This window comes from Scardinius erythrophthalmus (assembly GCF_964197995.2).
Source record: "Scardinius erythrophthalmus genome assembly, chromosome: 2".
In the NCBI taxonomy this organism is placed as follows: Eukaryota; Metazoa; Chordata; class Actinopteri; order Cypriniformes; family Leuciscidae; genus Scardinius; species Scardinius erythrophthalmus.
Genome location: NC_138222.1, coordinates 55,313,973 through 55,384,722, shown reverse-complemented (window position 1 = coordinate 55,384,722; position 70,750 = coordinate 55,313,973). Strand labels below are relative to the sequence as shown.

The 70,750-nt window shown below is 37.8% G+C and overlaps 5 protein-coding genes and 1 long non-coding RNA gene across 9 annotated transcripts; 4 read left to right on the top strand and 2 right to left on the bottom strand.

Moving 5' to 3' along the window:
• Positions 1 to 21,889: 21,889 nt before the first annotated feature.
• On the top strand, positions 21,890 to 56,096 carry znf638 (zinc finger protein 638). 2 transcript variants are annotated; one of them, XM_081359774.1, is made up of 25 exons: positions 21,890 to 22,144; positions 41,163 to 42,591; positions 43,434 to 43,495; positions 43,607 to 43,645; positions 43,795 to 44,159; positions 44,269 to 44,489; positions 44,683 to 44,826; positions 45,610 to 45,708; positions 45,792 to 45,832; positions 45,936 to 46,252; positions 46,336 to 46,367; positions 46,473 to 46,607; positions 47,243 to 47,374; positions 48,731 to 48,772; positions 48,881 to 49,012; positions 49,141 to 49,257; positions 49,353 to 49,378; positions 49,458 to 51,387; positions 52,482 to 52,541; positions 52,622 to 53,536; positions 53,660 to 53,960; positions 54,906 to 55,220; positions 55,333 to 55,455; positions 55,613 to 55,734; positions 55,883 to 56,096. In XM_081359774.1, exons 1-25 carry the CDS (start codon positions 22,023 to 22,025, stop codon positions 55,943 to 55,945), a joined length of 7,284 nt encoding a protein of 2,427 aa, XP_081215900.1. In that variant the 5' UTR covers positions 21,890 to 22,022; the 3' UTR covers positions 55,946 to 56,096. The 2 variants fall into 2 exon arrangements, with proteins under 2 accessions (XP_081215900.1, XP_081215901.1); XM_081359775.1 differs by lacking the exon at positions 21,890 to 22,144 and adding an exon at positions 38,576 to 38,674.
• LOC308687326 lies at positions 30,051 to 31,399 on the top strand. The gene is made up of 3 exons (XR_014029728.1): positions 30,051 to 30,189; positions 30,840 to 30,924; positions 31,259 to 31,399. It is a non-coding gene; the product is annotated as an uncharacterized lncRNA (long non-coding RNA).
• LOC308687324 (uncharacterized protein) lies at positions 55,988 to 61,132 on the bottom strand. 2 transcript variants are annotated; one of them, XM_081359779.1, is made up of 5 exons: positions 60,928 to 61,132; positions 59,610 to 59,813; positions 58,484 to 58,584; positions 58,233 to 58,406; positions 55,988 to 57,718 (listed from the first exon to the last, which is right to left on the bottom strand). In XM_081359779.1, exons 2-5 carry the CDS (start codon positions 59,689 to 59,691, stop codon positions 57,257 to 57,259), a joined length of 819 nt encoding a protein of 272 aa, XP_081215905.1. In that variant the 5' UTR covers positions 59,692 to 59,813; positions 60,928 to 61,132; the 3' UTR covers positions 55,988 to 57,256. The 2 variants fall into 2 exon arrangements, with proteins under 2 accessions (XP_081215905.1, XP_081215904.1); XM_081359778.1 differs by lacking the exon at positions 60,928 to 61,132 and having other exon boundaries at positions 59,610 to 60,079.
• Positions 60,192 to 61,337, top strand: LOC308687325 (uncharacterized protein; the record flags this gene model as incomplete). The annotated part of the gene is made up of 2 exons (XM_081359780.1): positions 60,192 to 60,336; positions 61,049 to 61,337. The coding sequence occupies 2 exons, from the start codon at positions 60,192 to 60,194 to the stop codon at positions 61,216 to 61,218; spliced, it is 315 nt and encodes a 104-aa protein (XP_081215906.1). The 3' UTR covers positions 61,219 to 61,337.
• A 265-nt stretch (positions 61,338 to 61,602) lies between these two features.
• On the top strand, positions 61,603 to 65,699 carry LOC308687323 (ubiquitin carboxyl-terminal hydrolase 47). 2 transcript variants are annotated; one of them, XM_081359776.1, is made up of 12 exons: positions 61,603 to 61,727; positions 61,881 to 62,022; positions 62,301 to 62,414; positions 62,549 to 62,673; positions 63,221 to 63,291; positions 63,427 to 63,549; positions 63,665 to 63,760; positions 63,912 to 64,040; positions 64,128 to 64,262; positions 64,358 to 64,380; positions 64,469 to 64,503; positions 64,587 to 65,699. In XM_081359776.1, the coding sequence occupies exons 2-12, from the start codon at positions 61,934 to 61,936 to the stop codon at positions 65,312 to 65,314; spliced, it is 1,668 nt and encodes a 555-aa protein (XP_081215902.1). In that variant the 5' UTR covers positions 61,603 to 61,727; positions 61,881 to 61,933; the 3' UTR covers positions 65,315 to 65,699. The 2 variants fall into 2 exon arrangements, with proteins under 2 accessions (XP_081215902.1, XP_081215903.1); XM_081359777.1 differs by having other exon boundaries at positions 61,604 to 61,727; positions 61,869 to 62,022.
• Positions 65,700 to 65,932: 233 nt separating this feature from the next.
• On the bottom strand, positions 65,933 to 70,379 carry LOC308679748 (E3 ubiquitin-protein ligase TRIM39-like). Its single transcript, XM_081347417.1, has 7 exons — positions 70,132 to 70,379; positions 68,727 to 69,279; positions 68,518 to 68,613; positions 68,194 to 68,409; positions 67,969 to 68,107; positions 67,830 to 67,865; positions 65,933 to 66,483 (listed from the first exon to the last, which is right to left on the bottom strand). Exons 2-7 carry the CDS (start codon positions 69,267 to 69,269, stop codon positions 65,936 to 65,938), a joined length of 1,578 nt encoding a protein of 525 aa, XP_081203543.1. The 5' UTR covers positions 69,270 to 69,279; positions 70,132 to 70,379; the 3' UTR covers positions 65,933 to 65,935.
• Positions 70,380 to 70,750: the final 371 nt, after the last annotated feature.

Here is a 70,750-nt window from a genome sequence, read left to right as displayed (position 1 = left end):
GCAGACATGAGGGGATTAAATAGGGAACAAATAATCAGGAACACAGGTGATAATGGGTAAAGCAATAATGACAAAACGAGGATAACAAGGGGGCGGGGCTAGGGGACGAGACAACGCAAGCACATGGCCAAACAAATGGCCATGTGCTGCACATGAAACATGGGCCTGTCATGATTCTGCCGCAAGACAAGAGAAAATCAAAGACAAGGCAGAATCATGACAGCTGTAATCAATCTCCTTATATTTTTCCCCCTCTTTTGGCAAGTTCTGTAAACGCTATTGTGGATTTTTTTGTTTTGTTTTTTTTAGAGCAAATTGAAATACAGAAATTATATTTGTTGTCATCTTCCGTTTTCTAGAAGTTTACCCATAACTATAACCATTTCTGCTTCTGAGAACCCTGGAAATGTGAAAATGGTCCATTAAAAATAATAGTTTTGAATGGTCATTAGAAGAATATAATTGTAATTGAGACAATTATATACACTGGCACGACAAATTATTTGGGCATGTAGGCCACACTTAAAAAATATATGACTGTCATCACATTAGATCCAAACCAAGTCTCATTTGCTAAAAAAAAATAGTTTAGTACACTTTTAAGCAATAAATTAAAGAAGTTTGCCAGGCCTGAAATGATGAACCAACAGATTTACTGTTCAAAATTAAAACATTTTGTGACATTTTTCTGTTTTCAAACTTTACAATCACTGATACGCCAGATGGTCATTGCAAAAATGCTTTAATTATTTGTATTCTGCATGAAATGATCACAAATGATACTTTAATGAACTGTCGATAGTTTAAAATAATAATGTGTTACCACTATCCAAGACTTTTATATAGTTTCTTCAAGAAGTTCAGGACGGAAAATACTTTATTCACTTTTGACAGATAGAGATAAGGTTGAACTGCAGCACTTGGCAAAAGGGTCCACCAACTTAAGCCTGTAACTAAACAATAAGTGTGATATGGAAGTTGATCCCTCAGTACAATAACACATGAGACTGTCCCATAGCCGAACACCAGTGTGATCAAGATAACTGTGACGGCTACAAAAGCCTTTCTCTTCAGTTGATATGCTGCTTCTTTCCCTCCGTCTCCTGGCTTTGGCCTCTTCAAAACCCACAAAATCATGACAGAGCAAGAGGAACACACAACTAACATTGACAGATATAATCCCATGCAAAGCCATATAGGCATTTTAGGGTAGGAATCCATAATTAACAGTCCAACCATCAGGATAATCAGCCAGACAAGCACAACTAACAGCAGTTTTATATTAGGGCTTTTTGTGTATTTTAGGTAGACCAGCGGATGGACCACAGCCAGGTATCGCTCCACACAGAAAACAGTTTGAAAGAGTGGTCGACCCACCAGGAATGTACTGCACAGGAAAATAGAGGTAAGAATAAGAGCTTTCTTATTAAGCAAAGCACCTATCACAAAAATAACGAGGGAAACCTCATTAATGACCTCAGCAACAGACTGGTTCAAAATGACAAAGTCTGAGGATGCAACATTGGCAGTTCTCCTCACCAGCCACAGAATCCAGCAGTTCACAGGCAACAAAAGGACAGTGTTCAACAGCAAACCGGTGGCACTGAGAATATTTCCTGGATAAGAGTCCATGCACTCATAAAATGGATCAGCAGAAAAGTTCGTTTTAGATGGGAAAGTGCAGTTGGATAAACTATCCATAGTGTTGTTCACTGCCATATTTTCTAGATGTTCCTTTGTTATCCGTCTGGAATGGTGTTAAATTAAATTAGTTTATAAGATTGTCGAATAAATAAAGAAATAAAATTACATTAATCCCATGTAGGCAATTAGGGGAATTTACAAAAGATTAAGACAAGCTATATTTGACATCTTTATGATGATAAAGCATGCACCACAACAACATACTCCAGAAACTAACAGCTATAGAAATTTATCATAGACTTTTGAAATGTCAAAGAGAAAAAAAGCCTTCACATACTCACACATGTGCAGCCTGTAGTGTGTTGTGTGAAGATGTGTAAATACTATATATATGTAGCAGTGATAGCCACTCCTCTCATTCAGAGACCTGAGGAAATTAGAGAAGAAAATGTGTGATTGGAAACAAACATGTAGTGTTGCAGCTGTGTGGAAATATATACAAAACTATAACCTGAATTCTGCTTGGCTCAACCAAATTTAAGCTCAAACATTTTTCTCCTACCAGAGATAAGTTAGGCATAATTTAGATAAACCGCTGAATTATTAGAAAATAATGCACACCCAAAGTGGTAATGGATCCAATACACAAAACCTCAAAACATTGTTCAAATGATGTAGCCTATTTCAAAACAGTTGTCAGGTTTTTGTCCTTAAAATGCTCTTATGTGTTACTAATTTATTGTGCATAATCGCACGCCTCCATTGCTAATTCCAAAACGTCATTTTAGAGCTAGTAATGGAGGCTTGAGCCACTGATAGCAGACTAATGCAGTTATGAGAGAGAGAGAGAGAGAGAGAGAGAGAGAGAGAGAGAGATTAGGCGTGTGAATTAGCCTACCTGAGTGTCTCTCAGCAGTGTTCGGCAGCAGCGTCTCTAATAGCGAAACTGTACGTTTTTCCGCTTCAAGAACAGCGCCATTATTAGCTGGCTAGTGAGAAATGTCATGTAGCTTGTAAGTTGCTAAATAATTTTACTGATAAAATCGTCAGAGCAGCACTGACAACACGTTTCTGTGCAAGTGTGTGTCCGTATGTGTGTGCGTTTAAGTGGGAGAGAGAGCGGGAGAAAGTTCTGTACATAAAACGTCATTTTGTGGAAAAAACAAAACATGGAAATAATTTGTCGTTTTTATCCTATTGTTTACTATATTTATGGTCAGTGTCTTTGTGTGTGTGTTTTTTTTTTTTTTTTTTGCTGTTGTAGGCTGTAAAGACGTTTGAAATAACTGAAATCATTTGGCAAAAAGTGATATGGACAATGGAACTACTTTAGCCGTTTCAGTGAAAAAAGAATAAAGAATAAAGGCTTTTTTGAGAGTTGTTTGAAAAAGTTGATTATTTGTAAATTGAGCATGACAGGGCTCATAATGTAAAGTAACACAATTTCTGTTTGCTTTACAATGCAACTCTCAAAGTTTGCTTAGCCTACTACACATCAGAAGCACAACATTAAGTTAAATGTAAGCTCTTGCTTGCAAATCCAACAGTGCTCTAGCCAGTTTTTCATAACAGATGTTGATGTATGAAGTAGCGACATTTGCAATCACATTAAAGGCGAGGCGTATTCAAATGATATGATAGTGTCTCTCTGCCATCTGTGCTCTACAAAATAATATCAATGTTCTCTATGATATATCATTAATTATGATTAAAGATATACAAATAAATTTCCAAAACTGCTATCAAGTATCATCATCCTCATCATCATCTTTAGATTCAAAAGTTTTAAAATAAATGTTTATGCACAAACTTTGGATTACTTAATAAATAAATAATAATTCGTAACTTTGAAACAAGTGTTTTCTGTCAAGCTAATTTGAAACATGTTGTCACGCTATGTGTCCAATGATAAAGAGGGTTGACGAAGGTTAAAATAATGTTTTAGTTTATTTAAACAAAGATCACTAACTAGATAACTAAGGCAGGCAAAACAGAAAAAACTTGGTTTGAATTGAATATTTACAATTATACATTATCACTGCTTTTGAACTGTTTTGTTGGAGGTACAAAGGAAACAAAATTGTGATATGAAGTGTTTAAAACAAAACTCACAACCCCAGTTCATAAGGGAAAACACTATGAAATAAGTTAACAGGTCTCATCTTTAAAACGCAAATTCACAAAATAATTTTTAAAGGGCTTTTGCTTTTTACTTTAAAAAGTTAGGCTACATTTCTTTTTTGTTTGTCTACATGAATCTTCCTTTAAATTAATATTGTTCATGTTTTTTTAATACATGATGGCAGTTTGTCGTACTTGGACAAATACAACATAGGTTGTATTGCACTACTTGGTCTCAGAAACCACATGCTAATGGCTCCTAACAAACAAAAAGTGTCATAAGGAATGTCTGTCTTGATCACTGCAATTACCAACACTGAGAAATAGGACACAAACAACTGAGCTAGAATGCTTGTTATGACCCTGAAAGCCCTCTTTTTCTTATTGTGCATTCTTTCCGTCTCTTTATTACCAGGACTGGGTTTCAACAGAGCCTTCAGCAGTCCCAGACTACAGGCAGTGATGCACAAGAGACTGACTATGAGAAAGATACTGTAGACTTGGATTGGCATTTGCGGAAAACTGAGAATGGCATATGCGCCGAAAGACCAGGTCACCAGCCAGGCCACTGCAACACATATGAATCGGAGTCTCAGAGTGCTGAACTTGAGGAAAACCACAGGATAGACGACAGCAATGAGGCGCTCCAGACAAATCAAGCTGTTCATTAAGGGCCGTCCAATCAGGTATTTCCCAAGCATGAACACAGCTCCGTACATAGTCCAAGAAATTTCAAAAACAAGTGAAATAATACACATGAAAAAGCCAAAGAATGAAATCATTTCCATTAGAGACAAGGCAACTGTAAAGACGTCAGAAGCTGGAATGGCCTTCCCTTTAGTCAAATCTTTTAAGCACATGGAAAGGATCCAGATATGTAAAGGCACAAAGAACATTAAGTCTAAAACTAAAGAGCTCATCGATATTACAATCGCTACGTAGACGTCAAGACATTCATAGACCTGGAACGTTTGGTTGACAGAAATAGTGGTGTTCATGTTTGCCTCCAAACTGATTTTGCTGGCGTCTAAAAGGAAACATAAAGTGAAGCTTAAAAAAGCAATTTCCAAATTTTCACATTTGTTTTTAAGATCAAAACAATAAGACTGAAAAACAGGATTTACAATAATGATGATTAATTTGTTTTTACCTTCACATGGCTGACATAGAGTAAACACAGTACAATAGCACGTCAAAGTGGCCAACTCACCTGGCGTTGAGATGAAATATCTGGCGTTCATCACACAGACAAGGTTTGTGTCAACCTGGCCAACTATGTTTCTGAGGCAACTATGAGATCTGAGACCGTTTTATGAACTGAACATATTCAAATGCTACATGCACAACTGAACGCCCACCATGCTATTATATTCAGTTTAGAGATTTCAGAGGGATTGCTATGTGATCAACCTCTTATCAATCATGTTTTGGACTTTTTCTATGACCTCATTAGTCTTGTGATAATGGTATTGTCTTCTGGGATAACATTTCAGTCAAAGCAACTAAAAAAAACTAGTTGAGCCTACTTGAAAAAATAAGGCAACCTTCACACTCAACTTTTTAATTGAACTAATTCACTCCAGTTGAGCCAACTTAAAAACTTTTGTTTATCTGAGTAACACGTAGTCTGAACTTAACTTTGAATTAAAATTTTATTGTCAAGGCAACTATAAAATGTTTACCGTTTAGCAACGCAAGCTACAATCCTTGTTTTTCATCTTTCATGACATGAACATTGTTAGCCTCTTAAAGTCCCCCTGTGGTGAAAATCCAGCTTTTATTGTTGTTTATATGTCTATGTGGTGTTTTTAATAATTATGCTTTAAGACAAACCATGTGCAAATTCGTGTCAACACCATTGCTGAGTATTTTCTCCTTAAAGCTGAAGTGAACCAAAGACAGTCTCAAAAACATGGTTTGAAATCGCTGGTGTTTCTGATAATAAGCAAAAAATAAATACAATAAATAAATATATATAAATAATAAATATAACATTGTAAAAATAAAACATAGTCAGTTTAATGGTGTACATTGTTTTTAGCACTTATGTAAAATATAACTAAATTATTAATATAATAATATAACTATATTTATTGGGGCACCCCTAGAAGTTTGATGAAGCCCTCGAGTGGATCCTGGCCCCCTGGTTAGTTGGTTCATAGCGCGCATTATGACCTGCTCCGTGGTAAGAGAGCTATGTCTCAGACAGTCACAATTAATCACAGTCTTCCTGTTATCAATAACATGCTGGGTGTAAATTGAAGGCCCACAGTGTCACGCGTCCTGTGGCATCTACTGTTCTCTGGAAGAAGCACATTTCTTTCTTTCTTAAAAAAAGTATTAAATGCAATAAAAAATATTTTATGCTTACTTATGCTTTCATTTTTCTAGCTATCATTCCTTTAGGGGCCTTTACACAACACAGTTTTCAACTAAATACGGGAAACTTTGTAAGCGTTTTGGCCGTTCTTTTACATCACAACTGTTATGGTGGCCTGAAAACACAAAACTTTTGAAAACGGGTTCAAAGTGCAATTTTTGTAAACCAATAACACCTGTGTGTTAACTACAAAAACACAAATCTGGGAAAACGTATCTGTGTGAACGGGGATCGTTTTGACAACGATGTCATATGCACACGAAAAACGCAAAGGAAAAATGTTTTTAGTAAATCATAAACATTTACCCTTAGTTCCTCGAAATTTATTTGTCTTGATTTCAAGCTAAATTATCTAAACATCCTTAAAATAAGATAAATTTACATCAAAGTCAAAACTTTTGTGTTTAAAGTGTTACTTTTTCGTCTGTTTTATGTGTTCTAAATGTATTGTTTGTTATTATCCATTTTTGCCGTGTATGACAAATGTAAATTACATTTATGAAAACTATAGTCAATAAAAACTTGACTAAAAACCAAACTACCTCCATTTTGTCCATTTAAAACCATTTTTGCATTGCAGGTGGTGATTTTACTATGGTTGAATACAGAAATATGGCTTTGTAGAAATATGTATTATACACACGGCTTAGTGAATTGGAATCTTTTACCAATCCATAAATTTTGTTGCAAAAGGAACTATGCAAATAGTAAACATAGTCTGTCTATGTAAAGTATTCATAATGGATGGAGCCATCTTGATGCATAGTAAAATAATAGTTTTAAAACAACACTCTGAAAATGTATATGATCAGTAAGTCATGGCAATTTATGTTTTAACATAATGTTTGATGTTTTAACATATGTACATAAGTAACATATCAAAATAATTCAAGCGATTTCAACTTTTGAAAATTTCAACTAAGATTTCAACTAAGTTAAAATGACTTGTACAACCAAGTTGAATGTACTTAAAATTTAAGGCAGCAACTTAAGAAATTATGTGAACTTGAATAATTTTGTTGAAATCTAAAGAGGCACACACTCTGTGTGTATGTTCTTGTTGTGCAGGCAGACAGGCAAATTATTTATACACTGATGAGCCAAAACATTATGACCAGGTGAAGCGAATATTGTTGATCATCTCCTATCTATGTTTACACGTGGCCGGCTATTTTCATAAACAGATATTTCACCCTCTCCGTTTTCAAAAATAACATCGTGCACACCTGTCAGTTTTCAGAAAAGTGTTCGTTTACACAAACCCGTGTAAATATGCCGTCAAGAGCATGCCAAACCTGTAGGTGGCAGTGTAACGAGAAGCTCAAGCCCACGTTAGCCAATCAGAATCCCGAAAATAGCAACAACGGGAACGAATCACTTCCTTTTCTCTTTAACATAGGTCACACTTTTGACGCAAGTGCAAGTTCTGTCGCATACTGTGACGTCGGCTGCCTAAATCTCCACTCTGGCCGGAGTTTTTAGAAAGAATCGTTTTCAGAGGCGAATTCTCCGTTTGCGTGTAAGTGAAGGGCACAAACGAAGGGAAATGTCTCCGTTTTTCAAAATACCCATGTATGTGTAAACAGGGCCCCAGACAACATATTAAGGTCTGGTTATATTAGGTTATATGAAGGTCGCCTGGTCCGATTAATCCCGTCTTCTTGTACATCACATAGACAGCCGTGTACATGTGCGCCGTTTACCTGGGGAAGTGAGGGCACTAGGATCACTGTAGGACGACGACAAGCCGGTGGAGGGAGTGTGATGATCTGCTCAATGTTCTGCTGGGAAACCCTGGGTCCGGACATTCATGACCCATGCCACCTATCTAAAGATTGTTTCAGACCAGGTACACATCTTCATGACACTGGTGTTCCCTGGTGGAAGTGGCTCTTTCAGAAGGATAAAGCACCTCACACACGGCACACATTGTTCAGGAATGGTTTGAGGAACATGATGAGGAGTTCAAGGTGTTGCTCGGCCTCCAAACCCTCCAGATCTCAATCCAACTGAGCATCTGTGAGATGTGCTCCAATCCATGGCGGCTTCACCTTGCAGGTAGTCAAAATGTTTTGGCTCATCTGTGTATGTTGATAACTGCAAAACATTATGTAGGAGCTACAAAGAAAAAGTTTTACAGTGATGCACATATACTTGAGAACAACTTCTCAAACATGAAAAAAAATATAATTTATCATACACAAAAATGGAAACAATCTGCTTTAGTAAAACCATTTTTTAGACATGGTCATACTTCCACCAGATATTGATAAATGAATTATACAAAGCATGTGTTGACCAGCTCAATAACAACCCTCAAAGATCTCATGTTGCACCAATTACAATTTGAATAGAGGAGATAAATAATATGTAATAAATGTGACTATGGAGCCACATCAGGACCTCAGATGATGCAATCTCTTTTTTTAGTTTGACTATTACTACCCCTAAACCTCACACAAATCTGTGCATTATTAGCAAAATATAATTTATGAAATGTCTTTTCGATTCTCCATATGTCTCACAATAGCAGTGCATGAGTACTCAAATTAAACCCATCATATCAGAAAGGTTCAATTCAATTCAGTTCCATTCAAATTTATTTGTATAGCGCTTTTCACAATACATATTGTTTCAAAGCAGCTTTACAGAAAGTGCATTTCAGAAATGTACATAGAAAAATACAGTTAGTTAATCAAGTATTAATTTAGTTAATTAAGTATTATAAAATATCGACGGCGTCGAGACATCTCTTCACAGGTGTCGAGTCGTCTCTTCACGGGTGTTGGGGCATCTGAAATTTCCATGAGAGGCTGGATACAAACTGGAGCTGACGAACTCTATTTACCTCGGGACTAGTGTCCCGAGATAACAACAGAAAAGCAGATGGGAAATAATTAGCGTAGCTGCTGTTCATAATATTAATGCATTCAATCTGATTCAACTGTAGTATAAAAGGTAAGTATTATGTGAATGCTTGGCTAAAGAGATGCGTCTTTAGTCTAGTTTTAAACTGGGACAGCGAGTCTAAGCCTCGAACAATATCAGGAAGGCCATTCCAGAGTTTAGGAGCTAAATGTGAAAATGCCCTCCCTCCTTTAGTGGACTTAGATATCCTAGGAATGACCAGAAGCCTCGGATTTAGTGATCTTAAAGAGCGCGATGGATTGTAGGGCGATAGAAGTTCCGTTAAATACACTAGAGCTAAACCATTTAGGGCTTTATAGATCAGTAGTAATACTTTGTAGTTGATACGGAACTTAATAGGTAACCAGTGTAGAGATGATAGAATTGGTGTTATATGATCATATTTTCTTGATCTAGTAAGAACTCTAGCGGCGGCATTTTGGACTAACTGTAGCTTGTTTATTGAGGATGCAGGACAACTAGCTAATAAAGCATTACAGTGATCTAGTCTCGAGGTCATGAATGCATGAACTTTTCTGCATCAGAAACAGATAGCATGTTACGTAGCTTAGCAATGTTTCTAAGGTGGAAAAAGGCTGTTCTTGTAACATATGAAATATGATTTTCGAAAGACAAGTTGCGATCTAGTATAACACCCAGGTCTTTTACTGTAGTGGATAAAGTAACAGGACATCCTTCTAAATTAAAGTTGTATTGTAAGAGGTTTTGTGGGCAGTTTTTTTTACCAATAATAAAACCTCCGTTTTATCTGAATTTAATAGCAGAAAATTACATGTCATCCAGTATTTTATATCTTTAACACACTCTGTCAATGTAGATAATTTATTGTTTTCATCTGGTCATGATGAAATATATAATTGAGTGTCATCAGCATAACAGTGGAAATTAATTCCATGTTTTCTTATAATATTACCAAGTGGCAGCATATATATTGAGAATAGCAGGGGGCCTAACACAGATCCTTGCGGCACTCCATAGTTTACTGACGTTATCTTCGTTATCTTCATATCTTCCAGCATGTTATTTTTCCCCATTTAAACAGACAAAATGGTAGCGGTCTGATAGGTACGATCTAAACCAGCTTAATGCCTGTCCATGAACACCAGTGTAGTTTTGTAGTCGATCTAAGAGTATTTTGTGATCTATAGTGTCGAACGCAGCACTAAGATCGAGTAAAACTACTATTGAGATGCAGCCTTGGTCAGAAGCTAGAAGTAAATAATTTGTAATTTTAACGAGCACAGTTTCTGTGCTATGATGCGGTCTGAATCCTGACTGAAATTTTTCATAGATTCCATTTTCTTGCAAGAAGGAGCACAATTGAGCGGACACAACTTTTTCTAGTATTTTAGACATAAATGGAAGATTTGAAATGGGTCTGTAATTTGCTAGGTTATTATGATCTAATTGTGGTTTCTTAATAAGAGGTGCCAACCTGAATATTCTTGGAACATGACCTAAAGATAAAGACGAGTTAATAATATTGAGAAGAGGCTCTTCCACTACAGGTAACACTTCTTTCAGTAGTTTAGTGGGTATTGGATCTAATAAACATGTTGTTGGTTTAGATGCAATGATAAGTTTATTTAGCTCTTCCTGTCCTATAGTTGTAAAGCGCTGTAATTGTTCTTGAGGGGCGATAATTGAGGCTGAATCATAAGACACCATTAAAGATTGTACATTTACAATTGTGTTTTTGATGCTTTCTATTTTCTCAGTGAAGAAATTCATAAAATCATTACTACTAAACTGTAACGGAATATTTTGCTCAGGTGATGTCTGTTTATTTGTTAGTCTAGCCACGGTGTTAAATAAAAACCTTGGATTATTTTGGTTATTTTCTATTAGTTTGCGGAGATGCTCAGCCCTGGCTGCTTTTAGGGCCTTTTTATAATGTGACATACTGTCTTTCCATGCGATTCTAAAGACCTCTAAATTAGTTTGTTTCCATTTACGCTCTAAATTACGAGTTTCTCTCTTGATAACATGCGTAGTAGCACTGTTGTACCATGGTGCTTTAGTTTTCTCTCTAACCTAGTTTAATCTAATTGGTGCAACAATGTCTAATGTACTAGAGAAAATGGTGCTCAAAGTGCTAGTCATTTCCTCTAGTTCATCTGTTTGTTTGGGTTCACTGAGCAGCTGAGATAGATCAGGTAAACTATTTGAGAATCTATCTATAGTTGTTGGAAGGATTGTTCTGCCTGGTCGATAACGTGGCGCAACATGACAAATTTCAGCAGTACGTAGTATGCAAGTTACCATGTAATGGTCAGTGACTTCATCACTTTGCGGTATAATATCTATATCGTATGGATTGGTTCCATGTGATATAATTAAATCTGTGTATGATCTGTGTATAATGTATGATTAAGACGATGAGTGGGACCAGTGACGTTTTGCTTGATCCCAAAGGAGTTTAATAAATCTTTAAAGGAACACTTCGACTTTTTCATCTCTGTGCGTGCTGTAAGTCTTTAGATGACTAGCCTACTGTTACAGTGCCATTAGCTAGATGTAATGTAACCTTAGTGACACTATTACATGAATAGTGTGCTCACTACTATTACTGTACGTTCACATCGCCGCCGACTTGAGCTGCAAAGAAGCTCTGGCCGCCCTGTCAAGGACGCTTGTCAAAAAGTACGGGGAAGCTTGTTGACGCTTTGGCCGCTCTGAAGTCTGTGTCACACCATTAAATGTAAACAGAAAAAAATAAGCAATATATTGACACTAGAAACCTTTTATAATGACAGCATTTTTCTAACCGTTTTGGTCACATTTGGTCGGGAAAAAAAAATATTTTGATTATGTGCGCGAGGGAGAGAGAGCAAGACGTGTTGTTTGAAAACGGTGAAGGTAAGTGCGTGCGCGCGTGGCCGGGGCTCTCTCTCTTTTGTAACTGGTCCCTATATGAAAATAATGTCATATCATAATTAGGAAACCCAGCAACAGCGATTATCAGTTTATCCTCCATTACAGTTGTTCCCGGGCTCCATGTATCCCCTGTAATGTTAGTATTGTGTTGTCACAAACGCGCTCTACCGCCCCAGTAACAAATAAGCGGCGCTAAAGGTAACTTTCAGGACTGTAGCCTTCAACTTGCTAATGAATTGGAGGGGGGGATGGGCAGTTTAAATTTTTGAGAAACAGTGACCTTGTTTGTGAAATAGTAGGCTACTCCCGTTCTGATTCTCCCCTCGAGCTCAGTCTGTTCGGCATCTTGTCTATCAGCTTCCAAAGTTTGTAACTCCTCATCTGTATATTCTGGCTCAAAACGATATGGTTCTGGATCTTGGTTTGATACCAAATAAAAATCCTCTGACAATTCCTCAAAGTCAGCCATGATCACGAATCACGTTCGCTACTAGTTAGTCACTTTGGTTTTGTTGACAGAATGGCGCTTCTCGGGTGCTACGCTAATCACTCCGCCCAAGTAGCAGTGCTTCGCCTTTTGAGAAAATAGTTCCCAGTATTTAAACTTTTAAAAAATGTCTGTGTCTCATGTGACCTTGTTATTTGTACACACTGTGACGATACAAATCACAACATGTAAATATGAAAATGTTGGCGTTATTTAGTCACTTATTGGGATTAGTATGCTAGCTGTAGCCATTTACATCCAGTCTTTGTGCTAAGCTAGGCTAGCGGTGGGTGCGTCAAACAGACTTACGGAGATGAAAAAGGTATGTATGGACTTATCTAACTCTGGGGGATAAGGTGAATAAGCTAAAGTCCCAAAAAGTCGAAGTGTTCCTTTAAACGCAGCCCCTAACGCATCATTTGTGTTATCTACGTGTATGTTAAAATCTCCAACAATTAATGCTTTATCGACATTGACCAATAGATCTGAGAGAAAGTCTGCAAACTCTTTTAGGAAATCAGCATAGGGCCCTGGAGGTCTATATACAGTAGCCAAGGCTAGAGATAATAGGGATTTATTTCTTACATCTAAGAGCGTAACATTTAGCACTAGTACTTCAAACGAATTAAACCTGTGACCTGTTTTCTGAGTAACATTAAGAATATCTCTATAGATTGTTGCAACACCGCCGCCACGACCAATCAGACGGGGCTCATGCTTATAACAGTATCCAGGAGGAGTAGACTCATTAATACCGAAATAATCATTTGGTTTAAGCCAGGTTTCAGTAAGGCAAAGTACATCAAAACTATTTTCTGTGACCATTTCATTTACAATAACCGCCTTAGGTGTAAGCGATCTAATGTTTAAAAGACCTAGCTTTATAAATTGTTTTTGTTCACTAATATTGAGATTTTCTGGTTTAATCACAATTAGATTTTTCCTAGATCCTACAGTAGATTTAATGTTTGACCTCACTAAATGAGGAATAGACACTGTTTCAATATAATGTTCTACATTGGTACTTATATCAATTAAGTTTGGACAGCAAAGAGTGTGATTTGGACTTTGACTTACTAGTCATATAGTGTGCAACCCCTTGAAGATGTTGTCCGACAGAAGAGCCGCTCCGATTCTGCTGGGGTGAAGGCCATCAGCACGGAAGAGCCTAGGTCGCTCCCAGAACAGATTCCAATTATTTACAAAGAGCAGTCTCTGTTCATTACACCATGACATTAACCATTCATTTAGAGCAAATAATCTACTGAACCTTTCATGTCCTAGTCGGTACGTGGGAAGCGGTCCAGACACGATGATCGTTGTTTCAGGCGATGTGCTGCATATCGTCTCGATCAGGCTCCTGTAGTCCTTCTTCAGAACCTCCGTCTGCCACAGCCTGATGTCGTTCGTTCCCGCGTGCAGCATGACAGCTCCAACGTGCTCGTCACCGTTCAGGATCTCGGGGACCTGCGCAGCGACATCGAGAACACGAGCACCAGGAAAGCAGTGAGTGCGCACCTTACCTTTACCTGAGGAAGCGTGGACATGCCGGACGATGGAAGTGCCGATGATCACAGCGTCGCGTTCCGTCTCCCGAAGAGACTTTGGATATACTGTATTCTATCCCTTTTTATACTCTTGATGTTGCTGATAAGTTTGGGATTGCCATATCTACAGTACCACCACCAACATTTTATGCTTCTTGATAACAATTCTGTGTGCTTGTTGTCCCAATCTAAATATGTATTTGGTTTCAATTTACCATTGTAGGCTGGACACACTGTTCACCTTAACCAAATGCAGTCCATCTTATTTATCATGCAGGTTATTTAAAGACTCCAGTTTTGCAGCGTTTAGTCTGTATGTGTTGGTTTTCAAGCGATCAATATGCATGTGTTCTCATAAAGGTTGACAAAGTAATTGTTTTTGTAGATTTACACATTTAAAATGTATTTTAGCTTTTTTTTAAATAAATATTTTTAATTAAGAATTGTAATTAAGAATTCTAAACATCTTTATATAGCATATAGACATGTATTTAATCTAATTAATTATATTCATCTTAATTAATCTTAATCTAATTAATATTTTAATTTAAAAAAGAACACACCCTGTAATATGTCCCACCCCAACTTCTGTCAACTTCATTTTCAGCCTTCCTCTTCGCACAGTAAGATTTACCAGCAGTGTTTGGAGGGGGACAGAGGTGCAGTTGAACATGTCCACTCACACAGGACACACTGATTAGGATGTTCATCTCTTGAGCCGGCAGTGGCAGCTGGGTTTGAGTCTGCATTTCGGATCTGATTAAGAGACTTCGTGGAAGCTTCAACACACTGGCCATGTACACAAATGAATGAATTGCAAGTTTGTCATATTTTGCTATTACAAATTGGTTATATTTGACAATGAGCATGATTGGGCAAAACTCTGAATTGAAGAATTGGCTCCTTTCAGTTCATGAGTTGGAATTTGAATTTGGGCACGCCAAGATAAGTTGATTTTGAACTGAAAAGACAGGAAAAAAATTTACTGAATTGCAATTTAAAGAAATTCAACAAAGGTACAGTAATACAAATTGTGTTTCTCCATGCTGGACTACAAAAGTCCATCCATCCATCCATCCATCCCTCTGTCCGTCTATCTATCTATCTATCTGTCTGTCTGTCTGTCTGTCTGTCTGTCTGTCACAATCCTTGATCATTATTCCAGATTCAGATCTCGAATCTTATGTTTGACATTAAAAAGGACAAGTGACATGGTCTCGAGGCCTGGAAAGAAAATGGAGAAGTGTTAATCTTAACCGGTGGGATATTTTAATTAAATAGTTCAAATTACTCCCATGGGAGGTCTTAAGAACATATAAATGAAAGTCTGCAAGGGAAATGAGCCAACACATGGGGTCAGCAGTTAGCTATAAAAAGAGGGGAAAAAAAAGAGACAGAGAGGAAAGGGGCAGGATATGTAAATGAAGGCACAGGATATAGAAGGAAGGAATGTCTCTTTAAATGACCCTTTGCTACCAAGCAAGGAGAGAGGGAAATGCCATACCCCGCTCTCTCTCTCTCTCTCTCTCTCTCTCTCTCTCTCTCTCTCTCTCTCTCTCTCTCTCTCTCTCTCTCTCTCTCTCTCTCTCTCTCTCTCTCTCTCTCTCTCTCTCTCTCTCTCTCTCTCTCTCTCTCTCTCTCTCTCTCTCTCTCTCTCTCTCTCTCTCTCTCTCTCTCTCTGGTGCATGCTGGGAGTTTGTGGAGGTGTTGAGCGCGTGTCGAGAGCGTTGTTGAGAGTGACTGTGGTGTTTTCGGTGATACCTTTCTGTTTTATGTATTTATTTACTTTTTCCCCTCTCTGTGATTTTAAAAAATAATAATCAGTAAAGGAAGAAAGGTTTTTTCGTGTGTGTGCGGTTTGTAGTCGCCGGGATGGCGACTGCTCACGCGCAGGTAACACCACCCCTATCACTCCGAAACGGCTGCAGGTGTGTTCCTGAGGCTGGAGTGACAGTGGAGGATTTACTCTTAGTTATCGGTCAGAAACTTGGTTTTGAAAACATCGTCTCAGCGTCACGGATGAATAAAGCGATAGTCGTGTTTTTGAAAACTGAATTACTCGTTAATGAACTGACTGTAAGTGGAATATGGGTGAAGGAAACTTTTGTTCCGGTAACCCCGCTATCGGCTCCAGCAACTAAAGTAATAGTTTCAAATGCCCCCCCTTTTATATCTAATGAAGCTATCGTGAAAGAGTTACTGAGATTTGGTAAGATAGCAAGCCCTGTAAAAGCAGTCCCACTCGGATGTAAGGACGCCGCACTAAAGCACGTTCTGTCTTTCAGACGACATGTTTATATGTTTCTCAGTTCGCCGGAGAGGACCTTGGAAGCTTCTTTCCGTGTTACCCACGGAGAGAATTCTTTCATGGTTTATGCGAGTACGGTGAGTTTAAAGTGTTTTGAATGTGGCGATTTGGGCCATAAGCGCTTAACGTGTCCACATAGAGATGAACAGCGGCCTTCTACATCTCGTGGTGAAGGAAATGGAGTTAATCAAGTACCGGTAAATAACACAGAAAGAACCGAGGAGCAGGATAAAGAAGCTACAGAGGGAGTAGACGAGCAACAGGAGGAGGTGAGTGAGCTAAATGAGATTGTTAGCTGCGTGGAGAAATCTGGATGTGTTTATTTACCTGATAAAGATGTGAGTGATGATGATGATGATGATGATGAAGAAGATCAGAGTGATGCTGATGATGATATTGTACAGAAAGGTGTTTCTGAGGAAAATATGGCTGATGAGACTGAAAGTTTATCACAGTTTACTGATGATGGAATGAGAGATGATGAGAAGTGGTCTGAAGAGGTTAAGGAGGTTGTAGAAGATTTATATCCCCTTGAGCAGATTAATTCCTTTCTGGATAAGACAAAAGGAAAGGCAGGTGTTGAAATAAGAGACTATTTCCCTGATGATGAAAAGTTTATCGCCTCAGTAATGTGGGCTAGGAAAGAAAGTAGCTATGATGAACTTTCACAACAGAAAAGATTTCGTCTTAAAAAGTACTTAACTGTTGTTAGATCAGGAAAAAGGATGGGAAAAGCGAGGGGAAAATCTAAATAAGTATAATGGCTGAAAGTTTCTCTTTCTATCTGATCTGTTTTCTCTTTTTCTCTATTTTTCTTATGGAGATCTTAAGGGTTGGTTCTCTTAATATCAATGGGATGAGGGATGGGAGAAAGAATGAGGTTTTATCAGAAATTATTAATCTGAAAGACTTGAGTGTTACATTCTTGCAAGAAACTCATAGTAGTTGTAGTAATGAAGTTAACTGGGGTTTGTGGTGGAAAGGAGAGTACGTTCTCAGTCATGGGACCAATTTAAGTGCTGGTGTGGCTATTCTTTTTTCTCCTACTGTAAATGTTAAAGTGCTAGTAAAAAATGAAGTAGAGCCAGGAAGGCTTTTAACCGTTAAAGCTGAAATTAGTAATTTTAAATTCTTGTTTGTAAATATTTATGCTCCTAATGTTGGAGTAGAAAGGAGTTTACTTTTCAAGAAGTTTGAACAAATAGTTAGTGAAGAAAATGAAGATGTGTATATTGTTGTGGGGGGGGACTGGAATTGCACTCTTGATTTTACTCTTGACAGAAATGGGGAAGAATCTCATGCATCGTCAGCTTCCTCTTTATCTGGTGTTATAAAAAATATGAATCTCTTGGATGTATGGAGAGAACACAACCCTTCTGTAAAACAATATACATGGGTGAAGGTCTGTAATGATAGGATTTCTGCTGCTCGTTTGGATCGGTTTTATATATCTTGTAACTTGAAAATTAGAGTTGTTAGTACAGAAATTATTCCTAACACACTTTCTGATCATAAACTCATTAGGGTTGGTTTCACAATGTCTAAAAACACACAGAAGAGCTGCTACTGGCACTTTAACATTAAACTTTTGAAAGATAAAGAGTTCTGTGAAACTTTTAAGCTTTTTTGGGAAGCATGGCAAACAGAAAAGAGTCTTTTTGGAAATATAATACAGTGGTGGGAAGTGGGTAAAGTGCACATAAGAGATTTCTCTCAGAAATTTTCTGCTTATTCTTCTGTAGTTTTAAAAAATACTTTAAAGTGCCTTGAAAAAGAGATTGTTGATATAGAAATGGAAATGACTGTTAATGATGATGTTAATTTAAAAGAATGTTGGACTGAAAAGAAAGATCATTTAAGTTTAATTCTGGATGAACGGGTTAAAGGAGCTCTAATAAGAAGCCGTTATTTAACCCTGAAGGACATGGATGCTCCTACTACTTTCTTTTTTAATTTAGAGCGTAAAGTGGGTCAGCAGAAATTGATGCTGTCATTGAAGGACAATAATGGACATGTTACTTCAGACCCACAGAAGATGCGAAAGCTTGCTGTTGAGTTTTACTCCAATTTGTACGCTGCTGAAATATCTGATGAACATTGCAGAAGAGAGCTGCTAAAGGACTTACCGGTGTTATCTCAAGATAATAAAGAGATATTAGAGACTGATATCTCCTTTGAGGAGATCTCTCTGGCTGTAAAGGGTCTCTCTTCAGGCAAGAGTCCTGGCTTGGATGGACTACCGGCCGAGTTTTATAAATCATTTTGGACAATAATTGGAGATGATTATTTTGAAGTCCTTCAGAAATGTTTTAGTGAAGGTGTTCTTCCAACTAGCTGTCAACGGGCTGTTTTATCATTGCTCCCGAAAAAAGGAGATTTAACACTTTTAAAGAATTGGAGACCTGTGGCAATTTTGTGTACAGAATATAAAATTTTGTCTAAGGTTCTTGCAAATAGATTAAATAATGTGTTGTATGAAGTGGTACACAAGGATCAGTCGTATTGTGTTAAAAATAGATCAATCATGGATAATCTTCATTTAATCAGGGATGTTGTTGATTATGCTTATTGTAAAGATGTCAATATGGGTCTGTTGTCTCTGGATCAAGAAAAGGCCTTTGACAGGGTTGACCATGGTTTTCTGTTTGACACTCTTAACGCTTTTGGTTTTGGGGAAAAATTTATTTCAAGGATTAAACTTTTATATGCCGAAGCGACATGTATGATCAAAATGGGTGGTGGATTGAGTATCCCTGTTAATGTTAAAAGAGGAATCAGACAAGGTTGTCCAATTTCGGGCCAATTATACAGCATTGTAATTGAACCTTTGTTAGTTAAAATGAGAAGAGAGTTAAAGGGCCTACAGGTCAACACCCTAAACTGTTCTGTTAAACTCTCTGCCTATGCTGATGACGTCACAGTTATTATCAGAGATCAAAGTGACATTCGGGTGCTTAAACAGGCATTAGAGTTTTATGGAAAAGCCGCATCAGCAGTAGTTAACTGGGGAAAGAGTGATGCTTTATGGTGTGGTAGTGAGGTTAAAGGTCCAAATCTTCCTGGCGGATTACAGTGGGGAAGTGAAGGGTTTAAATATTTAGGAGTGTTTTTGGGAAAAGACGAGTTTAAGAAAAAAAATTGGGAGGGCCTCTTGGAGAAAGTGTGTGCAAAGTTGTCTCGATGGAAATGGTTGCTACCCCAGTTGTCATATAGGGGGAGGGTCCTAATATGCAACAATTTGGTTGCTTCTTCACTTTGGCATAGAATGACAATACTTGAACCTCCTGAGGATCTAGTGCGAGGAATACAAAAGCGACTAGTGGATTTTTTCTGGTCGGGACAGCACTGGCTGAAGGCGGCGGTACTGTATCTACCCAGAGAAGAAGGAGGCCAGGGGTTGGTGGATATCAGAGCGAGACTCAGGACATTCAGAATGCAGACGGCACAAAGACTGCTCTATGGAGTGGACGTGAGCTGGGCTGAAGTAGCCTGTGCCCTCCTAAGACGAGCTGGAAACATGGGGCTGGACCGCCATTTGTTCTTGATGGACTTTGACAAACTGAATTTAAGTGGGCTGAGTGTCTTTTACAGATCAATTTTAAAGTCATGGACACTTTTTAAGTTTTCACGGAGTGCAGACAGCACAGAAAAATTATGGCTGAAGGAGGAACCACTTTTCTTCAATTCTGAATTGGAATCAGATGTTTTTAAATCAGACACTTTCAGAAAAGCCATGTGGGCTGCAAATATGACAAAGATTGGACATTTAAAAGATAAAAAAAGTTGGATAAGCCCTGAAAATTTTGCTTCAAAACTTGGAATAAAATCAGTCAGGATGGCACAAAATATGTTGACTCAGATTATAGAGTCTCTGCCTCAGGACTATCGACAGGCAATGGAGACTTCTGATGAAGAGGCTGATAACTGTGATTTTCCAGAATTGTTTTTCTCAGCAAAGACTGGTACATGGCAAGAAAAGGAGGGCTGCTTATTGACTTTTAAGATACCTTATTTGGCCGGTTTTGCCGATGCTGATAAGAAAGCCATTTACACTATGTGTGTGAAAGTGTGGTATCTTAATACACTGCAGAGTGTCAGCGAGTCCAAATGGCTGGAGGTTCTGGGGCCAGGTGAATCCCCCAAAGGACGCTGGAGGTCCCTGTATAAGCTACCCATTGAGAAACGGTCTGGAGACCTTCAATGGAGAGTAGTGCACGGGATTATAGCTACAAACAGACACAGAGCACACCTTGATCCAGAGGTAGGGGTGGGTTGTCCATTTTGTAGTGAGGAAGAGACTGTTTTTCATTTGTTCTTAAAGTGTGAAAGGCTTCAATCCTTATTTTGTATCTTAGAAGAGTGGGTTAAAAAATTAGGGGGAGTTTTTACTCCAGTACTTTTTATTTATGGACCAAAGTATATTAAAAGTAGGAGGGAAGAACATGTTCTGTTAAATTTTCTTTTTGGTCAGGCAAAATTGGCGATATGGTTATCAAGAAAACATCGCTTGATCGATGCTGGGTCAACTGATGTTGTGTCTGTTTTAAAAGGGTTATTAAAATCTCGTATTAAAATTGAGTTTACATATTATAAATTGGTCAATGATATGGAGATGTTTAAAGGTAAATGGGCTGTAAATCATTGTATTTGTGATGTTGATGTTGATGAGTGTTTACTGTTTAATATTTAAAAAAAAAAAAAAAAAAAAAAAACATACATGATGTATGTATAAATGTACTGTAAGTAGGCACAAAAGTTTTTGAATTGATGTTGTTATTATGATTATTTAATAAGGCTCTTATGTATTTATTGAATGATTAAAGAAGACCTAAAAAGTCAAAAAGTCTCTCTCTCTCTCTCTCTCTCTCTCTCTCTCTCTCTCTCTCTCTCTCTCTCTCTCTCTCTCTCTCTCTCTCTCTCTCTCTCTCTCTCTCTCTCTCTCTCTCTCTCTCTCTCTCTCTCTCTCTCTCTCTCTCTCTCTCTCTCTCTCTCTCTCTCTTTTCCCCCTCTAGATCTCTCTTTTCTCCCCTCCCTACAGACGTCCGGCATGTGACACTGTGGTTCAGCTACACCAGCTGACTGATCCGGCTGGCAGAAACTGTGTGGCTTGAAATCCCAGGACACCCTTAGCAATCCCAGTCTGATCTTTAATAGCTGTCAGAGAAGACAACTAGGATGGAGAAGCCGTTACTAAAGTTTTTCTGTTTCTGACTCTTTCCTTTTTTAGGAGTATTTGCAGCATATGAAAGTGTGTTTTTGTTAACGGGCTTGATTTTCTCAACATTTTTGGTGAAGATGTATACGATGTATGTCAAATGAAAATCTTCTAGCTCTGGTATCATCTTTCGGACGGTTTGATTATTTTGGCACAACTTTTTTGCCTTTTTGTGACCTGTTAATCTCAGCGCTTATTAATTACCCCTGCACCAGATAACTTGTGTAGCAACAATTCCCTGTTTGCAACTCCAGGTACGGATCAGCAACAAATTCATCATCCTAAGACCATCCGCAACAACCAGCATCCCATCATGTGTTGATTCCTCATCAATGTCCTTCAACTATAATCATTTAGACACTTTTCCATCCATCTGAAACCTTTGTGAATCTCAGACTCTGAATTCCTGTGGGTTGGTTTATTTGTGGATTTTAAGGTCTCTTTGTGGCCCAGAGCAGGTGTGAGTGCTACAGGAGCACATTTGCCCTCCGTTCAGCTTTTCTGGGGCAGAAGACATGGTAAAGAGCAATAAGAAGCTAAATTCCCAAGATGGCGCAACAAATGCTATCATAAGTAACAATGTCAACAAACAGGTCAATAGCCTGGCTCTCTTCTCCCAGCCAAATGCCCCAAATAGGTAAGTGGAGATGTGTTTTAAAACCAACTTTTTATTCTGATTCTGGATCAGTAGTGGTTTATTTCACGGTAGGAGCCGATCAAGATTCAGCAATTAAGTGCTATTTGTGTCTAAAAATGTGGCTTGAAACTTTGGACCTGAAACATAGAGAAAAAAGAAATGTTAAAAAAAGTAATTTGTGTTTTCTCCCATCTTATGCTGTTTAATTCGCTAACATGTCTTGGATGTGAGATTTGTTGCAGTTTGTGCCACGCTCATGTGCCTGTTTTTTGTTATGTCTTGTCCTAATCTTTATATGTTAACATGAATCGATTGACTTTCTAAAAATACAAGGTAGAAGAACTTTATAAATCGGTTTCAGAGATAATTTCCCTACACTGAAGAAAAAAAAAACTTAAAATCCGTAAAACGAGGTAAATTCACTCAAAGAGCAGAACTTTATAAATATCGAGGCTTGTTTTCAGAGATTGTATCTTTCATACAAGTGTATTTTGTCTTGATTTTTTCACTTACTTTTCAAATATAAAAAAGTTCAATAGTTTTTCCAGTGCGGTAGAACAAAATACACTTTTATTCAAGATACAATCCATAAAAACAAGTCATAATGTCTCATGCAGTTATTCAGTTGCATGTTCAGTATATATATATATATATATATATATATATATATATATATATATATACACACATCTATTCAAGTATATGATTTTCTACTGTGTAGTTCTACGAAAAGAATTAGCATTAACATGAATATGATTTAAGTAAAGGGTTTTTTGGCAATGCCACATCAAATCAAAACATGTTTGTGCTGGTAAAGGCATCTATAATCATAGACTAGTCACGTCTGGTTTCATTCCTTTTGTGTGAGTCAGTATCCCCTGATGGCAATAGTCTAATTATATAATCCATGTTGTATTAATTTATAATGGTCCTTAGACCAACTAGCATGAAAAAATAAGCTCAAGGGTTTGGTTTTCCGCTGCCTGCGGGGAACAGCAGCTGTTGTGTCTGCAGTTTGCTATGCAAAGGAATGTCATTATCATGTATAAAATATACTCTTGAACTCTTGAACCAACATGAGTTTTTACCCCTGTACTATAATGCCAAAGTCAGCATGGTAATTGTTTTAATATATATCCAGTACACTAAAAATTATTAATAGTGACTTTTTTTTTTTAAATAAATTATTTTGCCATGTACGTAATTGGAGACATATTTAAGACACCTCCACCCCCCAATACTCTCTACCCCCAGATGAGGACATGAAAGGTTTCTCTGTTTTCTTGCGAGCTTCATAACTTTACATTTGCAGCCTGGCTTCATTCTCTTGATCACATGATAGAGGATACTGTTGCTTACTTCATGTCACATTCCTCTCATCACTCAGCCCAGATTAACACTGGTTCAGATATTATTACACATACAGGATCTCCCACATTAAACTGACTGAAAGATGCAATCCAAACAGAACAAGAATCAACATTATTCTGTTACTATTGTAGGTTTAATTTAAAGCAGTATTTGCCATGACTTCTTATAAAAGTACAATGATTACGGACTGATTGTTGCTTTGGTATGTTCTCCTTTGTCCCGACTGAGCTGGTTGATGTAACCTCTCCCCCTGATCTGTGGATGAAAGGATTTTGTTGTTCTCTCTCCAATTCACATCCTCTTCTCCTCCCTTATTCCTCACACTAACAATGAATCTTCCTCTGCTGTCTGGGACAGCACTGCTCTAACAATAACTGACTCTGATGCTCTAAAGATGAGCAAACTATCATGTTTTTATTAATAAAAGATGAACAGATAACTATGGAGCCCCTAAAGGGAAATGGTGGTGGGGAAAAAAATTAGATGGGAGAAAAAATATTAAAGACCCCCTGCGGTGAAAATCAAGTTTTTAATGTTGTTTATATGTCTATGGGGTGTTTTTAATATGCTTTAAGACAAACCATGTGCAAATTCATCAGTCAGCACCATTGCTGAGTATTTTCTCCTTAAAACAGAAGTGAACCAAATTCAGTCTAAAATTTGCAGTTTTGAAATCACTGGTGTTTCTGACATCACAAACATAACCAATCCCGTCAGGTTATCTTCTATTTTCTGTTGATATGAAAAATTGTGTACATCTAGCAATATAGTGGGTGAATTATGTATGATGTATATTAGTTCAGAGTGTTTCTAAGGATACTGATTGTTAAAAGGCAGCTGTCTCTGAGATGGCGAAAGGGAACATGGTTTGTGTAACATTAGCAACACATTATTAGCTGTTTGATAAAAGTCAAGCCAAAGGCTAATCATTTTAATTACCATTGTGCGTCTGACATAGAGAGCGATACATAAAACGCATTACGATTCTGATACATCGACTTGTAGACGAGCCTGTATAATTCACTCTTCCTCTTCTACTGAATCAGTTTCTGGTTCAAATATATGACTGAAATAAACTAATATTTCCACTTGCCATTGTGTAGCGTTTTCTACAGTAAATTTAGACGAGTGGATCATGTATTCTGAGCTGGTGTGAGTGAGTGGAGGCGGGGACTAATTTACATATTCATGGTTCCACGTATACTAAATGAAACAAGGGTGTAGAGTCACATTCAAACTATTTTAAGGCATGAAGACATTATTTTCACAGGAAAAAGCATTTAAATATGTCATTTGATGATTAAAGATGAGTTTTAAGGGATAAAATTATTGACTACATCTAAGTCAATGCTTTTGTTTCCCCAAGAAATTTTGAACCTTTTGAGTTCTTTGCCAGCGAATGCAAAGTTTTTCAGGGGAACAAAAAGGTTCTGCGAGGGAATGGGAAAGCATTGCACACAAAAGCCTTCTCAAGTAAAAGTATCTTGATTTAAGAATGTTTTGATGTTTGTACTATCAACAATACAAAAATACTAAGTCGAAAAATAATTTTTGCAGTGTCCAGGGGACAATTAATAAACGTTAAATAGACAGTCAGTGTTTGAGCATGAGACATAGTGAAAATACGTGGTAATAACTACATGAAATATATGAAATGAACCAGACTGTTTAAATGACAATCCAACTGGTAAAGGACTATATAAATGAAATTAGACTCTTCCCACAATTACATCGTTAATGCATAACCAAAAGTTGACCAACTAATAAAGTAATCTCAAAACTAATGATTTAGCCAACTTCCATCCCTCCCTCCCTCCTCCATCCACCCCTACCCTCCCCTCCATCCCTCCATCCATCCATCTCTCCCTCCCTTCTTCCATCCATTTATCCATCAATCTATCCATGTCTCCATCCATCCATCCTTCCCTCCCTTCTACCATCCCTCCATCCATTCTCTATACTAGCTTTATCCTTTGTAGGACAAAAAGTGTTGCAGCATGTGATTTAGAAAAAAATTACAGCACACTTAATAACAAAAATGTGCTGAATAAGTGCTTTAGCAAAAATACTAGCTTCATATTTCTACTTTTAAAGTTTTTAAGGTCCTTGGCCTGTGTACTTTCATTGTAATTGCATTACTGTGACATGTAACTGTAACTTACAATTACACACAGCACTGTGTGGAAGCTTGTTGTTGCTAATCTGCGAGCTGGGCTTTTGACATTGACATTTGCACATAATAGTCGTGTGGGACTGCAGAGAGACTGTCTGGAAAAGCCCACAGTGTGTCCGCTGTGGTATTCTTGTAAATTCCAGCGCCTCCATTACTCTGATATAGACTGATATGCCATTTCCACCCCCACATAGGCTATTACAAATGCCATTCTGTAAAATCATGTTTTAATTTTAAAATCATCATTTGTAAAATCATATTTTTCAATTGTCACTGTCCTCATCTTCGTAATCACAATCGTTGCTGAAATATCATCATTAACCTCTACATTCTCAATGTCATCATTATGCTCATCAAAAACTGCATTTTCGTCATACGCGCCTTGCGAGCAAACTAATTATGTATTTAAAGAGATATTCATGACATATTCACAAAGCACACGAGGCATAGGACACAATGTCTTCTTGCTGTCTGTCTGGTTCGCAGTAACACAACATGCTGCTCGCTCCAAATAGACCCTTGAGCTGAAGGGCCAGTCATGTCAAGCAGCTGAATGCAAACCGAATAAAACGGCGACACACGACACATTGCATTCATAAATTCAGCACATAGCAAAGGGTCATGACTTAAAAGATGGTGAGCTAAACCATGCTGAATGATGACCTTCACTGCATAAACCAATCAGACACCTGCTAGCGGACTATCATTTCAAAGTTATGATGAAATTTAAGCAAAGGAATCTTCTAAAAACAATTACGTGGACTGTTGTATTTTAGAAGGCGACAATCTGCTGTAGCCTCCTAATTGAGTCCTGTGATATGGCCTGATAACGCTGTAGTGATGATCCCATGGCTTGATGAAAGTCTGAATGCAATCTGAAACAGATTTATGACTCTGGTTTGTTTGTTCTGGAAGTAGTCACAGCCACAGGCTTATGCCATTGATTGAACGTTGACAAAATAAATACCAGGAGATTATGGTTTCATTCCCCCTCCTCTCCCTCTCGCAATTGCTTTCCTCTATGTGTACTTCGAAATGGCATAAAAATGGCCAAACAACCCTACTTTGAACTAAATAGCCAAATCTACAGACCTCACACATAAACTCAGACCTTTGTGGTGTCCGAAAATAGTGCATGCTTTTAAAACTGGAGATTTATGAGGCAGTAACACCAATTAATCTTGTGTAATCCAAATTAGATCTTGAATCAACAATGGCTTTCATCAGGCTGCTAAAAAAAAGACACTATTTAAAGTGACTACCATTTACAAGTTATATGGATACTAATATCTATTTTATTATATTATAATAATGTAATTATATTATAATGGATAATATTAATCCATTTGTAATCCATTTGTAATCCAACAACAGTTCAATAAATAAGTTGATATTGTGATATATTTTACACACAATATTGTCTGTTTCCGCTCAGTTTTTCCAATGAAAATATTACATATAAAGCCAGAGCAGAACTGTTGTGCGTCTCTGAGCAACACACAGCGGTTTCGCCTCTGAATGAATTCGCATTTTGATCGGAGCAATCGGCTGAACCAATTATTCAATGGCCTATTCTTAAAGAGAGCCATTAGGTGTGTTCGACTTCCGCTGCACAGACCGATTGGAGTATGACATCAAAACTTGCGAACTATGCTATCTCTATCTCTAGGAACATTTAGTATCCTGCTCCTTTTTTGTGAAGGGCGATGATATCTTCTCTTAACTTTTTGGACCATTCTTTTGACTTAGCCATATTTCTAACATGCAGTCAAATGTGACACCCAACCAGGGATGGAAATTAACTTTTTTGTCCACCGGCCACTGTGGCTGGTGGATTTCAAAATCTACCAGCCACTGAATGTTTTTACCAGCCACTTTCTTGTTTTTAACCGACAATGTGTAACTGCATGTGAAAATTAATACTACAAGATCTACTATACTCAAGCAGTTTATTTAATCTCAAGTCTCAATTAAATACTGACATTCTCTCTTTCTCTCTTATACACACACACCATGAACTGATATACATTTCATTAAATGAGTAGGGAAGATTAAACATTTGGATGATTTGTGGTCTTTTATGGCTTCCAGTTAGGGCTGCACGATTATGACAAAAATCATATTTGTCGATTATTCCCTTGAAATTGTAATAACGATTATTAATTACGATTATCATAATTCACATTGAATGATGTTTTGAATAGTTTGGCCATGGAACCCACATTTCCCCATGGTCATCAAGCTGCGACCCACCTTTTTAGGAATTATGTAGGCCTATTATAATACATTTGTTTACACAAAAATTGTTGACACACACAAGTTCTGTCCCCCTTAACATAATAAAATATAAGAATATGACTAATACTGATAAATAAACAGTATAGGCCTACAAGGTTAAGCTATTAAATAGCAGTCTCAAACTAGTTTTTGTTAATACAATCTTGGTATGAGCCACCACAGTCATATAAAAATATAGAAAAAACCAACAAGTGGCATTTTGAGGTTATGGAAACAACAGTTTGGCTACCATGGTGATACACAATACTTACAAGAACTGTTAAAGAAACATGGAAGCTGCTTCTGATAAATAGAATGAACATCATACCTGCATGCAAAACACATGACGTACCAATAATCTGATTTATTTGTATTTTACTTTTATTTCGTTACTTACTAATTTACGACGTTGCATGCTCGTATTTCTTTTGCGCTTTAGTGAAGTGATACAGCGCGCGCCGGCGCATTTGCGCGTGCAATTAAAGAGTGCAGGCTACGAGCACAGTGTAACGCTGACAGGACATGAAATTTCGTTTTTCTGAGATGAGATTTTTTTTTCGTTACAAGTTATGAAAATAACGATAGAATAATGACACTGACATATAGCCTGACACCATCTCGTCTGACCGCAGATACTGAATCTGGACAACGCGGGTTTTTTATATAGTGAAGCGATATACAGCGCGCTCCACCGCATTTGCGCTTGCAATTGAAGAGTGCGCGCTACTGCAATATAGCGGCTGAGAGGACAGGAAAGTCCGTTTTTCTGAAGTGAGTTCATGTTTTCTTTGCAGACCTCTTAACGCCTGCGATGTAACGCCACATTTTTTTTGAAGGGTGTGCCTCTTCTAAAAGTGTCCGCCGTCCGGGTGAAACAGTATGCTATTTTTATTTACCCGCCACGGTGGCCGGTAGGTGAAGAGAGTTTACCCGCCACAACACAAAATCACCCGCATTTGGCTGGTGGCGGGTGCTAATTTCCATCCCTGCACCCAACAAACCTAGCCAGTTCAGATATTTCATGTGTTCTAGCTCAGGCACACCTGGTGCAACTAATGAAGCCCTTGATTAGTTGCATCAGGTGTGCTTTAGACAACATCTGTTTTGCAGATGTGTGCTGTTGTGAGGGATTCTATAAAAGGGGAATGAGTATATATATACAGTGTGTGTATATATATATAACTGAAGAGAAATATGGGATACGAGACAGAAAGCCTGAACAGACTATTCCAACCTTGGCATGATTTATTGGCAGAATTAGATGTGTTAATCATAGTCTCCTGGGTCTCCTGGTACTAGTTGTTATCAGAAACTGAATACTAGAAAGTTTAATTTGGTTCCTATTCACCTTTGACAGAGTGACATTACTTTGTCACAACAACAACCTTACAAAAACAATCATACTAAAAACATATTCACATACACATTAATATTTTATATCATGATCAGCATATCTGTTCTTAGCACATGTTGCCTTGACCTTGGCTATTGGCCTTGGTTCAGTTTTAAAGCCATAAGGACCTTAGATGGGCAGTAGAGGATATCTATATCTGGGCCCCTTAACAAGATTTATGGGTTCCTCCTTCAGAAAGGTTACATATGTTTTTGGATATGTTTTATGGGCATGCATGGTTTACAGTGATTGTGTGTGTGTGTGTGTGTGTGTGTGTGTGTGTGTGTGTGTGTGTGTGTGTGTGTGTGTGTGTGTGTGTGTGTGTGTGTGTGTGTGTGTGTGTGTGTGTGTGTGTGTGTGTGTGTGTGTGTTTTGCAGGCTTCCAGCCCCAACAATTGCACATGTAAGTGTAGTATACATGTTCTCATAGTACAGTAACCAGCCTCCCAATATTTAAGACCTGAGAAACTAAAGCCCTAAACGGGCTACACAAGTAAGTGCACTGTAAAAAGGTTTTCAAGCAGTATTTCATCCAATTAATAATTTGTCTTTCAATTCAGTTTACCATTATTTGTTTTATTTTTCAAATAATATTTTTTTCGTTCAAAACATAGTTAAATATAAACATTTTTCATTAAGAGCTCAAATAAGAAATATTTGTTTCGACGAATGTACAATTTCAAGGTTACACACAGGATTGCGCATGGGCATTAAACACAAATCTTCTCGACGACCACGACCAGTCAGCAGACCGATGTAACCGCTCTTCTACGTTCCGTGGATCACTTTGCTGCTCCAGAGAGAATCAGATTTCATCGCGGATAAACTAAAGTAAGTGAAGCAAACAACCATTTAAATGTGCTGCTGTATATTCTGTACAAGACATGTTGCTCTGCCGAATTTATCTGGTAGATATCGTTATGTAACTTACATTAGTTTAAAAATGTGTTAGCTAGCTTAGTTTACACTAGGCAAGTTAACGTTAATGTGTCGACGTTAATTCCTGACCGATTGCAAAAGGGAACATATACGTTTACCCCTGGCTTATTTTGATTTTACAATGATAAGAATGACGTTCTCTGATTAAAACCGTAGAAACCTGATCAACAACTAGGAGCTCAGCTAACGTTAACTTACATGTAAAAGGACTGGCGTTCACTTGTGATTAATGGTAACGTTAACTAACACTTATGACTGTCGACACTCACAATGGTCAGCTATTTATGGATTGTATGCTTTTTATTTATGGAAGTATTGCTCCATTGGCGCCAATCGGTTGATGTCAGTTGGTTTTCAAAAAAGTGTAGTACTAGCCAGAGGACACTGGGGGCAGACATTTTTTTCGTGGCGTTAGTAATAGGATTGACACACTATTGAATCATATATTGTAATGATTATTATATCAACTGATAACGTATATTGTGCTAAAGTTTGTTGACCATAATGTACCCTCATGCCAAATTTGTACTATCTTGATGCAGGATACTGACACACCGCTACAAAGAGCACTTAAATATCTCATCCTTTATGGGAGAAACAGTGGAGGACCTCATCAAAGATTTCCTGGTAAGGCCAGATTACTTTAGAGATGTGAAAACGCTAGATATGGCTGTCCACTTCAAAATTAGCCATCAGACTATGTTCAGATATATGTCTGAAAACAGTCTGAAGGCTAATTTCAAATATAGAAACAATTAAGTTACTTTCAGCTAAAATCAGAGTCCCATGTGCTGGAAAGTTTGTGCAACTTATATTTATGTCAACAACAAATTGGAGTAAATTTTATAATTAGTTATAAGTATTAGTATTATGTAAACTAATTTGGGGGGAAACCCAAGTGGTATTGATTCCTTATTCTTTTTTTTTCTTTTTCTTTTCTCCTTCCTAAATTCTTTTCCAGGTGTTGGAGAAGGAAGAGGCTGAAAAAACTCTTCAGCAGAAACCATGGAAATCTTTGTCATCAGAGATGCACAAGCTGTATACCCACAAACATTGAAATCATACTTGAGGGTCAAGAGGTTCTGAGGGACTTGCCGTCTGTCGCAAATGTTGAAAATCTGACACGAAATTGTGGATGTGTGGAAGTAATGTATATAATAATTCAATAAATATCGATTTAATGAAAATTATGTGTCTTTTTTATTTGATTTTGGACAAGATTAATTAATGTTCCTTAATGGGAAATATGTTTTATTGGATCCATATCTTTTTGTTTGTTTAAAATAAATAATTTCTATTAACTTGTATTTCTAAAAATGAGAAATATTGTATTATTAAATCAATATCTATTTAATTGGAGAAAACAAATAATTTCTAATACATATTTATTAAATGAGATTTTTTGTTTTGATTAAATCTATATATTTTTGTTTAGATCAAAAATAGAATTTAAATTAATTGATTTTTTTCAACAAGAAAAATATGCTTTGTGCCAAGTGTTATAAAATAGTTTTCATTGACATAGAAAATATTGGTAAGGGCAAGTTATTTATTTTTCATTGGCTCAAGTTATAAAATATAGATGTGAACCATTACCCTAAAATTTTTTAATTGGATGAATGAAAATCTTTTATCAGTGTGTACATGAACGTATTTGATCAAAAATACAGTAAAAACAGCAATATTGTGAAGTATTATGACAATTGAATATATTTAAAAATGTAATTTATTCCTGTGATGCGAAAGCTGAATTTTTAGCATCATTACTCCAGTCTTCAGTGTCACATGATCCTTCAGAAATCATTCAGAAATCACATGATTTGGTGCTCAAAAAATGTTTCATATAATCAATGTGCTGTTTAATATTTTTGTGGATACATTTTTTTCCTGGATTATTTGATCAATAGAAAGTGTAAAAACAGCATTTTTTTAAAATAGAAAACTTTTGTAACAATTTAAACGTCTTTACTGTCACTTTTGATCAATTTAATGCATCCTTGCTGAATACATTTTTTAATTTCTTTAAAAAAAATCTTATTGACAAAATAATTGTAATGCAACCCCATAAATTCATAAACACACCTTTTCTGGAATACAATGTCACATGATGCAAAGTATGTAGTTTTCAATACTTTCTCATTGATGCTTTCAAGACTACGAATTCATTTTTGTGAGTGACCTCATCTGTATATCTGCTAGATAATATTATCTTGATGACAAATCAGCAGAATTTGCAACATATAAATAACATTTGCCAGGCATAAAAATGGATGTACAAGATGTCCAGTGAACATTTTCGGAAACAATGTGGCACTGTCCCAAAAGGCCAAGTGACAGTTCCGTCAACTAGCCAGAAACTCTCTTGAACCCTGTGAAAGGTAATTCAGAGAAGCAATGCTGATTTAAAGGGTGTCATGTCAACACAGCCAGACCCAAACCTCAAGAGCAAATACAGGGTGTTCACAGATTACCTGTTGGACTATGGCTCACGTACTTACAGGAACTACTGTTAAATCAATCAACCTAAAATGGAATTTGATCTATCTGATATTATTCAATATCAAAAAACAGAGATTTTATACAAACCACCATAGATGGAAAAATTACCAAACACATTAACTAAAACAGATTTTGGAAGAAAAGGAGTTAGATGAGGACAGCTGAAATGAGGAACGAGCAGTTTTCAGTTACAGCAGAAAAGATTGTGAACATATCTGAGGACTCTGTTACCACAAAACGCCTCGCCAGCACAATTCTGAGATCACGGGTGTGGTAGAAGGTTAAAGGGGTTGTGTTTGCATGAGGGTGTGTAAGTGTTTATCCGTGTGTGTCTGTACTCTGAAATAGATGGTGCCGAGGTGCTGAAAGAACTCATTTCAGATGGGATGATGAAACCAGAGCCCACTAGAATGAAGCTTTCATTACGGAAACATTAGCCAGCACATTTGAGCCAAGCAGTAGTCACCCATAGGAATCATGCCTTGACAGGGTGTTCTTTCAGATTCAACACCAATCCAAAACATTAACATTAATTAGACCATAATATAGAGGTACCCGACACTGCAAAAAATAATCCTGTTAAATTCATGTAAAAACAGCAGCTGTGGTTGTCGGAAATTCACTGTAAAAAATTTAAATGATAAGGTGACCATGTTTCATGTCCAACGGGATGGTATATTATGCCTGTATGTTTTACAAATCAAATCCAAATATATCATTAGTTCATATAATGTTAATTAGGCTACATAAAAATTCTGCTTTCTACCTTACAGATATTACAGGGGTACAATAGAAAGCCACACAATGAATCAGAGTTCACTGCATGTGGTCTGACCACAAAACATGGCTAAAAGCCATGCATAGACAGTGCACAAAACAGTGCAATTAATGAACATTAATATTCTTACATGTACAGCCATACAAAGGTCTGCAAAGTTATAAAGCACAAAGTCACTACAAAGGCGATTCTTCTCTATATCACTGTGTCACTGTTCCTGAACTCCCTGAAACGCCTCCATTGTAGTCGTGAGTTTTCTTCCGGAAACTAACACACAATATTCCTCATTTAAATAATTCCTGTCCAAGGCATACACAGAATAAAGGGGCGGGCCCTGGTTGAGTTAGTTGTTGAAACTGGTGGTTATGGTAAGGGGCGTGACATTTAAGAAACACGATTTAAGTGGTTGACCACAACACACTGATCAAGCCGACCAATCAGAGCACATTGCGCTTTTCAGAAGGAGGGGCTTTATAGAGACTAACTAATCAGAGGCTGCATCCGAAAGCACATACTTTACAACTATATGGTAGGGGGAAAAAAGTATGTGAAAAAAGGAGTATGTCCAAATTCACAGTAATCGTAAAAAGTAGGCAAAAAGTACACGGATGACCTAATTTCGGATTCTGAAGTGCACATGTCCATATGTGCACTTCAGAATCCGAAATTAGGTCATCCTTGTACTTTTGTACTTTTGTACCGTGTACCTTTACTGTCCCATGAGGCCACAGGAGAGGATTTGTGACTGACAGTGAAGCGACATACTGACGCTGGTAGATCACATGATAAAGACAACATGGCAAATGCAGTACGTCCAGATTACATTCATCCTACACACACTCATCCTATACAGAACGTACTTTTTAGTCGGTCATGAAGTAATAACTTTAAATTTAAAATAAGTACCTACTCAAGAGAGTATGCGATTTCAGATGCAGCCAGAGCGTTACTGACAGACTGGGAAGAGAGGTGCTGCAACACTGTAAAATATGTGAAAAATACGGTGTTTTTATAACATTCAAGCATGAAAACCTATTCTAGCAGAGCTCAAAAACAAAATCAAGACTTTTTAAATGGCATAATAGATCCTTAATATAATAAACAGAATGCACAATATATAATCTGAATTATTCTTTGATCTGACACTTAACCTAGATGTCTAAAATAAGACCCAGCGGGTTACATGCAAACTGAAAATACTCGTAGCCTGAGCTCCATCTGCCATGAGGACATGATGTTATCGTGACCTTTTGAGAACTGAAGGGCTCCTGTGAGAGTTTGTCCTGTAGCGCTGAGTGTTTGGTATTCCCCCAAGCCCTGGGGGGCATTTATTCTTGTTATATTTAATTAGTTATCTGTTAACGGGACCCCTCACTGTCCACATAATTTTTCCTGCCAGACAAGGACAAATGGTGCCATGCCAGCTGCCGATAATGTAGCTACAGCTAGTGCAAGTACTACAATAATGCTTGAAGGGGAAGGGATGAAAAGGGCGAACAGTTTATCTAAGTCCCGTGCAAATGACACCTATCATCATGTCTCTTTTTCTTTCCGTCGCTCCTGTCTGAGTGTTTGTAACGCGGCCAGCTTTCTATCTCTCTCTCTTTGTGTCCAAACTGTTATTGATTGAAATTGGCCTCTGGTGCTTAAATGAATTTGGTCTGTCACTATGCTGGACCTGGACATAAACCAGAGTCAGTGAGAAGGATATGGAGACGAAAAGAGGGAGAGAGGAAAACTGAGATGAGCAATAGGACTAGAAGTGAGTGTGAAAGTATTATTCTATTCTGTGTCTTTCACTGCAATTAACTGTTCAGGACTTTGTTTCCCAAAAGCATTATAAGCCTAAATAGACCGTAGAAACCATTTGCATCAAATTGGTAAACACAGCTCAGGCTTGACCTTCTGGTTAACCGAGTTCTGCCCATGTGGTCAAGTACAGTAAATATTCAGGGTGTAGGTATGGGCTTGCCAAGTTTATGGAAAGGAACAAAAATCGAATAATGTTAATTTTATGGCAATATGGTAAAAAAAAATGGCATAATGATCAAACTTGTTAGCCACCGTTCAAGTATAGTAGTAATTATAAGCCAAGTATAAGATCCCACCCTCCCTTCAGAGCGTCTCCACAGCCACGCCTCCTTCAAAACACATGAACGCACAGCAGAGTCTGCAAAGAGTCACGAGATGAGAGACGGCGTTAAATTACCTCATGTCTCAAAGCACATAACATTACAATAATAAGGAACATAAACAACTTACAGAGATCTAGTTGTACCACCTGATTGCTGTAGATTCATTTCGGATTCATTGTTGTTAGCGTTGACATAGAAACGCAAAATATGAGTCCTAGTATAACGTTACAGGTTTCCATCTCTTCCAAATTACAGCAGTTATGGCGTGAATACAGTATAAGCTTGTTGTTTTGGTTCACGAGGAACTGTAAAAGGTGCCTTTTTCGGTTGTGCTGCACGGTGACTGACGTCTGTCTAAAGGCTCCGATACTTCAAGCGAAATCAAAGAACGAACTGATGTGATGCCATTTCGAACAAAAGCAGGCCAAAACGAAATTCATCTGGAGTTTGTTTTGGGAGTTCTCAAAAGCTTGTAAAATAGAATGAAACATGAGCATGAAACGCGCTGATGGAGTGTAAGGTCTGCACGAGCAGGTGCGCGGAGGTATGGAAATACATACGTTGACAGGCAAGTAGGACATCTTATCATTGCATTTGGTCCGAACGCAATGATTGGATGAACATTTTATGGTCCTATGCCTTCCACAGACGATATATACATTCAATACATTTAGACCACTTAACTTAGTGATTGCTATTAGGATCTGAAGCGACTTTCAATCAGCAGAACAAAAAATGTTTCTGGAACAAATCACCTACCCTGCCTTTCAGTGTGACATGATCCTTCAAAAATCATTCGTATATGCTGATTTGCTGCTCAAGAAACATTTCTTATTAATATCAATGTTAAAAACATTTTTCGCTGCTTAATATTTTTGAGAAAACCGTGACCTCTTTTTTTCAGGATTATTTTAGGAATACGAGGTTTGAAAGAACAAAAAAAATTTTGTAACAATGTAAAAGTCTTTACTGTCACTTTAAATCAATGTAATGTGTCCTTGCAAAAGAAAAGTGTTGTTGTTTTTAAACCTTACTGATCCCAGTCGTTTGAATAATAGTGTATACTATCCACCAGAAAGGAAGATGCATGAAAAACAGGTTCAGTGATTTATCAGATATGTCAGCCTGTTGGGGCTTACTGTATGCATTAGGTGTTTTACATGATGTTTGACGTTGTCAGCCACATAACACAGCTTCTCTGGGTCACTTAATGGAGCCTGATCTGCAATATGATGCACAGAGAGGGATCAGGGGGTTTCCTCATAACCTAAAAATACAACACAAAACAAACTTGTTTGGATAAAGCAGTCAGATTCCATTAAAGCTAATGGCTTTCTATGAAAGATATGAAAGTGATTAAAATAAGATTTGATCTAGGCTATATCTCAGATAAGACCTATATGAGCTTAAACTCTTTAAAGGGATAGTTCACCCAAAAATGAAAATTATGTCACCCTCATGTTGCTCTAAACCCCTTAAGACTTTCATTCATCTTCAGAACACAAATGAAGACCTTTTAGATGAAATCTGAGAGCTTTCTGTCTTTCCATTGACAGCTATGCACTTCAAATAGTTTATAAAGAGATCAGTAAACTAGGCTTAATCCATATAATTTAGCGGTTTAGTCTAATTTTTCTGAGGAGACATGATCGCTTTATATGATGAACAGATTAATTTAGGCTTTTATTCACATGTAAACATTAGTAAACTCACACAAGCATGTCCCGCCTGTGTGAGAACCAATGAGATTCATTCTCGTGTTAAGCAGCACATTTGAGCTAAGTTAATTAATGACAGAATTTTCATTTTTGGGTGAACTATCCCTTTAACATTAACATTAAAGAAGCATTTACAATAAACTGAGCTAGAAATATTCACAAAACATTGTTCATTAATATCACTAAATGTTTGGGAAAGGCTAAAAATAATGTGGTACATGATGACATCATCAGGGTTAAATAAAGTTGTCACTAGCCAGTCTGAAGACTGAGCCAGAACACTTGGCATAAAATTTCACCTAAAGCGAATAACAGCTCTCTTGTTACTCTTTGAGTCATGACATTACCAGCATCCCAAACCAATCTCTTTCTCATGATCACAACTAAATTACAAGTTACAAAAGCATAAAATCAACAATGAAGACAATGCAATGCTTTTTGAAAATCATCATGGTAATACATCATTGATTTACTAAATGTCTTATTAACAAGAACGTAATTTGAATGAAAGAACGAAAGTAATAAAAATCTCAATATTAGTTTGAATACATTTTCTTTCAAAAGCTGCGGTGAGACAGTCGATGTGTGATAGAAAGATCGGTTCAGCTGCAGAAATGTGAGAGAGACATTGATGTGCCAAAATCTCTGACCTTGTGACAAGGATTAGATGTCAAGAACATCAACATGCAGCAACTCAGAGTCTGAACTTCAGAATATCAGATTATGACTGGCCCAAATCTAAGCCTACTCAGGAACTTAAGTTTCAGGTGCTTTGTCACACTAAATGTGAACCATGGCGTTTGTAGTTTGTAGGCCTACACTGTTATGGCGTGATGTTTTAACCATAGACAGTAAAAGGTTTTAACAACTAGCCTACTCTTTGCCTGAGCCAGCAGAGTCTCGAAAATGAAAACACTGCCATCTCCTGGATATCCTTGAAGGAAAGGACCCCCTCTCTGCTGTTTACGAGAAACGGCATAAAACCTGTCTCTCTTTTCCTAGGATGCAAAAAAGGTTCACCCTTTCCGCGAAATAATAAGTCTGTAGCCTACGTATTACTGAAAGTTTGATAGTTTTCCGTATCACAAGGGTTCTGGTTCGATTGGTTTTCCTGACTATATGTATTGCTCTACAACTCGTCGATCGACTAGTCACGTCTGAGACTCAAACCGACCGTCCTCTGAAATCGGAGCGTTTTCTTCATCGGACGCATTTCCATCGTAAGATTTTACATATTAAAATACGAGGTATGTTACTGTGGTGCATTGCAATAGTGTTCTATAGCGCTTGTAGTGTAAATGTGGCGATTTCTTTGTCGAATAAAGTGCTTGTTGCTCTGTAAAATGACGACGCCGACGAAGAGCGAGGTAAACGAGACTCATGGCGAAGCTGCAGAGCCCGAGGCCTGCACAGATCCAGTTGATTTCACTACCGATCTGCCCATCAGGTCACCCATATTGCGTATTTCGTGCATTTAAACATCGCTTTCATTTTTGTATGAGATCCACTGGTCACAAAAACATCACGCAAACACCTCATCCAGACTATAACGCCATTGAAATGATCGACGGTTGATCTTGCGGTGTCGTAATGGGAGCGTTATAGTTACGCTTCACGGTCGATCGGTCAGCTGGTCAGTCTCATCACAAATACGTGTTTTTTGCAGTTTGACATGATTTAGTTGTGCTCCATGTGCTTCAGTTTTGCTACCTTGGGAACTGAAGCAGATGCTGGGTGGGTTATAACATCGTCTTGTGTTTGTGTATTTCTTCAAAATGCCCCTAAAATGGCTCTGTCTAGTGTCCGCTGTCCAGTGGTTGTCATTTAATACAGATGAAACCTAGGCCTGCTATCAGAAATGGCTGCTGTTCAGTGGACATTTTGTGTTCAGTCGCTGGATGGCGGCCTCACGTCTGAGACTTTTTTTTAATTGTTTTTTGCAGTAAATATTTTTCTTTAAAACACTTCCTACTGAGTCATGACAGTAAATGCAATGCAAAACCCAGTCTTATTGGTTTTCAAATGCATGGTGGTTAATACCTTTTTTAATGTTCATTCAAATTCTGATATTGAGACCAATATCTTTAAAGTTTTGTATAAGAAAGTTTGGAATTAATCAGTTAAATCAGAAGAATACTGAAATCAAAATTGACCTCATTTATTTAATTCTCATTGTGCATGTTAGAGCACGTTATTCAGGAGAGAAATGTGTTCATAATATCTTTCGTTTTGACTGACATCTGCACTGTTTTGATATTGTTTTAGGCTACTTTTAACACAACAGTGTAAATCCATGATGAAATGGAAATATACATATTCTTCCATCTTATGACAGATATCAAAGAGTAACAGATTGTTGAGAAAAAAAATGTAGGGCTGGGACACTTTGACTGGATTTTGAGATGTGGGCATTGGACAAAAAATGGATGCAGTTTATAGGGATAGTTCACCCAAAATGAAAGTTTTGTCATCATTTACTCACCTTCATGTTGTTACAAACCTGTATGAGTTTCTTTCTTCTCAACTCAGAAGATATTTAAAGAGAATATTAAAGAATGTTGGTAACCCAGAAGTCAAGCATTACCGTCAACTGTCTGGGTTACCAACATTCTTTAAATTTCTATACTTTTAATGCATGCCTGCAGGGACAGGGCTTAAGCAGACTAAATGATTAGAGAATTTATTTTGATTAAAGATTAAGGTAAAAAAAAATAGCCTATATATATCAAAGCATAAGATAAATGACACGCATTTGAAAAATAGATATGGTAAACTTTTGTTTCATGCCGACTTTATTGCCTGTTAAGGTTACGCCAATTATGGCCATTAAGGACAGGTTTTTTTTTTGGAATATAATTATGTCCTGCCCTACAATTTTTATTTTTAACTTAGAAAAAAATGTGATATTATGGAAGATAAATGCCGTTTCTTGTTGACTTTAACACTTTCATTTGATTGACATTTTCACTATATGAAAAAAAATATTGAGGTTGATAGGATAAGATGAATTGTAGGGCTTCACCATTCACATCTTTGCTTTACTTTGTGTACTGCGTTTCCCAAAAGCACCATAAGCCTAAGTAGATTGTAGAAATCTTTTGGAAAAAACAGCCCTTGTTCACTTAGAATTTGTTGTTGTATTGAGAATTGTTTTAGTGCAGCAGCTCTTTAGTTTATTTTACAGCAGTAGATTCTTTTAGTCTCTTTATTTTCTCATTAAACTGTTCACGAAGATGAATCACCCTAGTGTGATCTTTGTTTACATGGATGGACAGTATTGACCGTTCAGACTCCCAAGTTTTATTTTAAAAAGCCAGCATTGACATTAAAAAAAGCTCAAGATATTGCTCACGGTATTCATAATATATATTTGTCTAATATCTATGAATTAACAGTCTGACCTATCATGTTGTCCTGTCTTAAGGCATGTCTGTCCCTCCCTGTACATATCCAGGCCAAAAAAAGAAAGAAAACCACTAAAACTCCTGCATGAATGTTGTGTAAAGATACTCTAAAGCTGTGATATTATTTTCTTTTGTCTGTCTTGTCCTTTTTTGCTTGCTGTTTTCTTCTTCAGTGAAGACATGGAAACCTGTTTTAATCCCTTGAAGATGGAGATTTGAGAGTGTGACAGAAGGGGAAAATGGTTGCAGCCGTTTTGCAGTTTCTGTGTGAGGACGTGAAGACGACAAGCCAATAACACTTTCTGTGTGTTTTTTCCCCTAATTTTTCCAGCTTTTCATTGTTCTTGGAAAGTTTTGTGCCCCCTGTTGCAAATTCCCTGAGACATTTTGGGAGTCTGCCAGTCTTAGGCCCCATCTCCCTCCAGTTGGCACAGATAAAGACTCAGTTGGCACTGCACCAGCTGAATGCAATTGCTGGCACAAGCGTCACTCCGTCTGCAATTGCAACACCTGCTTTGACCTTGCTCAACTTGCTTAAGGTCACCATGTCGCATCCATTGTATAATCCCCGTGGAGGGCTGTTCCCCAGCACTCAGAGACCCGTTGTGCCCGGCCAGTATGGTCTTGGGTCACAGCCTCGAATGGAGCTGGGGGCAGCCCGTCTTGGCCCAGGTTCAATGTCCGGTTCTCGTGGGGGATTGGTCAACCAGCCCTTCTCTCTAGGACAACGGCAGCAACAGATTTCCCCAGATCTTGAAGCCGCCATTGACCAGAACCTTCGGGGAGCCCGCGAGGAAGTGCGCCTTCTCACTCAAATGCTCCAGCAACCCAAAAAAGTAGATCCCCGCATGAGAAAGGACACAAGGGATGACGTGCTTTCCTCCGGAGGGAACATCTTTTCAGGGTCTTCGAGATCTGATGAGGTGGACTGGTCCATATACCAAGGCCCCAGCAAGCTCTTCGGATCGTCAAGCTTGGATCGTCCTTCCAGTTCCTCACAGCTGTTCCAGTCTTCAGGTTTTGGCGGAGGATCAAGCGGTTTGGACAGCCAACCTCCACCAGAACAGCGGCCTTCACGTTACACCTCTGAAAGTGCCAGCAGCATCCTAGCCAGCTTTGGACTCTCCAATGAGGACCTTGAGCTTCTAAGTCACTATCCAGATGATCAGCTGACTCCTGACAACCTACCGTTTATTTTGCGGGACATCCGTATGCGTAAAGTGAAAAGGGACGTTGATGCGAGATCTCAAGTCATTGACTATGGACATTCTAGCAAATTTGGCTACCCCGAGGAGAGCGCGGATGGCTATGCAAGTGAACAACGCCTGCCTAAAGAGTCACCAAAGTATGCGAGGGAGGTCTCTAAACCACCCTTCAGTGGCATGGACATCACAAAGCATCCTCAGCCGTGCCAGCCAGCTCCAGTCCCCGTTCCAAAGCTTCAGAAACCTCCACCAGTAGATCCAAGACTCGTGAAGACGATCCCAGTGAGACCATCTGCATCCCAGACTGTTCTGCCACCCCCCAGTCGACCTCCTGCGCAGATGCCGCCTCAACTTGGGCTTCTTCCAATGATGGCCATGGACAGTATCTCTGGTGGTCCGAATGCCAACTGGATCCCGTTCCTTTCGCCTCCAATCAACGTGCCCACCACCAAGAGGCTTCCGACTCCTACCATGATGAATGATTACTCAGCAGCTACTCCAAGAATCTTTCCTCATACATGCTCTCTATGTAACATTGAATGTGTCCAGATTAAGGTGAGTATCTTCTTACCCAGTAGTGCCTCATTTGAAAGATGTTTGCATTATTTTGCATTATTCGGTGTATGTAAAGGGTCTCGATTGCTGTTTAATTAATTTCGATGTGTTGGTGAACTTTGAGCTAAAACTGTACTAAATCTTAATCTGAAATAAAATATCAGAAACCTATAATGAAATTTTAATGTTTGTTAACTTCAGTTGCTCAATAATTGTGCAGTTCATTGTGGGTAAAAAAAAAAAAAAAAGCCAATAAGCTGATGTAAGTAGAGTAGATAATACAACTGGTAAACCATGGCTAAAAAAAAAAGTTGCATCTTGTCTACTCCAAGCCATTTCCAGCTTCAGAAGAAAATGAATCGGTCTGTTTTCTGGGAACCTGGGGAAGCCTGATGAAAAACCATTTTGCTGAGACCTTGTTTAAGACCTTGGACTGGCTGAAAAAATATTGTGAAGGCAGACCTGATGACTTTCCACAGTGCTGAAGACAAAAGGCAGATGGTGATCTCTGTAATACCTGAAGAACACACTTTGGACTTTTTTTTTGTTTTTTTTTTGTTTTTTTCAATGTTGAAGAAGTTTTGTCGTGACAATCATGGACCATTTTTGTTATGCACTAATGAGACTATAGTGGGTTAAACAAGCTTTATCATGTCTTACTTTTTGACCTCTGGTATTTCATTATTTTTTTTTTTTTTAAGATCTACTTACAGATCTTGGTCATCTGTTACACCAATTTTTTTTATAATCAATTGCACTGTTTAAAACACTTAATAATTAAAGCATTATTTTAAAAGCAAAGACATTGTTAAAGTATTTTTTTTGTTTTGTTTTGTTCACAGGACTGGCTTGAACATCAGAACACAAATCTTCACATTGAGAGTTGTAGGCGTCTTAGGAAACAGTGAGTGTTTTATAATTTGCTCCTATTGCTCATGTTCTCCTTTACCTAAGAATTCCATAGGGTAAATTCTCATTTAACTAACGAAAAGCCATATATTTATTTTTATTATAGATACCCTGACTGGAATGTTGAGTCTGTCTCAGTTTCAAGGTAAATCCCTACCAAAATTTTGAGCATTTAGGTCGTGAAAAAAAAAAAATTATATTATATATATTTATATTATATATATAATATTATACTTTAAGACAATTGTCCATTTAAATGGCACAAATTCACTTAAGAATGTCAATCATCCACAGACCTGAGCCCAAATCAGAACACAGCAGCTCAAAGCGGCACACCCGATCACACTCGTACTCCAGGTCCCCCAGCCCGAAGCGGCACCATGACTCTTCAAGCCGTCGTAAACGATCCCGTTCACGCTCCCGATCCCGAAGCCCTAGAAGGCACCGGCGTAGCAGAAGTCACAGCCGGTCCCCCCATAGGAAGACTCGAGGAAGTCCTTACAGACGAAGGTCCCGTAGTCCTCCATCTCAACGACCAAGGTCTCCAGTTTACAGTAGGCGCTCTCCTACACGCCGTTCGAGTCCCCGCCGGAGCAGCCCGTCCCGGCAGCAGAGATCCAGCAGTAGTGAACGACTGGCCATGAAACTCATGTCATCAGGTAAGATCACTTATTACAATGCTCTTGCAATGCAATGTATTTTATTTTATTTTTTGTGCTTTCAAATCACTTGGTGTACTACTACATGAAGTTATTTTCTTCCCCACAGCTGAGCTTTCCTCAATTACAGACAGTAATACTTTGAAGGCTGTGGTGAAGTCCTTGGCACCAGCCTTGCTGGCTGAGCTAGCAAAAAAGAAGAGCGTTTCCTCTACTTCCTCATCAAAGGGAAGCAGCGGCAGTAGTTGGAAACGTCCTTCACCACCTAAGAGAACTGAATACTCCAAGTCAAGCAGAACCTCCGTCACAAAGACCCCCAGCACTCCAAAGGTACATCTTCATACAGCAGTTACATGCAGTTGTAAATGTGCTTTTTCCTTAATTACTTTGGCTTTAAGGTCATTATATTGTCGTATTTGCTGCAGGGTCATTAGAAAACACTTTTGAAAAAAAAAAAAGATAAGAGTATCCGTGCTAAAAATATGAAATCTAATTGCTATCTTTGTTTTTGCATGATATGAAGCCTAAAGCCAGGGATGCCCCGGGCACATCATGTTTGCTGAGGCTCATTGGACTTCCTCATGGGACTACCAACAAAGAACTGTCTGATGCCATTGAACCTTTTGGCAAGATATACACTGCCATCCTCCTGAAGGCGATTCGAGAGGTAAATACATTAAACACTGCAATATTGTGAATTAATATAACAGTTTAACATAACTTTTCTATTTTAATTTATTTTAAAATGTTATTTATTCCTGTAATAGCTAAGATGAATTCTCAGCATTAGGCTTGCTGCGATAGTCGGCTGCGCACCGATTACATATACTGCGCCCTCCACCGTGGGTTTTTATTTTATTTATTTATTTATACTAATACAAATTATTTAGTTCAGTTCAGTTAGAGAACAGACTCTACCATTTAAAAACAGCACGTGCCTGGTTAATTCAGTCGAGCGAGAGTCACTGCACAGATCAGCAGCAGGAGTCAGATTTCACGTGACGAGAGTGAGGCAAGACAGCGAGATTACTGACAACATGATGGCGGAAGATTTGGTTTCAAAGCAAAATGTAAAAGTGCCTATTTGGCAATATTTTGGATTTAAACCCAATGCTAATTGGGAACCTGCAAACATTAATGAGGCAGTCTGTAAACTTTCCCTGATGAAGGTGGCAACTTCCAGAAGAAACACTTCTAATTTACACACACACACACGTTCAAGCGTACCACAGGAATGAGTCTGCCATGCTTATTCCTTTTGCTAATAACGCCATCTTATTCGTTTTGTTAATAAAAGTTCTATGTTTAATATAAGCGAGTTTTTCATTATACTGTTTTGTTGTTGTGTTTTTCATTAAGAGTAATAATGAACCCACCATTCAAGCGATTGTCATCCCCAAATTGCCACTAATTTGTGAAAGCAAACGTTTGTGATTCTTCCTCTCTTCAGGCTTCTGTATGTATGGAGAGAGAGGAGGATGCCAAAGCTCTGCTCAACTTTAAGAGCCTGTCAATTCGTGGTCAGGTCATCAGGATCTGCATGGAGAAGGTATGTTTGACTCTGTCAGGTCCACTTAGAGATGTGAACTATACCAAGCCCTGCCATTAAATCCAATCTGTGCACTTTTGTAGGATGCAAGAGATAATGATGATAGGAGAAAACCTTTTAAGAAGTAAGTTCTCATGCATGCAGTGGTTTTGCTTTTTTTTTTTTTAAGATTATATGCCTGAACATTGTACAAATGTTTCTGTGAATGTATTTGTGACTTATTATAGAAAAGAGGTGACCATGACAAAACCAACTCAGTCAGCAAAAGTGAAGGGTGCAAATCCAGTGAAGGGTGCAAATCCAGTGAAGGGTGCAAATCCAGTGAAGGGTGCAAATCCAGTGAAGGGTGCAAATCCAGTGAAGGGTGCAAATCCAGTGAAAGGTGCAAATCCAGTGAAGGTTGCAAATCCAGTGAAGGCATCTCACCCAGCTAAAGCAAAAGAGTTTCCAGGTTTCAAGACACCTCAAGTGACCAAGGCAAAACCGAACGACCCCAAAAAGATGGTACAGGCAGCTAAAGTTAAACCCACTGTTAAGGGTTCAGGTAAGTTACTGCATCTTCCTTTGTAGTTGTTCCGGTGGTCCTGTTGGACAATCTGTATAACATTTGTTTTTGTAATTTGGCAGAGACCGCAGTTGCCAAGAAGTTTGTAAAGAAGGTATGTTATTTGGTGTTCTCCCTCTAAACTGTATATACACAAACTTACAGTATATGTAATTTTTTACAAATAATAACTACTTCTACCTTCTTTCTTTGACTACAGGAAGTACCCTGGAGAAAAAATATAGTCGAGATTACGAATCTTCCAGAGGAAGGGGTTACTGAGGATGACCTCACCAATCTTGCTAAACCATATGGGTTCATTGCAACTCCTGTCATAGCAATCACTCAACAGAAGGTAATAACATTAAAGGTGCTGTATGTAATTTTTTTTGACTGTACTGAAGCATAAAAATCTAATATGTTTGCAGAGATTTAGAAAACATGCTAAGTTCAAATATGTGTTTAAAAAAAAAAAAAAACAATGCTACAGCCAGTTACTTTGCTTTGAAATGTGCGTTCCCAATAGTATTTCGACATCACTAGTTGACATTTGGTGGAAAACGCAGCATATTGCGGCCATGGAAGCTAGCAAACAAACTGGATCAGAAATCTCAAATTTGGAAGCCTTGGTATCCATCAAAAAAAAAATTGGCAATTCTTTTCCATGATGGTTAAACAATGATTTTCTGCTAAAGTTAGCTGATGTATCCATGCTACTAGAAGGGATTGATATGAGCTGGTTTATAAGTTGCGAACAATAAAAACATTCCTAAAGTATACATTAGCTGATTAACTTCCATTGTCAATGGCACTGATTCCTATTTCCTGTCTTTGTTGAATGACATACTGCAAAAATTACATAAATCCTTGATTTAAAAAATGGATGTTGTCTTTTTGTTATTATATTGTTATTAGTATTTATTAATTATATTGTTTTATATCGTATTGTATTATGTATTTTAACAGTATTTGTATGGGGGTTTTTTTTAGGCCTACCTACAGATGCCCAACACAGAAGCAGTTGAAGCAATGGTGAAGGCCTGCTCTGAGAACCCAGCTAAAGTGAAAGAGAAAGAGATAACCGTAAAGATGATGGTGCAACCTATAGACCTGAACTACACCGTGAGTGTGCACTCCATCTCTGTCTGAAATTATAAAGAGGAAAAATATTTTATAAATGTCCTAGAAACATAAAAATTGTTGGTTCTTACCCCAGTTTTATTAAAGCAACTGTAGTTTTGTGTATTTTTGCAACTTTAGAGTTGCTATACTATAGGCCCTTTCACATGCTATACATTTGACAGTGTCGAGCTCTACATTAGAAAAAAGCACTGCTGGTTTTACATCGCCTCTACTAATTGCGTTCAGAGGTAAAGGTGTTTCTTGTTGATGCGGATTTCCAATCTTGCGCAGTACCTGGACAACTCCTGTGGTTAGTGCAGTTGTCATACCTTGCAGACATTTTCGACAGGTAGAATTTGTTGAATGCATCGATGGAAGGGAGAGATGCCAACATCATTCTTCCTTTAGACAAAAAGTCAGTGCTAAAGGACTGAAACAACAATTCGGTCATATTTCAGTGAGGATTTCAGTTCATTTATTTGGGTCAGAAATCCCTTCAGTTGTCCAGGAAAAGACCTTTCAGTGGAGATAGAGGAGCAGTCAGTGGATTTAAAGAGCAATACCAAATTGCGACACCTCTATAGCTCTTGCTCTCTGCCTTTGTTGGGATTGAGTGTGATGACTGCATGTGGAGAATGACATCAGGCTTGCGCTGTCCAACATTGAACCGTGAATTGTAAGATTGCCACATAAAAGGGGAGACTTTTGGGGGGCTTTAGTTCCAAAAGTTTGAGAACCTCTGTTTAAGTCTGGAGTATTACAGAGGTTTTAACTCTGGCCCTCGAGGTCCACTTTCCTGCAGAGTTTTGCTCCAACCTTGATCGAACACACCTGGCTGTAACTTTCTTGTAAGTCTGAAGACCTTGAATAGCTTGTTGTTCAGGTGTGTTTGATTAGAGTTGGAGCTAAACCCTGCAGGAATTTGGACCACGAGGACCTGAGTTGAGAACCCCTGGACTATCACAAGCTAACGGACAGCTACCGTCAAGACCAAAAAGTTTGCAACATCATGCCCACTTTTTTTTTGTAGATTCTTCTGTCAACGTTCTCTTTGGTCTCTTAGCCTCTTTCATGATGTCTGTACTAATAATACTTCTTCATTAAAGCTACGATGGTGTGACATATTGTGTGACGTACTGCTGTAAAGCAATCCACTCTTTTCACTGAATTTCGTACCTATTCATGGATTACTTCCAGTTGCTTTAAACACTCTGTTCTCATTTAAGAACACAACACTGGCAAAATGGGCTATCTTTGTTGTCTATAAGAGAGAGTGCATTACATCTCAAGTACATTTATACTCTGGATTAATACTGGTTAGTACTGACCAACTGTTTTATCCTTTTCTTCCCAAAGGAGTCAGTTTTCAGAGTGATCATGGGCATGGAGAAATCACCTGTAAGTAAATGCTGAAGGGATAACACTTACTTAAAATAAAATGAAATAACTTGTATCATGTCTCAGACTTATTCTATAGTCAATGTTTTTTCCCCCTTCCAACCACAGGAAATCATCACATTGCCAGAACGCCTTCTCATTGTTAGTAATGTACCAAAAACACTTGTGGCAAACAAAGAAGTAGAGACCGTAATCAAACGCTATGGTAAATTCAAGAAGGTTTTGCCTCTAAATGGCAGGGTAAGAAACTCAAATTTAAACTTATTTTTACTTGCATAATATCTGCAGATCTATTTCCATTATTAAAGGAAAGTAAAAGATCTCAGCTGACTGTTGTAATATTGTTTTTAATTTTCTTTCAATCTCAGATGATTTTTGAAATGGAGAATGCTGCTATGGCTAGGGCTATTTTCATCCGCTTCCTTAAATTTCGTTGTGTAGTCCAGAACAATACCCTCAGCTTCCAACTGGCCAAACCAATCAAGGTAGTTTAGCAGGTTTTGTTAGCCATTTGTATGTGTAGCATCACTTGTTTCACAGTGGCAATTCATAACTTAACATGTTGTTATTCATTTAACAGCTGAAAAAGAAACCAGATGCAAAAGGGTAAGAGGCGAAGAACAAAATATTTAGCTTTTCTTTATACAATGATTCTGGAAATTTCTAAATAATTGTCTCCTTTTAGAACGAAGCCTCCTGGTCAATCAGCAGCAACAGAAAGTAAACCTAATACGGTCAAAGCTAAAAAGACAGTGGCTGCAGCAGCAGCTTCTGGTGCGTCTACTACATCTACTGTGCATAGTGAAGAAAAGTTGAAGTTGAAAACCCAAGTTACTGCAGCTCCCAAAGACATTGCAGTTGGAATGCCTGCTAATGTACCTACTCCTGAGATTAAAACAGAGATGGATACCCAAGCTGTTACTGAAACTGTCATGGTGACCCCGGAGACTGAATCTGTGAAAAAAGAGCATGAAGCTGGATCCTTAGTTCCCAGTGCAGAACCTGAGTCTATGAACAAGGAGCTTGAAATTGGATCCTCTGTTCCCTCTTCAGAATCTGCCGTTTCAGTTGAGTCTGGGAAAGCAAAACTTGAAGTTGAATCATCTGTTCCCTCTTCAGAATCTGCCATTTCAGCTGAGTCTGGGAAAGCAAAGCTTGACATTGAATCATCTGCTCCTGCTTCAGAATCTGCAGTTTCAGTTGAGTCTGGGAAAGCAGAGCTTGACGTTGAATCATCTGCTCCTGCTTCAGAATCTGCAGTTTCAGTTGAGTCTGGGAAAGCAGAGCTTGACGTTGAATCATCTGTTCCCTCTTCAGAATCTGCCGTTTCAGTTGAGTCTGGGAAAGCAGAGCTTGAAGTTGAATCATCTGCTCCTGCATCAGAATCTGCTGTTACAGTTGAGTCTGTGAACACAGAGAATGTAGTTGGATCCTCTGTTCCTGCTTCTGAATCTGGGAAGACAGTGCTTGAAATTACATCCTCTGTTCCTGCTTCAGAATCTTCAGTTTCAGTTGAACCTGGGAAAGCAAATCTTGAATTGGCATCCTCAGTTCCTTCAGGAGAATCCGCTGTTTCGGTGACATCTGCAAAAGCAGAGTACGAATTGGCTTCTTCAGAATCTGTTGTCTTATTTGACACAACTGATCAGACAATGACTTCACTCGCGAACAACAATCAGAATGTCCCACAGGCTGAAGATGCTCCCAAAGAATTGGTTCCTTCATCTGTGGAAGAAAGCAAAATTGACAATGATAAGCAAGACGACGACAAGAATGTTGAGTCCAAGTCAGAAATGGATATTGTCGCTTCAGCTGTTAGCAGTGAGGAAACGGCAGTAGAGGCCATGGAGACACAGAGTCCAGAAGAACCTACCAAAGGCACTGATGTCAAAGAGGAAGCATGTGGACAACAGGAGCTCAAGATCAACAACGAGGGCCAATCGAATGACTTGACAGTGACACCAACTGAATCTTTAGAGGTGGACATTAACCATGAGTCAAGTAATCAAACTGAACTTGCAGCCGTTGCATCTGACTCCTTTTCAACTTTAGATTCTGCCTCTGATCTGCCCTCCACTTCTGATCAAACTGTCAGTAATTCATCTGTCACAGTTAATTGTGCCTCAAACCTTCCCCAAACAGTGCCTGAGCCCTTACAGAACGACGACGACGACCCTCTGGACTTTCCTCCGGTTACGCAGGAAATTTTGAAGGCCCTTGAATTAGCTGTCCATCAGTGTCGCTTACAGTCTTCATTAAAACGTGCTGAAGAGGAAGCCAAACAGAAGGCGGAGATGGAGAAAAAATCTGCAGAGAAGACAACCACAAAAGGTCCATCAAGCTCAAAGAAACCAGCTCAAGCGACGAAGAAAACCACTCAAGCAGAGAACAAAAAACAGGCAGAGAAAGAGAAAAAGTCTCAGAACTCTGGGTCCAGAAGCAGGCCTGTGGACACCTCGTCCCCAGAGAAGGAGTCAGCTTCTAGGCACAGGAACAGGGGTAATTCTGAAGAAGATGGTCCTACCACCAGGCGTGGGGGATCATCCTCCCGAAGAAGTAGGCGAGAATCCAGTCCTCCATCAAAGCGATCAAGGGGGCATGATGTTGATCGCAGGGTGAGAAGGACCATATATTTTATATATATATATATATATATATATATATATATATATATATATATATATATATATATATATATATATTAGGGGTGGAGCCGAACCCGAATACGGTATTCGGAAAGGCACAAATAATGTGTTTTTTACAAATACTTATTTCGAACAAATACTTTAAAAATATTTGTATTCGGGAACAAGAAAAACTTTATATCAGAAAGCTGCGTTTCCTCATGAGACATGGCAACCGGCGGCGCTGCTGATGTAAATCCACTTGTTGATAAGAAAGGAGGAAAGAGCCACATATGGAAATATTTTGGATTAGGCTATCACGTTGTCATAAGGGGCCGTTCACATAGCGCGTTTTTTGCGCGTGCAGATTTCAAATGTAGGCGCGCGCTCGTTTTTCCAGGAGCGCCTACAGTATGTTCACGGTTGCATAGCAACGACAGACGCCGCGAGAGAACAACGCTTGTGGAAAGGAGAAAGCGGTGCGAACTGCGCTCTTCGTGATGACGAGGACGTATCAGCAAATAATTAATTGGTTTCTAGCCCTTGCATTAGCTTTAGATATATTTATGGAGATGAGAAATTAAATAAAAAGCCGTCATTATGTCATTAATATCAGTCCGTCAGAAAAGCAGTTTATTCTTGGCCGGATAACTCTTAGCAGGTTTAAAAAGCCCTTTTAAAATTAAATATGAATGCAGTTTTGAAAAAAATATTTTACATATTGCATATCCATAATTATTTTAATGGATATAATTAAAGAATACTTACACTATAACGTAAATTAGAAGTGTAACGCAAAAAAAAATTGATTTTTTACACCTATTTTGAATTTTACTCGAATACAAATACAAATACTTTCCCCCCCTCAACAAATACAAATACAGATACAAATACCAGCTGCTTTGCACACCCCTAATATATATATATATATATATATATATATATATATATATATATATATATATATATATATATATATAGCGCTAAGGCTGTTTTTACTTTGATGGTTCTGTTTCTTCAGTTGTGAAATTGCTCTGAAATGTTAATGTTTTTGCTTGATTTGTTGTTTTTGCTTTTTTTTATAGAGTCATAGCAAAAACTCACAACCCTCAAGGAGTCACTCAAAAACAAGGACAACCGAAAAGGTAAGCATCAACATTGAACACGTTTGCTGTCTAATAACTGGAAAAATAGACGTTGCTGATTAGGAATTTGTGCTTTACAGGAAAACGATGAAGAGCCTTTTCCATTTAACATTGATGAGTTTGTCACCGTTGACGAAGTAGGGGATGATGCAGAGGACACTGTGGTCTCAAACGCAGAGTCTTCAGCTAGGGACGAGGAGATTCAGGGTGAACCCGATCCCCATTCTGTCGTTTCTCCTATTGCACAGTCAAGTCAAGCTAATACACCAGAACATACTGACAAGACTATGCCTTCTGAGACAGGGGAACCTGGAGTTATTGAATGTATGGACAAAATGGACACCAAGACTGAAGAAACCACGCCAGTTGCGGAAGTGGTCGCATCTCAAAAGCCAGAAGAGCATGAGTCTCAGGAAGAGAGTGTTGATAAACTGCTGGGAACAGATGGGATGGAAACTGCCGTTGTTAAGAACGAGACAACAGAGCTTTGTACTGTAGCAGAAAGTGCTTCAGCCATGCTGGATGCCAATGTTGAAACCCTTTCAACCGTGAAAGAAAGCACTGACATTGGGGTCTTGGATGAATTTGAGCCAAGCCAGGCAGTTTCCTCCTCTCCTTCACAGACGGAAGGCTGCCCACCAACTTCTGCAGAAACTTTAGTGAAATCAGAAGATGACCAACCCAAACCGACTGAAACATCTGCCTCAGAGATGGACAGTAAAGATGAGGCGACTGTGATCTCTGAACTTCCATCCCATGATGCTTTGGTTACTCTTGATGAGGTCAGTGAGGGCGAGGAAGATTATCCTGATGAATCAATTGAGGATCAGCGTTCAAAGGCTGATGAAGTACCTGAGGGACTTTTAACAGTTGATGAGGTTGAAGAAGATGAAACGGGGGGTGAAGAATACCAGTTGGACAAAGAACTTCAAGGCCTGGTCACGTTGGATGAGATTGTTGATGAAGAGGAGGAATTTGATTCATTCAACCCTGAGGTCAGTTCTCTTTTGGTTGCCAACACTTAAATTGTATTCAAACCCATCATTAAGGCTACCTTGGTTTGGTTTAGTTCTTTCCTGTATGTTTACATGGCCTTTTTTTTTTTTTTTTTTTTTTAGACTCTTGTAACCTTGGATGAGGCCAAAGGTGACGATGAGGAGATTGAGGAATTGGAGAAAAGTGAAGCCAAGCCAACCAGTCCCAGAAGCACAACACCAATCATACCAGAGGAGCCTGTGAAATCACCAAGTCACGAAGAGGATTCATGTGACCTGGAAGAGCTCCGCAAGATGAATTTTGTAACTGTGGATGAAGTTGGGGAGGAGGAAGACGAACAACCACCTAGCGAAGAGATCAAAGAGGAGAAGCATATTAAAAAGAGACCTACAAGGGCCAAAAAGAGGGGTCGTCAGACCCCAGGTGAGTAAAAGATAGAAAGGAGTTCTATCTAATTTTTATTTAACTTTTTTCAAATACAATAACAAACATCCAACAAAACACAAATGAAGCAACAGTGACAACAAAAACCACAACAAAGAGAAAAAAAAATGAAAAAAAAAAAACAAATAAAAATTACAAATGGAGATACAATGTAAGCCAGTTAGAAAACTAACTATGAAATCAAGACGTGGTATATTTATATTAGGGCTGCACGATATGAGGAAAAGCTGCGATGTGCGATAACATTGTTTAATATTGCGATGACGATATGACTTGCGATAAATATTCAAATGTGAATGTTAGCTATAGCTAACAACAATTCCTGTATTTTTTTTTTTTTATAGACATTGTAAAATAGAATATACTGTTCCCATGTCTTAGTGCTTTAATAGGTTATTTGCGTAATAGGTCAAACGTTTATTACCTGCCTGGATTACGCGATTTAGCGCGAGTGAGTGAGCGAGGGACTGTGTGTGTGTGTGTGTGTGTGTGTGTGTGTGCGTGCGTGCGTGTGACGGCACGCGATGACTGGTCGGAAAGCAACGTGTAGTCTGACATGTTTCTTGTCCATGACACGACAAGATTTTAGGAGTCAAAATCGTGTAATCTGACACCGTGACTATCGTAACAGACACAAAATTCTTGTAATCTGAACCAGGTGTTATTCATCGTGTCAGGCTGTCTGTTGCGATGTGTTCATCGCGCGAGTTCATATCGTGATGACGATGAAAATTCGATGTATCGTTCAGCCCTAATTTATATAATTCAAAAAGGGTTTCCAGATTTTATAAAATAATTCACCCTTGTTTCTCATTGAATATGTGATCTTCTCTAAGGGTACACAGCTGCAAAGGAGGGTTTTTTTTAAGTCTAAACGGCACGTGGGTTTTGTAATCACTGTTGTCCCCTTTTTGCTCTTTGTAGTGAGGCGATCCACAAGAGGTAAAAGAGGGGCGACAAAGAGTGCTGAAGAAGAAGAGGAGCCCGAGATGAGTGCGGAGTGTGAACCAGCGGCAGCTGCTTCCATAAGCGAGAGTCCTCCTGCAGCTCTAGAATCCATGGATCTTAATGTTAACCCAGAACTGCAAACGGCTGAAACAGTTCCAGATTCATTGAGTCTGGAGCTCTCTTCAGGGTCAGAAGAGGACAGGCCTAGTGCTAAAGATGATGACAATTCTGCTAAGTCAGAAAGCGATATTGTTGGCACACCAGTCCCTAATAAAAAATCCACTATCAAAGGTATTCAGTCTCATAGACAACTATTTTACATCACATATTAATGTATTTTAGCTGGGGTTTTTTGTACCATTGCATGTTCTCACTTATACCTTTCCTTCATTTTAATTTGCAGAAGAGTCCAAGCAACGTCGGGAGACTGAGTCGATACAGGAACCCGAGGTTAAAAAGGCCCGCTCTCAATCCCCTGTGAGTGAAGACTTCACCTTGCCCCCGTTTAGCCCAGACAACCCCATTGGTAAGAGATCCACTACAAATGACACTAACATCAGCTCTAAATTATTGGCTTTCTATAACCAAAAAGGCTTTGTTTGATAATGCTGTGAACATGACTGAATCATATGCTTTATCACATCACCTCCAAGCTGAGTTTTTTTTTGTTATCTGTTTCACAGGGGTTGATTTTGTGGTGCCCAAGACAGGTTTCTTCTGCAGACTCTGCTCTTTGTTCTATGGCAATGAGGAAACTGCTAAGAAAAGTCACTGTAGTAGCCTAAGGCATTACCAGAACATGGAGGTACAAGTTACTATTTAATTTCTGAATGTTAATTGCACCTTATTTACTTATTGGGATTAAATATTATTTTAAGTGCTGCTAAAGTCCATTCTAAACACTCACATTTATTTATAGTTACCTTTTTATCCTCTTTCTCTCCCTCCTCCAGAAATACTACAAGAAGCTCAAGTCTCAGCAGACAACGTCCAGTCAAAGTTCTGCATCTGAATAGCCCCTATTAAGTTTTCTTTTTTCTTTTTTTTTTCTTCATCAAAGTTAACAGATGGGTCCAATTATTTTGTTGTAAAATTTTATTACATTTTCTTGTTTAGAATTAAGTACATTGCCTCATGCTAAATAAACACATAATCAGTTAAAACAAAGTCTCTATATGTGCTTCATTATTTTGAAATGTCTATAATATTGTGATGTCTACATTATAATGACAAATATAAGATTTTCAGAATGATCACTGGAATGCCTGATGATGTCTTAAAGGTCTCAAGACTGGTTTCAGTAATATTAAAAAAGAACTGAGACGGGTATCAAGGTCTTCTCTCGTTCCCCTGTGATTTAAGACTTCACCTTGTCCCCATTTAGCTCAGATTACCCCACTGGTAAAAGAGCTCACATCAGTGTGAGATGTACCATAATCAGCTACATTATCATGCAATCTAGAATGTACCGTTTTTATCGGTATATGTTTTGCACGCTTAATTGTTGCATTATTTAGTTGTATTGCATCTTAACTTTTATTGGTACTACATCTGAGCTGAAAAACCAGTTCATATTTTCATAGGGCCTTAAGGGAAACTCCATTCAACATTTGCCATATAATTAAATTGTTTACCTGTCTAGCATTTGAGCCATTAGATTAAGAAAATTCCAGAGAAGAAGAAAGGAATTTTGTCCTTTGAAATCTCGGCACATTTCTCAGAGAATCAAATTTCAGTATAACAGAAACCAAAACCAGTATTCCTCAGTTCCACTCAGTTTCTTTGCCAGAAGGATTTGGCAATAAAGGGAAATTCCATTTTAACTAGTAAATGTTGATAGTTGTAAATGTTTGTTATACAGTTTGTGTAGCAACCGATTTCACTCAGAAACTACTAGTAAATTATACAAAGAAATGGTAAATAACAAATTGAAAGCACAATACCGAAATAGGTTTTTGTTTTTTTGTTTTTTTTAATTTCTCCTATAATCTTTGTTTTATTTACAACTTTCAAAAACCAACATTTTTCTGCTTTTCTTTTTAGTACTGATTAAATATCCCATGGCACAATATTCATCAGCTAACTGACTTTCATATAGTAGTGCTGTTATGCCACAACAAATTTAGCTGGCCATGTGACCATTATGAACACAATCCATTTTATTCCATTTTATTTAGAGAACAAGAGCAATGGACAGAAATCTACACAAAAACACTACACCTTCACCTTACATATTTGATTTTTGCATAAAATCACAGCTTATTTATTACACACAAGAAATGGAACATTTTAATATAGCCTTTAACGTGTCATTTTGCTTGGCTTCTTCAATTGTTTTCACTTCTATTCCAGATAGGAATGGAAGTCTGCCGTGGCGCGACCCCAGCTGAACAGCCAATGAAGTAACTGCTTGTTTGTAAACATGTTTGAGTGACTTTCAGGCAGACGAAGCAGAATTCTACCCTGCAGCGATTACATATGATATTCTTGCACCCTGTTGTGTCGTGCTCAACAAGATTGCCACAAGTGGGGCAAGCCCGCATGGAGGGACAACTCACATTATTAACTTCAGGTAGTATAACATTACGACATTTTGCCAGCTTTTCGATGTCGGGATTGGTGCAGCCAGGGTTGTCACAGCGGTCAGATCGAGGGCCTGGACCTTCCCACTCTTTCATACACTGCCAGCAGAACTGATATGTCCGACCCATCTCAGCCGTGCAGATTGTGCAAATGGCACAGAGGTTGGTAATGTCTGCTCTCTCAACAAAAGTTTGACAGCCAGGACACTGAAGGTAAATAGATAAAGTTAAAGATCAAGGAATGGAAAAAGCAGCATATATATCAATGGCCATATATATCATATATAAGTCAATACCTGATTGCCTAATCCTAACCCCTCCCTCACAACTAATCCTAAACCTACCAATGCGAGGGGGGTAACAATTTGGCGGGGGTCGAAATTCGGCACAACACCTGAATATCCGAAGCTCGTGGCCCTGTTCTGAACAGGACGGGGAGCAGCAGCTCATTTGCATTTAAAGGGACACACAAAAACTGCGTGTTTGTTCACACCCAAAAAGGGGCATATTTGACAAGCTTATAAATGATCTGGGAAGTATTTAGAGCTGAAATTTTGCAGACACATTCTGGGGACACAGTAGATTTATATTACATCTTGTGAAAAGGGGCATAATATGTCACCTTTAATAAAAAAAATAATTGCATCTTTACATATATATGAATATACAAGGATGCAATTATTTTTGGATACATGCATCTGAGTGTGCACCAGTAACTCACTGTTTTGTGTTCGCAGTACTCAGCTGCAGCCAGGACAGCCATTGTCTCTTCAAAATGGCTCTGTTCCTCCTGTGTCAGTACAGCCAACCTCCGCACCTCCACATAGGGCCATTCTGCATTGCATCTTTGTACTGTGCCATCTTTAAGTGCAGGGCACAAAAACTTGTGCTGACCCTGAGAATGAAAGGCAGAAATAATTATAGATTACTGTAAGTATGTGCCTGTTAACAAGTACTCTTTATTCTAAATACCTGGTCAAGTAGACTTCGACACCACCCAGTCAGTGACTGTGGAGTGACAGCATGGCCACATGACATCTCAGCACGACGAGTCTCAGGGTCATCATCCCCGGCTGTATATACAAGTTAATTGGTGCTGAGATGGTTTGTATAAAGCTTTTTTGGATGGATGCATGTGCAGTTGCCATAATTACTGCTTAAAATCACAAGGCAATTCAGTACTATTGACAATACAAGCTTCTATATGCGAAAACCTTTGGCCATTGTTTGTGCAGGCAGTGTGCTTGGCTTCATTTCAAGAGTGAATCAACTGATTCATCATTTGATTTTTTATTATTATTTAGATTTATGAACAAAGTACATGTTTTTAAGAAGTTGACTGGATGCCACTATACCTTAATTAAACATGCAACTATGAGGTCATGATGTGACAAAGATGTAGTAGCCTACACTACAACTGTCGGAAACATTTCACGTGGAATACTCTTTCTATTTTAAAAGCAGCATAAAGACTACATTGCTCAGTATTCAGTAAATAGCATCTAGATTATGTTGCGGTAAGAGAAGCAGCTGTTATGCTATTTAACAGTTTATGGATTGAAATGGCCCAGTAGGCCTACTGTAGGCCTATACCAAAAAAAAAAAGAAAAGAAAAAAAAACCTCTGAAAAGCAAGCCTTGTGCAACATGAATAATAATATTCTGAGTAATTTAAAAAGTTGGTTTGATACCTTGGGGCCAAATAGTGTTGTAGTTTAATGGATTTACAGCAGCCTTATTGCATACATTTAAAGTTCCAAAATGATTATAAAACATGTGAAATGCTAATTCCAAAAACAGAGCCTTGTGCAATAAAAGGGATATTTTTCTGAACATTTTACTTTTAGTTTGATATCATAATGTCATAGTTAAATTGATTTATAGGGCTATTTAATATTTTATTTCTTAAAATTAGCCTTGTGCTATATTTGGATTGGTTTGGGCTGAATAAATGAGATTGCCAGAGAGTATGAAAACGAAAGCCTAGCGAATCTAACTAAACAGCCGTTGGGATTATTGAGACAAAGCGCACTTGTTTTGAGTTTCTCTCTGCCTCCTTAAAATAAATTATTTTTATATAAACAGTAGTAAATACATACTTATGTCATCCTGGCGCGTTACAAACTTCAGCGTTGTGTCATTGGGATCGTAGCGTTTTTCTTCGTGCTGTTGTTCCGTCATTTTTGGTCCAACAGTTCAAAACGGTTTAGAAATGAAACCAAGACTGATGTTGACAGAGTTTTGTTCTCTTTCCAGTTTGTCACATGGCTTTTCGACTGATGGGTTGAGATAATATAGCCTACCTGTAAAGTAGGCATGTCTGTGTTTGTGTTTGTTTTTTGCAAAGAGGCTTAATCGACTAGCCTATTATTTTAGCTTCACACAGAATGAATATTTAATCTGAACGACAAAATTAACTTCCTTAGTCACTTGAATACAGTAGCTAAAATGGAACAGCCTTGCCATGGATATTTAGGATAGCCTATCTGAGAATAATAAAATGATTTTATTATATTTCGTTTATTAGATTATCATTGCCTGTTTATAGACAGTAGCCTAGGCGTAATGTAGGGTATTTTTCTATCAGGGCGTCAACACCTTGCATAAAAACAGAAAGTGAAACTTTCACATTTTATACGGAGTCTTGCAGTAGCCTAACTTGCTTTAGGTGTTCTCCGAAAATGGGAAAGATATACCAGATCATGGTGGTTGGAATAAAGGGGGAGAAAAAAACCGTTGATGTTGCGACGACAGAGGAAGATTTCAACAAAATGACTATTTTGGCATTCAAAAAGAAAGTTGCAGAGAAATTGCCCGGTCAAGCAGGTACGATCGAATGCTAATATAAAATATATCCATTCAACTCTAGTAAAATTCAATAAGCTATGCCTTTCTTAAAAAGTTTGTGAAAGTAGGCCGTTTCCTGGTCACATAACCGGTGGTGATTTCCACATCGGCAAGAAAATGTTAGACGTTGTCTAGTAGCCTTTATTAAGCTATCCTTTTAATAAGCATGTGGAGAGAAGAGAATAAATGAATGATTCTTTTTAACAATTTAAAATCTAGATTTTAGAACAATAATAAAAAATAAAATAAAAAGCTTATATAGGCTATTATTTATTTTGCCTAAATGTTTTTAAAAAATCATATACAATCATTGCAGTTGCGCCACCTGACTTTTGCAACTAATTTGACATTGAACAGCTTCAACTTGGATGCCTGTATTAGCTTTTGCCTATGCTATCAAGTTCGTACATAGAATTTTTAAATACAAAAAATACGTTTGATAAAATAGCATCTTCCTAGTTTTCCATTGGTTGTAGTCTACCACCTGACATGGAAAGTGTATACCAACCTACCCATACTTGAAAGTAGTTTTTTTTTTTTTAAACCAGTATTTGAGAGAGATCTACAAACCTTTTTCCACAAGGATCAGTTGAGCTTATTTATAAATAGATTGGATAAAAAATTGATAAAATAAATTAAATGTAATAGCCTATACCATTCTGTAAATGTTTAACCTTTTTCATCTTATCAGGGGATGATCCATCGTCCCTGAGACTGCTGTACACAGATAAACAACTGGAGGACAACGACACGTTTCTAGACCACCAAATTAAGGATCGCTCCACCCTCTTCATGGTCTTGCGTTTACCTGGAGGTTGCATGAGAAGAATTCGAGTCTCTGCCGGAATCATCAACTTTTAGGCAGACGCAGAGACTTTTGTTGATCACTGTTATTATGAGTGTGGAATCTGTATATGCTATTGTAAATTAATTGGATTTGTCTGTCACATATCGGGGATAATGGGAGAACATTATCTGAAACAGTCTCAGGTATTTGAATCGATGAAGAAAAGTCTCTGATGACTTGTGATTGCTACTTTTATTCTTGAAGTGGTCAAATTAATAAACCAACGTTTACTTTCTTCATATTAAATGACATAATTGTAATAAAATTTGAATGCTACAAACAAAATGATTAGTTTTGAATAATTATGTCTGAATTTATGCTCAGTCTACTTGATAGTTTCTGTCGTCAACAACAAAATAGTTTTCGTACAAAAAACGAAAGTAAAACTATAACTTAGTTGCCTGGGCGAAGTTGAACGTAGCCTAATAGCCTCGCTTTGAAAGCGGTGTAAACGACAATACACTGTGCTTTGTCCTCTATGAATTTCCTTCTTGTTCCAGAAGAAAAGAAGAGTTTTAATAAGGTAAATTCTGATTATAGTTTCATTCATATTTATGTGGGATAATTCAATTCACAAGTCTATTAGTTCCTTCGTGATGAATAGTCCTACTCGTTATTGAGCATATTATGCATTTAAAATTATCCACGGAATGCGTTTAACCAGATTAACCAACAGACAACAGGTGCAAAACCGGTGAATACAGACACGTGTAAAGTCTCATAGCCTATATGAGCCAGATTAAAATGTCCGCAATCAGCATGAAGAAGCCCGGCACCCATATTACAGCCCAGAAGCGTTCACATGGATCTCATGACAGGTGGGTTGACTTCCAAAAACCTCACGACATAGCCTAGAAAATCAATATTTAAAGTAGCCTATAGAAAATCAATATTTAAAGTAGCCTAGCCTATAGCCTACCTATCGAAACATCAAGCCTAAACTTTCCGTTCATTGCGTGTGCACTTGTTCCTGTAAATATGTGAAATAACCTTAAAACACAATTTTGACATTCCGTTTTCTTATTTGAGGACACTTTGTAGAATAGCCTACATCTAGAACCCAATGAACAAATGAAATATTTACTTTTGCATTCAGGAACGAAGTCCAATACAATGGCCTGAAAAATCAAGGCGCAACCTGCTACTTAAACGCAGTATTGCAGTGTCTATTCATGACCCCAGAATTCAGAGAGACAGTGGGGACTGGGAGGTAAAATGATGAATGAATAAAGTTATTATGATTATTGTATCTACTAATTATACGATTATTTAGGCTACTAATTTCATACTTTATTTTATTGCCCTTTTCTTTAGCCTACTTTTTAATTTGTAATTTCAATTTAGACAAGAAGCTCCTGGAGATTGTGGTGAGGAAACTCTCTTGCTACAACTTCAGAAGCTGTTTACTAAGCTGTCAGAAAATGCAGCCACAACTGAAGGAATAACCAGGAGTCTTGGAATTAGACACGGTGTGTGTGTGTGTGTGTGTGTGTGTGTGTGTGTGTGTGTGTGTGTGTGTGTGTGTGTGATCCTGGATCACAAAACCAGCCACAAGTAGCACGTGTATATTTGGCAATAGCCAACAATAATTTGTATTGGTCAAAATTATTGATTTTTCTTTTATGCCAAAAATTATTAAAATATTAAGTAAAGATCATGTTCCATTAAGATATTTAGTATATTTCCTACCGTAAATATAAACATTTATTTTTGTGAGTGAATGCAGCACAATCGTGAACATAAATGGACAAATTCAAAGGTAATTTTCTCAATGTTTCGATTTTTTGGCACCCTCAGATTCCAGATTTTCAAATAGTTGTATCTCGGCCAAACATTGTCCTATCCTAACAAACCATACATCAATATCAATGGAAAGCTTATTTATTCAGCTTTCAGATGATGTATAAATCTCAATTTTAAAAAATTTACCAATGTGACTGGTTTTGTTGTCCAGGGTCACATATTTACATTAAGGTTAGAACATTGTTTTCATAATTCTTCTTTTATACCTTCAAGTTTGTGAGCAACAAGATGCAGTGGAGTATTATAGGAAGATTTTAAAAGCAGTGGGGAAACCTGCCTCTAAGGTATTTCACATAAACATAAGTCTGTTTCGGTGTGAGGGAAACAACTGAATACTGTAAGTCTCTTTTATCATCATTGATTATTTATGGTGATGCAGTTAAGAATCAGCCTATGAGAGCACAGTGCATTTGTTCCAGGTCTTTGAAGGGAAAATGAACAACATAACAAAATGTGGCCAATGTGGCAATGAAACCCCAGAACCCAGCACGTTCATCTCAATACTGCTGTCTATCGATGCCGGAAATGATAAGTATGATATGGTATGAAGACTATCATATGCAAAGTTAACGTTAGACAAATTTTTGTTGTTGTTGTTCTTGGGAGACAGTATAGCTTCCCTCTAAAACCACGTGTTTTATTTTTCTGACCCTATAGGAAAAAAGCCTGAAGACCTTCTTTGAACATTCAAAACTAGAAGAGGACGACTGGATGTATTGTGAAAGATGTGACCAAAAAACAGAAACAGAAACTGTGAGTAAATGAAAATGTGAGATTTTTCCACATCCATCACTTATTTAGATGATCAACCCATGATTACTGAACCAAGTATTTATGAGTTTCCAACTTGTGCTTAACATATGCTTTTTCATTCTTCCTGGCAATGTTCTTCCTCTTGCTGCAGTGGAGTAAAATAGATAAATATCCTACTGTTCTCACTCTGCATCTGAAGAGGTTTGACTTTGATTACATACAGATGAGATACAAGAAGAATGAATGTCGTCTGGATGTACCTCTAAGTCTACCCAAAGAGGTTTCATCAATCCATCATACCAAAAACAAAATGCTATTTAAAAGCAGTATAAAACTGTTTAAACATTTTTAACATCTTTCTCTGCAGGATAATTGGCCTATATATGAACTTTATGCCGTTATAAATCATATGGGTGGATACGGTAGTGGACACTACAATGCAATCATCAGATCTTTTGAAAATGGGATATGGTACTGTTTTGATGACTACAATGTAACACAGGTACATTTGTTTGTTTGATTAGCATTGTATCATTAGCAAATTAATATGACTCAAGACTGTTCATTTTATTCTTTAATATTGTCAACATCTTACAGACTTCAGAAGCATCACTGGAAAAGTAAGTGTTGTTCTCTCTCTTGTGAAGAATGTCAAAAAAGTATTTCATAGTATTTTGTAGTAAAAAAGTATTATTATTTTTTTGACAGTTCAAGCCTACCATACATGCTGATGTACAGAAAATGTAAGTTGAGGGGAAATACTCTCACTCCAACTTTTAAGGGAAAGAAATCTTTAAAATATTTGTTTATTTATTGTTCAAAACAGCAGCGTTGAGCCCTGGCAGCATCAAAACGGCAGCGTTGAAACATGACAGCGTCAAAACGGCAGCGTTGAACCATGACAGCATCAAAATGGCAACGTTGAACCCTGACAGCATTCACCAACCTATGAGGATCCTTCTGACAGGGCCTTCCAGAGCTGGGAAAAGTACAGTTGGCAACATCATCCTTGGTGGCAACTACTTTCCTAGCAAAAGTGGAGTGGAGACTGTGACGAAAGAGTCCATGGAAAAGACAGTAGGAAATGTCACTGTAGTGGACACTCCAAATCTCTTTTCCCTCGACAAATCGAGTTGGAACGAGGAAATGCAGAAGTGTGTTAAGTTATCCAACCCTGGCCCCAATGTAATTCTCTGGATAACACCGATATCTAAATTCAGTGAGCAACAACAAGGTCTTTTCCACACCTTCAAAAAAAGACTAGATCCAAGAACCACAAAACGTATGATGATTATCTTCACACATGGCAGAGAGCTTAAAAAACTTGGGCAACGCATTGACAGGCATATTTTGTACTGCAAAAAGCTCTGTAAAGTGGTTCGTTGTTGTCAGAACAGGTACCATGTCATTGACACTGATGGTCACAATTACACCTCAGAACTGCTTGAAAAACTCAGTGAGATGGTGACAAAGGAAGCTACTGCAATTACACAAAGGCAATTGAAGAAGAAGTGTTTAAGAAGAAATCTTAAGAAGAAGACAAAAAAATGGTGAATAATGAGAAAATTAATGCTTGAAATGTGGTGAAACATTGAATGTTCTGAATGTCCTTATGTTATCTGTTTTTTAGCCGCTATTTTGGGTGATTTTGTTACTTACATATTGATAAAAGATTCGAATTTTTCATGATGTTTCTTGTACATTGAATTTGAATTCTGACATAAAAATTTATATATCACAATTTATAACATTATAAAGCACATGTTGAAAATGTTCATTTGGATTTGAAATTAGCAAAAGCAGCAAAATAAAAGATGTTTTAACAACATTTTGTTTGATAAAAGCATCTGCTAAGTGAAAAATGTATTAAATATGTAATGAATTTGTAATCTGATTGTTACGTACAGAATATATGCTTCCAACAATGGGATTCAAATTGAAATGAACATTAGAAATATTTTTTAATTAATTCAAATTGATTATAATAAAATAGTAATAAATAACAAATAATAATAATTGATTAATGATCATTCATGGTTGCATTTAGAGTAGAAATAAAGAATGGTCATACTTGCATTGAACATCATTTAGGTCTGAAGATGTTATATACAAAGACTTATATTTGTTATATATGTTATATAAAAATTAATTTGAATATTTCTTTTAAAAGTTGATTTATTCGATTGAGTCCACAGGTGTAATGATCAGAGGAGGTGAGTTCTGCCCTTCTTCGTATTCTCCAGGACTGAAATATGGATAGAGCTTTTTAGGAAAAGTCTGTCCTGTGAAAGAGTATATATGATACCTGGCTTCAACATCATAAAAAGAGACCAGACCCTCTTGAAAATCCACAAAAACTCCCACTTTCACTGGCTTCTCTATCAAGGTGAGAGGTGTAGCGGACAGATCGTTCGCTTCATACGCATCCCTGTTCCTCAGCCATATAGTCCAATATCCATTTTCAGGGTTGAGCCCAATTTCCCCTTTTCTGTCTATGGATTCTTTTGCCACACCTAAATCCCACTCCGTCTTCCCGCTGACTTGAACTTCATAATAAAATTTCCGTGAGGAGAACCCTTTCGTTCCTAAGACACACGAGCAATGGTTAAATCTTTTTGGGGTGTCAGGAATCTTCTGTGACTTGCCTGTATTCCAGACCTCTTTCCCATTGTCAGACAACATGAGTTCAGGATGAGCTGTGTCAGGGTCAAGTGTCACATCCACTGATAAAAGATATAAGGGTTAATGTACATTTTTTGGCCAAGTCAGTATAGTTCACGTTCATTCACGTAAAACTTTATATGGTGCTGTACTACAACACATCAGTATAAAGGATCATCTTTCTTTTTTGATAGTAAATTTTACAATAGGGCCAGATTTACTAAGACTTATTTTAGGAGTTCCCATCATGGGATCATTTCATGGATTTAGTTTTATTTAATTTCTAACTTTAATTAAATTGTATTAATCAGCTCATAAACAAACCTTTATCACTAGAAAAAATGAACTAACCCATTAAACAAGAAAGTATTATGCAATTATTAAATACAATTTTGTCATTAATTACTCACCCTCATGTCGTTCTAAACCCGTAAGACTTTAGTTCATCTTCAGAACCCAAATTAAGATCTTTTTGAAGAAATCTGTGAGCTTTCTGTCCCTCTATTGACAGTTACACAACTGACACTTTGACGCTTCAAAAAGTTCATAAAGAGATCGTAAAACTAATCCATAAGAATTGAGCGGTTTAGTCCAAATTTTCTGAAGAGAATCGATTGATTTTTACGATGATTTAATTTAGGCTTTTATTCATATATAAACATTTATCAACTCACACATCGGTTATGGTAAACGGAAGCTCAAGCATGTTCACTTGACGTGCGAGAACCAAGAAACCAAAGGTTCTATATAGAACCCCACTGAACATTTTTTTCTGAGAGTGTAGAAGAAACTATGTTGTGTGATTTATTTAAAGTCCACATGAAATCAAAACTGACCATATTTACTTTGTTTGCCTAAATTGATCGTTTTGTGGTGAACAATTCATCCATGCAAGTCAATCCACCCAAAAAAATGTTTTGGCTTCGTAATCTTTAATCAAAATCTGAAAATGCCCCTCCCCTCTGCTTTGGAGGACCTTCTCTGATGACGTAGGTTTGAGGAATTGGTTTGGCCAACGCTTAACCACTCCCCTCAAACCGTTAGTCTGCTATGAGCAGAGATGGAGAGGAGGAGCGCTAGAGTAAAACCCTGCCCTCTCTTCAATATTCCTTTTCACTGGGAAATGCCTACACTGGAGAAAAGTCGTTTGCAACTTCCGGTTCACGCGGACTTTAAATACTCTCCCATAAATGTTGTTTTTGATTGAGAAACTCAAATTCATATGCACAATAACTGTGTTCACGCCTTTTCATCGCTAATTTTTCCCTGTGTAGCTTTAGTACATCCAGACAGTATCGTTTTTAACAGCAAAAGAGGGTTCATGTTGGTGCTAGCTGTTAGTAAATCTGGCTTTTAGTTTATTTTTAATGTACTAAAATGTAACTTTTAGTAATCAGATTTTCCATACCTGCATAACGTTGTATACTCCGCAGCTCTCTGCCAACTACAGTGGGAAGAACAGTGGGAAAGAACTAAATATGTGTTTCTGTCTGATTAAAGAGTGTATGATGATGTAAATATGATTGGTTACATTGGTAAATATTTACCAGTTTCTCTCATTTTCTCATCCAAGACACTCTGAAGCCGTGATATTGTCTTCCTCAGAATACGGCCATGTTCATGTGCGCTGATCTTGATGTTGTTTGAGCGCTTTGTATTTATGGCGTTGTGCAGGAGGTTAATAATCTAGAATAGATAGAGGGAAAAAACGCCCTTAAGTCAAGTGTACATGTGGCTTCATTTCTTACCATGGTTTGATGAGAAAGACTGACTTGTGTGAAATCCATAGGATTTGAGAGCTGCTCCAGTTCAGTTTGTCTTCTCTTCAGCTCCTTGATCTCTTCATCTAGTTCTCTGATGAGCTCCTCGCCTCGTCTTTCTGTTTCTTTATGCTTTTCCTCCGTGAGCTCAAGTAGCTCCGCGTTGTTTTTATCAAAGATATCCTTGAAATACTTGATGTTCTCTTCGATCTCCCTCTCTTTGGCTTGCTGAAAATAAGTACAAATTAAAACTAAATGATCTTGTGGACACTCAAACAATACAGAAGGACAGCACAGAAATAAAATCTGCTCGAGGGCAGAATCAATACCACTTACTTTGTTAAACCTTGTAGAATGTTTAATTTCTTTAATTTTCCGCAACTTGTCCTGAATTTCCTGCAGCACCGCTATCTTTTTATTCATCAGCAATTTCTGTGAAAATAAAGTAATGTAGGTTGTGGTATATCATCAGTTGGTAATGTTTCTAAAATGATTCTGTATATTTTCAGAGTTGCTGTTAATGAATGCTGAGTAATTAGCATTACCAAACTCTCCTCCTCCAAAGGGACAGTATTGTGATTCTTGTGGTCACTCTCGGTGCAGAATTGACAGATGGCTGTCTGATCATCTCTACAGTAAACATCCAGAGGTCTTTCATGATTCTTGCAAATGTATTCATCAAGATTCTTCACGGGGTTGATTAGTTTGTGTTTCATGAGTTTTTCTGCAGTTTCATGGGGCTCCAAGTGAGTCTTGCAGAAAGAAGTTCCACAGTGCAAGCATGACTTAACAGCAATCCGCATTTTCTTCTTTGGACAACTATCACAGGACACTTCAAGCTTCTCCTGGATCCTTTTTCTTTTGATGTCCTCTGCGATTTCTCTAATCGTTCTGTTTATGTTAAAATCTTTTTTTGAGTCCAATGCCGTCCCACACAGCGGGCACCTTGAGCATGTACTTTGGTCTCTGTGGGTTCTGATGCAGGCCATACAGAAGTTGTGTCCACAGGAAGTAGTTACAGGGTCAGTGAACACGTCCAGACATATTGAACATGTGCATTTTTCAGACAAACCACTGGGGGAAGCCATGACTTTACAGCTAAAATCATACACAAACACAGAAATACACAGTTAATTAATTTAGCAAACAACTAGAAACTTTAAAAACAGACTTAAAGATTTGCATGAATATCTCACAAGTTACAAATATTTTGTGAGCTCTGTACACTTCTAAAAAAAATACTTTAAGAATGGAAAAATGCTACAGTAAAAACCTGTTAATTGGTAAAATGTCCTTACCATATATTAAATAATAAAAAAATATTTTACTTTAAAAATGTAGCCCATCTCAAACAGGTTAGCATATTAGCATTACACGATTTAATGACATTTTATAGGAACTGTAAAATATATATTTTATCATCCTTTTTATGGTAAAACTTAACCACAGGTTTCCCCCCATAAATTTAACAAAACAGTGTCACAGTGCATTGATACTAACATTATCTCATTGGTCAGTGTTTAAGATTTTTCTGGATCGTTAAAATAATTATTTATTAATTGTAATTCATAGTGTTTAATTTGAAATCATCATAAAGCCATCTACCTCTAGTAATGGCGAGTCTTTTAGTGTGTGTATCAGTTTTGCCCTAGGACCTATAATCAAATTATTTATTCAATCCTGATTTTCAGGTTTGTAGAATACATACAAATCAGGAATCAAAGGCTAGCCTACATCAAAAAGGCTATGCCTATATGTAGCCTAACATATTGTGACACAGATGATGATGATAATAATAATAAAAATAACAACAACAACATTCAAGATGTTGTGTAAATCGTTTGAAAGCCCATTAATAAATTGCCTTCACAATTCAATGCAATGTAATTTACTTTCATGTAAACCTTTTCCTGTGACAAGTCAAATCAAATTCATCTCTGTTTTACTTACCCTTCAATGTTTGATTCAGTTGCTCGTCGAGCTAAACCACTTATGACAATAACACTGAGAAGTCCTGTTCGTTTACAAATCAGCTCGTTCGGACAATAGTTAAATCAACCGGTTAAAAGTAGGCCTAATCATTTGAAATAAGTAAGTTAGGCTATTTTGTTAAATGCGTACGTAAAATTATTAGATCTATATCCTCCTGAGACCCAGAAAAAAAGTTTTTTTGACTTCTCACCACTGCACATTTTGCATGTCTCCCTCACCGAACACACCTTATTCAACTTGTCAGCTCAATAGTACAGATTGCAAGACTTGAACTGGGTGTGTCTGATGAGGGGGCGACATCATGGGATACAAAATATGCAGTGGTAAGAGTCCCCTGGGGGCTGTTTTCAAGTTAAAACTTGAACTCTGAGTTGACTTACCCTGAGATGGGAAACTCTGAGTTTCGGTTACATAACAGCTGAAATGAATCAACTCTGACTGAGTTGTATGGCGTCAAATGGTGTTGCATGGCGTCATAGAATTGACTGACTCTGAGTTAAAGGGTTAGTTCGCCCAAAAATGAAAATTATGTCATTAATGACTCATGTCGTTCCAAGCCCGTAAGACCTCCGTTCAT

What these genes read in the sequence shown, in the direction of transcription:
- znf638 (XM_081359774.1), top strand. Translation starts at nt 22,023, where the DNA reads ATGGTAAAGAGCAATAAGAAGCTAAATTCCCAAGATGGCGCAACAAAT. An exon ending in TTGAATGTGTCCAGATTAAG is followed by an intron (nt 42,592 to 43,433) that starts GTGAGTATCTTC and finishes TTTTGTTCACAG; the next exon opens with GACTGGCTTGAACATCAGAA. An exon ending in GAGGGGTCGTCAGACCCCAG is followed by an intron (nt 53,961 to 54,905) that starts GTGAGTAAAAGA and finishes TGCTCTTTGTAG; the next exon opens with TGAGGCGATCCACAAGAGGT.
- LOC308687324 (XM_081359779.1), bottom strand. Translation starts at nt 59,691, where the DNA reads ATGACGGAACAACAGCACGAAGAAAAACGCTACGATCCCAATGACACA. An exon ending in AACGCGCCAGGATGACATAA is followed by an intron (nt 58,585 to 59,609) that starts GTATGTATTTAC and finishes TTGTATATACAG; the next exon opens with CCGGGGATGATGACCCTGAG. An exon ending in AGTACTGCGAACACAAAACA is followed by an intron (nt 57,719 to 58,232) that starts GTGAGTTACTGG and finishes ATTTACCTTCAG; the next exon opens with TGTCCTGGCTGTCAAACTTT.
- LOC308687323 (XM_081359776.1), top strand. Translation starts at nt 61,934, where the DNA reads ATGAGCCAGATTAAAATGTCCGCAATCAGCATGAAGAAGCCCGGCACC. An exon ending in GAAATGATAAGTATGATATG is followed by an intron (nt 63,550 to 63,664) that starts GTATGAAGACTA and finishes CTGACCCTATAG; the next exon opens with GAAAAAAGCCTGAAGACCTT. An exon ending in CATGCTGATGTACAGAAAAT is followed by an intron (nt 64,504 to 64,586) that starts GTAAGTTGAGGG and finishes TGTTCAAAACAG; the next exon opens with CAGCGTTGAGCCCTGGCAGC.
- LOC308679748 (XM_081347417.1), bottom strand. Translation starts at nt 69,269, where the DNA reads ATGGCTTCCCCCAGTGGTTTGTCTGAAAAATGCACATGTTCAATATGT. An exon ending in ATTCTACAAGGTTTAACAAA is followed by an intron (nt 68,410 to 68,517) that starts GTAAGTGGTATT and finishes ACTTATTTTCAG; the next exon opens with CAAGCCAAAGAGAGGGAGAT. An exon ending in ATCCTATGGATTTCACACAA is followed by an intron (nt 68,108 to 68,193) that starts GTCAGTCTTTCT and finishes TATCTATTCTAG; the next exon opens with ATTATTAACCTCCTGCACAA.